The sequence below is a fragment of the Stenella coeruleoalba genome (genome assembly GCF_951394435.1).
Source record: "Stenella coeruleoalba genome assembly, chromosome: 15".
Taxonomy (NCBI): domain Eukaryota; kingdom Metazoa; phylum Chordata; class Mammalia; order Artiodactyla; family Delphinidae; genus Stenella; species Stenella coeruleoalba.
Window position 1 is genome coordinate 21,142,573 of NC_137161.1, and position 60,678 is coordinate 21,203,250.

The 60,678-nt window shown below is 48.3% G+C and overlaps 1 protein-coding gene across 1 annotated transcript; it reads right to left on the reverse strand.

The window, feature by feature from the left end:
- Window positions 1–7,677: 7,677 nt before the first annotated feature.
- BPI (bactericidal permeability increasing protein) lies at window positions 7,678–37,836 on the reverse strand (the record flags this gene model as incomplete). Its single annotated transcript, XM_079945128.1, has 15 exons — window positions 7,678–8,058; window positions 9,532–9,608; window positions 10,650–10,713; window positions 13,544–13,586; window positions 15,713–15,780; window positions 16,868–17,035; window positions 18,465–18,524; window positions 19,537–19,713; window positions 23,454–23,545; window positions 24,913–24,976; window positions 30,502–30,565; window positions 32,077–32,238; window positions 33,720–33,848; window positions 35,107–35,221; window positions 37,707–37,836. 15 exons carry the CDS (start codon window positions 37,834–37,836, stop codon window positions 8,020–8,022), a joined length of 1,452 nt encoding a protein of 483 aa, XP_079801254.1. The 3' UTR covers window positions 7,678–8,019.
- Window positions 37,837–60,678: the final 22,842 nt, after the last annotated feature.

The following is a 60,678-nucleotide window of genomic DNA, read 5'->3' on the forward strand; positions in this document are numbered from 1 at the left end:
GGGATCTCTAGCCTCCCAAGAACTCCCTATATTCGTGAGTTTTGTTTTGCCCCCACCTCCAGGAAGCCTTCCCCGATCACCTCAATATTTCCCTGGATTAGAGGAAGGTCCTCCTCTGAGATCCCAGAAACCTTTGTACTTTCTCCATCATAGCATTAAACCACTCTCTGCTTTTCTGTAATTGTGGTACTTTAAAAATATGCCCACAAATTCTTTGATACTCTTTCCATCAAAAGGTGGGGTCTCTGTGTCTTCATTTTGAAATTGGGTGGGCCTTTGGACTGCCTCAATACACTGACTGTGGCAGGAGGGACAGGGTTTCTTCCCAATGGGTCATAAAAGGCACTGGATTTGGGGTTGGGATCAGAACTTCCCACGCTGAGCACAGGGAAACCCACACTGAGGCCTCTCTGCTCCTCTGTGTCCGTTTGTTTCTGTCCATCAGGCTGAGGTTCTGGGCTCCTGTGTCCCACCCCCCAATCCCCCTGCAAGAGGCCTGAGTGCTCCTGAGGGCAGGGCTGAGCCTTGTGAATCCTGTGATCCTTCCAGCTCCGGGTGGGAACTGGCAGGAAAGCAGCATTTATTGAGCGCCTACGATGTGCGGGCCACCATGCTGGTTATGCCACACAGCCCCTCTCGGCCCTGCAGCAGCCCATTACAGTGAGTGTTGAAGTCTCGTTTTGAGCTGAAAAAACTGAGGCTCAGAGGGGTAAAGTGATTAAGCCATAGTCACCCAGCAGGGGTTTGAACCCGGATCAGTGGAATGCCATTCCAAAGCGATGGTCAGAGAAGGCTTCTCTGAGGTGACATGCTGAGCTGGGACCCTAAGGATGAGGACGATGTGACCTTTGGAAGAGCCATTCCAGGCCAGCAAAGAACAAGGACAAAAGCCTGGCAGCAGTGTGCCTGGGGGCATCTGCTCCCTGGACTCTGACTGCGGAGGTAGGGAGGGGTGCTGGGCTGGGAGCCGGGAAACCAAGGTTCGGATCTGGCTTCTGCCGGGCCATGGGGCCCTCGGCAAGCCTTGTCTCCTCCTGCGCCCAAGTTTCCCTCTGTAAAATGAGGGGGACAGAGCAGGTGACTCCCATGGGCCCTTCCAGCTGGGAGACGAGGGAGGACATTCTAGAGAGTGAGGACCTCATGGGGACACAGATGTCACGCTTCCTCTGGCAGAGATCTGAGAACGTCCAGGCTGGGGGCTGTTTGCAGGGGCGGGAGTTCCCATAGCAGTGAGCTTTGGACCTTAGAACTCCCCGGCTGGCCAGCGTGCCCCATGGGCCCAGGCCCGGCCTCCACCGCCACAGGTGCCCACCCCCAGGTCAAGGTCCCTGCTGGTGACCCAGGACCCAGCAGAGGCCCCTGGGAGCAGCATGAATCCAACACTGGTCAGAACCCCTGGACTCTTCTCCTACCAGTCTGTCCATCCACCTCCACGAAAGCCAAAGCCGCTGTCACTCCCCCACCATCGAGTCCTACAGCAGAGAAAACGCTCTCCCTTTTAGCAGGAACGGTGTTTAGTGTGTTCTGATTACAAAAGTCTCGAAAAGAATTTGGAAAACCCAGAATTTGGAAACCACAGTGCCTGGAATACTGAGCAGCACATGGTAGATAATTGAGTGAATGAACGTAAACGGGAAAAGTGAAAGGTTAAGGGCATGGATGCTGGGACCAGGTGGCCTGGCTTTGAATCCTGGCTCGCCCACCGGGTGAACTTGGGCACGCTGACTCACTTTTCTCATCTGTAGCTGGGCTCAGCCAAAGGCCAGCACGGCAGGAGGTCGGAGGTTAGGAAGAGAGCAGGGTCAGGCCCTTCTCCCTGCTTCCTCCTTGCTTTGGATTTTAAGTCTGGCCGCGGTTGCATCACTCTTGACACTCCTCTCACCCTTGGCTCCAGCCTCCCCATCTCCCCCCCAGGCTGGGACTCCCCTACTGCTTTCTTTGCTGCTTCAAGCCTAGGGAGGCTAGTTCCTGGGGGCCTCCCATCCTTCACAGGTTTCCTTAAGCCTGTCCCCCAGCTCTGTAAATAGCCCCTTCATTCGAATCCCGAGAACCATCTGAGCTGGATTCTGATTTCCTGCCTAGACCCTGATGGACACAGTTGGTACACTGAGTATTTCTTCTGTTATTGACCTTTTGTAGCAAATGCCTTCCTCTCGTGGAGAGCTCTGAATTCTTTTCCAAAGTCTGAACAGGTCTTGTGCGGGAGCAGTAGCCTGTGAGACAGAACTAAAAGTACAGAGCAACCCTCACTCTGCCACCAAGGATGTCTCTGGGGGCCATCTTCCGTGGGGAGGTGAGATCCTCTTCGGTCTTGTAGGTCACACGTGGTTTTGCAGAGGAGAGAGCCGAGCGTCCAAGAGAAGGAAGCAGGGTGTGTCGAAACACAGAGCCAGAACACGTGACACACTGGCAGCAAGGAAGCCTGGGTCCCTGTCTAGGCTCTGCTCCTGATGTGCTGTGTGACACGGGGTAAACCATGCCCCTCTCTGATCCTCACTTTGCCTCCAAATGCAGATGAAGGTGTTGGACTAGGACAGTGTTCCTCGGATCCCAGGGATCTCATTTATTTATTTTATTTTAAAATTTATTTTCATTGACATATAATTGACAGGTAAGTTTAAGCTGTACAACGTGTTGACTTGATGTATTTATATATTGTAGTATGATCACCACTGTAGCGTTAGCTGACACCTCTATCACAGCACACAATTATCATTTCTTTTTTGTGGTGGGAATAAGTAAGATCTAGTTTCTTAGCAACTTTGAAGTTTATGATACAGTATTCTTGTCTGTAATCATGATGCTGGGCATTAGACCTACAGGACTTATTTATCTACTAGTTCCAAGTTTGGAGTCTTAAATATCATCTCCCCAGTTCCCCCCTGCCCCAGGCTCCCGGTAATCACCATTCTACTCTCATTTTTACGAGCTCAGCTCTTTTAGATTCCACATATAAATGATATCATACAATATTTATCTTTTTTTTTGCTTAGCATAATGCCCTCAAGGGCCATGTCATTGCAAATGACAGGATTCCCTCCTTTTTCATGGCTGAATAATAGTCCATTGCGTATAGATATACAAATTCCAGATGTGGAGATAAGGGAATGCTTGTAGACTGTTGGTGGGAATGTAAATTGGTACAGCCACGGGGGAAAGAGTATGAAAGTCCCTCAAAGGTTAAAAATAGAACTGCTGTATGATCCAGCAATTCCACTTCTGGATATATATGCAAAGGAAATGAAAACAGGATGTTGAAGAGATATCCGCACCCCAGTGTTTATTGCAGCATTATTCACAATAGCCAAGACATGGAAACAACCCAAGAGTCCGTCAACGGATGAATGGATAAGGAAGTTGTGGTAGGTATATATACACCAGGGATCTTGTTAAATACAAATTCTGATTCATCACGTTCCTTTGGTAGATGAGACTCTGCTTGTCTCACAAGCTCCAGGTGGTGGCAATCCTGGACTGTCCTTTGAGAACAATGGACTAAGTGGGCCTCAAGTTCCCTCCAAGCTCAGTGATTTTATACCTCTGTTCACTCTTATTTTTGGCACGGTTTTCTGTGGTGGTGCCTGCACTCCTGAGCACATTGGCTCTAGTTGAAGAGAAGGATGTCGTGAAGACCTGCCTGTCTGGAGCTCTGTAGGCACTCTGGAGTTTGATGTCTATGGCTGTCCCCTCTCTCAACCCAGTCACCTGCATGAACACACACACACACACACACACACACACACACACGCATGAGCCCTGAGGCATGTGGATTTACAGAAAAAAAAAATAGTACTGTCAGTGCCGATCCAATATGGTTTGAGATTGTGTCACCTACTTGGGATGCCAGGAGATGTCACCTGCTGAAGCAGGGCTGGCCATGAGGACACACAGCCTCTCACCCCGGGGAAACTCTAAGGAACTTGAAAACCCTCCCATGTCTCCCTCCACCCCTTCTCCGCCTCTGCAATTGGCAGCATCTAAAATTCGAGCCATAGCCTCATTTCAACAGGTCTTAATAGCTTTCGGGACCCTAAGGAGCTTCTGTTAAAATGAAAATGTCTCAGCAAGAAAAGATTCTTTAATAGTTGCCAGAGTTCACTTTATTGGATTCCTTTCCTGGAAGTCCAGAGGGCCCTTGCTTTTACAGAAGGGGAGGCTGAGACCGAGGTGGGGAAGACCAGCCACACGGTGAATCCATCACTGAACCCAGATTTCTAGCCAGGCAGTGGTTCTGTTTCTTGGGGTCAGGCCCATCCTGGCAGGCAGCCCTGGATCATACTTTGAAAATCATGACAAAGTGGTTTTGGATTCAAATCCCAGATCATTTAAAAACTAAATATTTATTGAGTGTCACCTGTACGGCAGGCATTGGGAAGAGACCTGTGGCAAGCCAGATATAGTCCTTACAGTAGAGTGAGGATTAGTGAGTTTTTGATTTGATTCTCATAACCACGCTTTGAGATGGGTATTATTATGATCCTAATTTTACAGATGAGAAGATTGAAGGCCAGAGGCTTAATTGCTCAAGGTCACACAGCTGGTAAACAGCAGAGCAGGGATTTGAATCCACGGTGTCTGGGACCACAGCTTCTGCTTTTAACCACCATGGCATGAGCTCATCAATGGTACCACTCATTCCTCACAACACCCTCACGCCACAGGGGAGGGCAAGGTTCTACCTCTACTTTTCAGAGGAGGAAATAGAGGATTAGAGAGGTTAAGTGCCATTCGCAAAGTTGTGCAGCCCAAGAGGGATTGGGTTGACACCTCTTCTTCTCTCCCCCTGTAGGGTGCCCCTCCTTCATATTTAAGTCAGCACTGCCAAAAGGAGCCCCAAGTGGGCAATGCTTAACCAGAAGTGAAACTGCTCTGATGATGAGCTTTTAGGCAGTCCACAGTGGACAGCTCAATTCTTTTTTTTTTAAACACCTTTATCAACATATTTCACATACCATAATATCCACCCACTTCAAGTGTACAGTTCAATGGGTTTTAGTATAGGGTTGGCCAAAAAATTCGCTCGGGTTTTTAACGGAAAGAGCCGAACAAACTTCTTGGCCAGCCCTGTATATTCACAGGGTTGTGCAACTCTCACCGTAATCTAATTTTAGAAGATTTTCTGCACCTCCCCCCTAAAGAAACCCTGTACCCATTAGCCATCATTTGGAGTGAGCAGTGCTTAGCCTGAAGGGAGAAGCCGCTCTAACAGTGGTTTTGTAGGCAGCGTGGCAGATAATTTGGAGTGTGTTGGGGGGATGCCCCTCACATCAGACCTCCAAACAACTGCCTATTTCTCAGCCACTAGTAAGAGGTCTCCAGGGCACACTGTGTTCCACTCACTAGTCTTTTTTTTTTTTTCCCGTTGCTGTGCATGGGTTTTCTCTAGTTGCAGCGAGTGGGGGCTACTCTTTGTTGTGGTGCGCAGGCTTTTCATTGCGGTGGCTTCTCTTTGTTGTGGAACACAGGCTCGAGGCACGTGGGATGCAGTAGTTGTGGCGCACGGGCCCAGCCGCTCCGCGGCATGTGGGATCTTCCCGGACCTGGGCTTGAACCCGTGTCCCCTATATTGGCAGGTGGATTCTTAACCACTGAGCCACCAGGGAAGTCCCACTCACAGGTCTTTAGATCCAAGAAATAATTGTACTTTTTTCTATAGAAAGTGGGGCACGGGCTGCCTGAATGTTTTGGAAAGTAGAGGGTAGGCGTGGGAAGGGGCCGACCATCTTCAAAGAGAATGATGGGAGATGAAGTGAGGGTGGGAAAAGGCAGGGTTATGTCCCCTTACTTATCTGTTATGCTCCCACTCCAGCCAGAGGGGTCTTTAAAAAATGAGAATTAGATTGTGTCCTTCTCCTGCTCAAAACTCTCCAATGGCTTCCCTCATTTTTTGGAACAAAATCCAGAGTCTTTAACAGTCTTCAAGGCCTTCCAGCCTCATCCCATGCTGTGCTCCATTCGCCCTCTTCCAGCCTAACAAGCTGCTTTTCTCTGTTCCTATTCAGTGCCTCCATTAGTCTTTGGCCAACAGAAAAAGTGCACCCTCTTGGAGGACAAATTAGAGAAAGGGTTTTGTTCCCTCAGCCTGGTGCCTTTTTTTTTTTTTTTTTTTTTTGCGGTACGCGGGCCTCTCACTGTTGTGGCCTCTCCCATTGCGGAGCACAGGCTCCGGACGCGCAGGCTCAGCGGCCATGGCTCACACGAACCCGTGTCCCCTGCATCGGCAGGCGGACTCTCAACCACTGCGCCACCAGGGAAGCCCCAGCCTGGTGCCTTTTTACAGTGCACTGCCTAGGCAACTGAAACCAGTAGTCCTGCCTTCAATATGCCAAACCCCAAACAAGCAAGATTTGGACATCTGGGAGGAGTAGAAAGAGCACGGGCTCTGATGACATAAAAGGCAGGAATCCCAGCTCAGCCACTTACCAGATGTGTAATCCAGGGACTGACTCAATCTACAAGGACTGAACAAGTCTCACCCTGGGGGATGGAAAGTGCTGTGAGGATTAAATGAAATCATTAGTGTGCTGTGCTTGATCAATGTCCCTCCCTTCGTGGCCCCAGAGTCTCTACCTCCATTTAACAGAGAATCAATGATGTTAGCAGAAGCATGTACATTTTTCTTTTAAAATTAAAAAACGTCTTTTATCTGCTTTTCCTCACTGCAGTGTTTCTCTCCATTTTTACTAGCACCAGCCTGGATGAATTCTGAAGGACAACAGACTCCTAATTTGTGCCCACCCTCTTCCACTCTTGCCCCTCTAATGCTTTCAGAAGTCACACACAAAAAAAACCATTTTTAAAACGAAATCTGGTCATGTCATCCATACACCACTGCCTGCTTCAAACTCTTCTTCATTTTTCTGGTCTCAGACCAAATGTCAACATCTAAGGAGGCTTTCCAGGAATGTTCCACCAGTTTCAAGTACAGTGCTATTAGGCTCCATCTAATGGCCTGAGATAGCCACACCTGATGTTCCATGATAGGGAATGGCCCAAAGTCCCCAGGGAAACTCACCAAGAGTCCAACAACAGTCTGGGCTGGTGATCAGGCTTCCATACCAGCCTGGAGAGTCATGGGGAAGTGTTAACTGCAGCTGAGAATGTGACTGACTAAAAACTCCAAAGGGCTCTGTCCCCTGACTCAGTGTTCTGCTTTGGGTCCAATGACTGGGCAGGAAAGCATGGACTAAGAGAGCCATCAAGGTGGAGCCCAAGTGTGGGGCAGAGAAAACGGGCTGTGCAGGATAAGCGCCCGACAGCGACCCCGCGTGGTAGTGACAGGAGCAACAGCCGCGGTAGATGACTGCACAGGAAGACAATGGGCGGTGCGAAATCACTGTTCAACAGCGACACCATGTGGCAGTAGTAGGAACAACAGCCCATGGACAGAGCCACTCTACAGACCTCTGCCTGACATTAGGAAGCAAGACCCACTCCCTTTGGACTAAGTAAACCCCAAATATTCTTGGGGATTGTTGAATGAGAGGTGCCCTCAAAAAGGGACAGTGGGAGTTTCTGCTAAGGAAAGCATGTGGGGGGCTCAAGAAATGAATTAGAGAACTAAAAAGAGGTGATTGTATCTTGGCCACACTGCGTACAGCCAATGAACGAATGAATGGACATAAAACAAGAAGAAACCATACCATCACACAGAATTCCACAGAAAAAACAGGGTTTTTGTTATTTTTCTTTTTTAGTGTTGTGTGAAGCACAAAGAGAAATATTGTGATTACAATTGAAATGCAATTCCTGGAGGAAATGTCCATGCAGCCTTAGCCCTTGAAAGAAATTCATAATCCCTAAAATACACACCACACACTTTTCCAAGGAACAAGGTTCCCATGTTTAGATCATTTCTGAATCTGAGTTCAGAGACGTTTGCAAGAGTCTCCGAGTCAAGAGCTAGAGAGGGAAGCCTGGAGGGAGGCAGCCCGTGCCCCATGGGGCCTGTCAGGGTTAGGGTGCTGACAGCCCCTCACCTCCTGATGTGATTGACAGCCCCCAGCACCCATGGGGACTTCAGCTGTACTGGACATCTGCACCGAACAGGAGGAAATCCTGGGGGAGAGACGAGAAGGCTGTCATCAGCCGGAAGTGTACCCCTCATCTGTGACTATGGGGATGCTGGGTTTTTAGAAGGAAACTCTGGGAGCCTGTCTGTCGGGAAGGAGAGAGTGGTGCAGGCCTGTCTGCTGACAGAAAGGCAGGAGTGAGTGGGGCGGGGGGCACCTGGCATCCCACCCCTGGGGTCTGCACATCCATGGCTGCCACGGCCCGTGAATCTGTCAGCAGCTTCTCTGCCAGCTGTTTTCTTCTCAGACGTGGAGACCCCTGGGCTGCTGGGAAGGCCTTCACTTGTCATCCCTGCCTCTTGGCAGCTCCAGGGAGCCCTCCTTGCAATCACAGTTGCAAAACCACTTCTCTTTTGCTCCTTCCTGACCTTCACTCAGAATTTTCAGAAATGAAGGAATTAAATTGTGCCTATGGGGTCATTTTTTTTATTTTAAGGATGAACTTAGTAAAATGTAGGGAACATGGGGAATGTGTTTCCTCTGCTCGCTCAGCTATTTCTCTACTGTCTCTTAGCCCTGGTAGTTCTCCCATTAAGTTGAAAGAATCAGGGATTGATGGGATGGATGTTGGGGGTGAGGGAGAGGGAGGAAGCTGGGCGGAGGTTTCCCAGGAGGGCCACCAGGTCATCAGGAAGCCATGGACAGCGGTAAGGAATGTAAGAGTGGGTGATGGTTTCCTTGCAGAGTTAACAGCTTTGTTGGGACACAGTGGGTTTAAGGATGGAGGCACGAGGAAACCAGCATATGTACACTTCGGGCACGCAGAAGAGACTGGAAGCACAGCCGGGTCACTGGGCGGCACAAAGGTAGCTGTTGAGCCTGAGTTGATGAAAGTGACCAGGGAAAGCAATAGTGGGGGAAGGGCGGAGGCCGGGGCAGGAACCCTGGAGAACTCCCACTGGTAGGGGAAGGAGGAGCCAGCAAAGGAGACCGAACAGCCCAGTGAGAGGTGGCTGGAAAACCAGGAGAGGGAATCTTCAAAGCTAGGAGAAGAAAGCATTCCATGGATGGGGAAAATAGTGTCAGAGGCTGTCAGGGGGTCAGGGTGAGGGAAAGGGAAGAGGAGGCCGTCCATTACGGTATCTGCCAGACCCTGCGCTTTATACCCCAGGGCCTAGAAGGATGCTGGATGCAAAGGAAGGCACGCGACACCTACTTGTCAAGTATTTAAGTGCATCCACCTTATAAAAGAGGCTTTAGGGCCACCACGTGAGTTCCATTTTTACCAAGGGGAGGGTGGGAGTGGTGCATATGGTTAAAAGCAGGGACCTGGCTTTGACTTTGGACTTCATGTAATGGCCATGTGGCTTTTCTGAGTCTTAGCCTCTGTTCTCTGTTTAGTAACAGCGCCCACCCTCTGGGATTATTGAAAGGGTAGAAAGCGCTTGATCCACAGCTGACATGGAGGAAGGTGGCTATTGTGATGGGAGATTTGGCGAAGGAGAGCTTGGGGACTCACCTGGTGAGGCTGAAACACCAGGTTGAAGAGCTGGATGGAGGCGGGCAGCGGGAGAGGGAAGCCTTTCTGCAGCTTCTCTGCATTGGAGGTTAAGGTAGAGGTTAAGGTTAAGGGACTTCCTCTGTAGGGAAGAGGGAGGTGGAGGGAGCGGCAAGGATCTGAGACAGACAGCCCGGCCGCCCTGGCCCGGCTCTGGGAAGAAACCTGTGAAGAGGCTGCCTGGAATCTCCCACTCTCTCCTCCACCGTGCTCTGAGCACCCAGGACTGGTGAATTCCCGCCCCCTCAGCCCCAAGACCACCCTCCTGAGGATGCCGGCGCTGCTGGTGCACACCCAGCCCGAGTGACGGCCGGAGCGGCTGCTTGCTGGGCTGTGCAGGCCCCCCGGGGACATGTGATGGATAGGCACACGAAGCCCCTCCACGTTTAGGATGAAACTGGAAACGGGCTGTGGTCCAGCCCCCCCATCCCGCCACATTCTGCTGTGAAACTCTGGAGAATTCTAAACTCCAACCCGGTCCCTCAGGTCATTATGAAGCTGCATTTGTCAAGGTAGGAGGAGAAGCCAGAGACTATATGTAATAATTTGTTGTCTTCATTTACAATTTCCAAGTGTTCTAGTTACACAGCACGGGGGCCTCTATTTGTGCCCTTGCCCCTGGCTCTGCAAAGGTCAGGGGTTTCACCAGTGAGTGAGCTGAGTGGAAGCGTTAGCCCAGGTTCGCCCTTCTTCCTTGGTCCTTCTCTCTCAGAGGTGGAAAAAGACCTAGGGCTCTGGCTTCAGGGCTGGGATCAAATCCCAGTTCCATCTCTCACCTTCTCTGTGACCTGGAACAATCACTTAACTTCTCTGATCTCCCATTTCCTCCTATGAAAACTGACGCTGTTGCCATCCCCTGTCTTAGGGGCTGTCTCAAAGGCTGGATGGGCACATGGGAGGAACTCAACCGTTTTTCCCATCCCTTTTCTGGGTCAGATGCCATTTGAGGCTCATCTGAGGGCACCACCTCCAGCTACCACAGCTGGGGCTGGGTATTGGGTGGTTTCAGGACCGAACCCCACCCCCACCCCGCCTCTTCCCCAGGACTGAAAATCAATCCTTTCTCCAAAACTCCTTACCGTTAATCTTGGGAATCACGACAGTGGGCACAACGTAGTTCATGATAGTCTGCAGCAATTCAACCTGGGGGTCACGAGGATGATGGGACACACATCAGGGCACTGTAGCATCAGCTGTCCTCCGTCACCCTGCCTCCCACCCAGGGCAACCTCACAGCTGGGAAAACCGCTGAGAGACGGACACAGGGGTGACGCGAAAACTCTGCAGCTCAATCAAGGTCACCAAAGTGACCCCTTTTGCTTTAAAAGTTCCAGATGCAAATCACTTTCTAGACTGTAGGGGGCAAGGCTGAGGTAAGGAAGGTCGTCACAGAGTATTTAAATGTGAAAAACTTTGCATAAGAAAATGCACCTGCTCTGACACTGGGCTAGAGAGCAAACTAGTTCAAACTTTTGGAGGGCTATTCGGCAATGTTCATCCAAAGCCTTTAAAAATGTGTGTGCGTGGTGGGCCAGCAAACATGCCTCTAAGGCATTTATCCTAAGGAAATGAAGTAGTGCGACAGATAGAACCAAAACAATAACTTAACAGCAACCTACATGTCCAACAACTGGGGAATCATCTGGGGAGCATGGTGGTACCTTGATACTAAGAGATACTATGCACCTATTAAAAATGATATTTTCTATATCATTTCTATGATATAGAAATGTAATTATCAGCACAAATTTTTCGTGCTATATTTTTGAGTAGGAAAAAGCAGGCTAATGTATAACTGATTCACTTTGCTGTACAGCAGAAACTAATACAGCATTGTAAATCAACTATACTCCAATAAACATGTAAAAATAAAGAAAAAGTAGGCTACAGAAACCATGTAATTCCATTCTGTTATTAAATATGCATAGAAAAAAGTCAGGAAGGATGTACTCCAAATTATTAATTAAGTGATGAAACCAGGAATGGTTTTTAGTTTTTGTTTGTTTGTTTTGCAAATCTGTAGGTTCTGACTCTTCTATAATGTATATGTTTTGCTCTTGCTATAATTTAAAAAATTCAAAAATAATGTAACACCCTCACGATGATCGCCTGTAGTGGTGATATTTACACCTTGTAAATATGTACATTTTTGTTTCTAGAACAATTGAGTTTCCTTCCCCAGACTGTAGTTCCCTGGGCTCATCAAATGTGGTGCCCTTCTTCTCATGAATCTGGGAACTTTAAATTTTTATTTTCTGCGGAAGCAGAAGTTAGTGACCGACTGAGTCCAGCTGCCACCATGAGAGCCTTGGCACCAGTAAATCCATGAAAATACAATGAGGTCGCTTTGGGTCCTTCTGTTTGTTGTAATCTTATGAGATGGAAATGGCTGGCTGGATTTCCATTGGATTTGGAGGGGATGTTGGGACTGACTTCAGGGCTGGGTGGTTTATAAGGTACCCACTCAGCAGAAATCTTGGGGGGCATCTCAGAGATCTAAGGAAATGTTCTCCAGAGGTTTAGCAAGAGGCTCTCTGGAAGATTCGGGCCATGTGCAGTGAAGTGCTGTGGACAGAATTAGCACACTGTGGCTTCTAATGGAAGCCACAAGAGTGATGCTCCTTCAGGTCGGCTGTGGAACTACACTTGACCTGCTATCTACACGGGCAACTCCCCACCAGTGCCAGAGGGTGGTGATGGGGGAGCAGCAGGGGTGAGTCTATTTGATGACAGTCTGTGATTCCGGGTAGTGGAATCATCTACTTGGGCTGGCAAGACACCTGTCGTCTCCCTCCCACCTGCCCTACTCAATCTCTAAGTGACTCTGCCATTCATTCGCCCAGCTGCTCAAGCCAAACATCTAGGAGTCATTCTTCATTGCCTTTCCCCCCACCACACACATCAAATCTCTCACCAAGTTCTAATTCTACTTCCAAAGTGTGTCTCCAATCCACCATCTTTCTCCTTCTTCCTGGCCTAGACCCAGCCTCCATCATCTCTCACATGGGCAAATGCACCTGCCTCCCCAACGATCCACATGGTCTGATTCTCGTCCCCCGTAATCCATTCCCCCCATCCCAGCCAGAGGCATCTTTTATAAAGTATACATCAGATCATGTCACTCCATGCATGAAACGTTCACCAGCTTCTCGCTGCCCTTTGAACACAACCTGTTCTAGTCCAGAAAGCTCAGGCGAGCCAGCCCCTGCCTGCCTCTCTACAGCCCCTACTTGCTTTTTCCAGCCACACTGCTTCTCTGCATTCCCCAAACATGCCAAGCTTGTTTGACCACAGGGCCTTTTCTCCTGCTATTCCCTCTGCCTGCAACAGATCTTCACCTTGCAGGCTCCTTCAGCCCAAATATCACCTCCCCAGAGAAGCTTTCCCTGATCACACGGTCTAACCCTTAACCTCCCCCATCACTTTCTACCCCACCTCCACTTAGTTTTTCCTAGCATTGATCTTGACTGAAATGATCTTCTTCATTTCTTATTGTCTGTTTCTCTACTACAATGTAGGTTCTAGAAGAAGTCACTTCTTATCTAATTCATCAGCACATTCCCACACCTGGGGAACAGTGCCTGCCACATAGTAGGTACTCAATAAAGTAATTAACTCGTTTATTCAACACACATCTGTTGAGCAGATTTTCTGTACCTGACTGTGCACATTTAATCCCATTTAAAACTCACCACACTAACTCAGGTGGAAAGGATTATCCCTGATTTGTGGGGAAGATATGAAGTTCACAGAGGGGAAGGGACTTGCCCAAGGCCCACAGTTAGTAAGCTTGGAGCAGCAATTCCAGCTCGGGTCTCTGTGCCCACAAAGCTCCCTGCATCATTACTTCACAGGCAAATTATATGCAAATGAACCAGTGGTCTGTTGAAATGATGCTATGAGCCCAGGTGCCCTCAGGACAGTTATCTCAAGATCAGAGGAAGGAAGGAGCCACCAATGGCCTCAGACTCACCGGGAAGGGGCCGATGTCCGAGTGCTTCAGTTCCAGGAGCAGCCTGTGAGAAGGGGAGGGGGAAGTGGAGACCACCATTAGCCTGACTCATATTAGAGTTCAGTTGCTGGGGAGAAGGGGCCCACTCTGGTAGATGCTGTCTGGTTTTCCCATCCTGTATCCATTCCCCCTTTCTATGGTGACAGCCCCCTGCTTTCCTTTTGGACGGTCACCCATTCCCTACATTATTAATGCCGGGTTCTGGGGTGGGCTGGCCAAAGGGCAGAGTCTATCTCCCCTGCCAAGGTGATTGCTTTAAGGATTGACTTCTAGCCCGTGCTGGTCCAATGAGAGTTGGTTCCAGAACTTCTGCTGGAAATATTGGAAGTGAGGTATTCTCTTTTCTCTAGCAAAATTAGGGAGATGCTGGTAACAATTTTTGCCATCACTTGGTGACAGCCTGCTGGGAAATGAAACCAGCATAAGGGATAGTAAAGCCAAGAGATCAAGAGAGTCAGAGTTGTAAGGATATCATTTGAGCACTTGGATCCACCCTTGCCTGAAACCCTTGGACTTTTCAATTATTTGAGCCAATAAACAATCCCATATTTGCAGACTTTATGGCATCTTAACAATGATCTAGGAAATAGGTAAATAAATGGCTATTTATTGAACCCTTATCATTCACTATGTTGGTTGCTTTATCCGATTGAATTCCTGTAATACCCAAGAGCCAAAGGCCATCACACTCCCATTTTACAGGTGAGGTCCTTGACGCTCAGAGAAGTCAAGCAATCTGCCCAAGGTCACACAGCTAACATTCAGCCAAGTAGAATTTCAAACAGGTCTCCCTGATGTCAAAGCTTTTGTTGTCTCCAGTACCCTACAAAGTTTGAAAACTCTTGCCTATGGACTCTCACCACCCCATCCCTGCATATTTTAGAAAGTCTGTGTTCAGCCGTCACCCAGCTCTGTTTTCCCCGGCTCCTCTACTTGAGCGGCCCATGGGTGTTTCCAGGAAAATTAAATCCACATGTTTCTAAAGCAGTAACACTTGTCAAAATGATGCCAGGAGAAATAAGCAGCACGTAAACCTCAGGAGCCAAACTCAAGGTTAAGAAGGACAGCTCTGAGCCAGAGAGAAGGCAGAACTGGGGAGGAATGTGGGTCGAGTCAGTTTAAACAGTGTGAAAGTGATGAAGATGTAGGTGCCAGGTTGGAATGCGGGGGTCACCGCATCGACTCTGTGCGTCTCCCTCACTCTTGATCTCTGTGTATCTGCTTGTCTCTCTCTCTTCTTTCCACCTTTTGTGTCTCTCTGTCTCTCCTGCTAATGTGTCTCTCCATCTGTCTGTCTTGCTCTCACTTTCTCTTTCTCTGTGTCTCTCCCTCCCTTCTCTTGTCTCTCTCTGTCTCTGTCTCTTTCTGACTCTCCCTCATTTCTGATTTTTTTTTCTTTTTCTGTGTGCCCCTCTGTCTTTCTCTTTTCCTCTTGCTTATTGTATCCCTCGAAGTGTTCTAAGCACTGCAACACATATTAATACCTCATTTCACCCTCAAAATGATGCTGTTGGCAAAGAACAATTATTGGGCTTATTTTACCAGCCGGGGAAACTGACTGAAGTTTGGAGAGTTCAGTGCTTGCCGAAGGTGAGCTGCGCTTCCAAGGCAACAGGCTCAACCTTAGAGCCCACATCCCTAACCACAACCTCCTCTGCTGGGATTCCAACCCAGGCACGGATTCCAGAGTCTCCCAGCAGGAGTTGGCTGACGAAGTCCCAAGGAAGGGTGTGAAGAAGTTGAAGTGTTTTCCAAGTGCCAAGGAAGGCCAGGGATGTGGAGTGGCTGGGGGCTGGAGCAGATCCATCAGCTGGCACTGCCCAGCCATGAGTGGGCCTAGGATGGGGTGGGGGGTGACCTGGGCTGCGGGGCTTTCGGTGCTAAAACTGGGACACGGCAGACAAACCGAGATGGTTGGTCACCCTACACTGTGTGGTCTCAGGTCACTTCATCTCTGAGCATCAGTTTCACTGTCTGCAAAATGCGGATACGGTGCCCACCATGCGCTGTTTGAGGCTTAAATGTGACGGACGAACAGGAAAGCTTGGCACGTTGTAAGGTCATTGCTAGCCCACGGGCACCAAGAACAGATGGGCAGTCCCCTCCTCGCGTGCCCACAGGCCCACTTACTTGTTCAACTTGAGCTCTCCAACAAGCCTGTCTGACCTGGCACCAATATCCGCAGAAACGTTCATGTACTGCAAAGAGACAATCCAGGAAGTGAAGGCCCCTGACCCAGGGGCTGGAGACTCTGCGAACCTCCAAGACCGGAAGGTAAGCTTCACAAAGGCTCGGCAGAGGAGCCCGCCTGCGGGACCCACGGAGGAGAGGACTCTTCCTTTTGCAAGCCTTGTGTTTGTTGATGAGTCCTGGCTTGTCAACCAATTACCATTTTCTCCCCCTGCTTCTGAGACCATTTCAGCGTTCCCAGGCCACTCCCGTGGACTGTGGGAGACAGGCTGTGGGGCTGGAGTCCAGGCCAGCCCTATTCCCACACACATTCATTCATTCGTTCACACAACGAATGTTTACTGAGTCAGGAAACCAAGATTCCCAACCTCAGCTTTCCTGCCCACTGTCTGTGTGGCCTTGGGCAACCCCCTCAGAACCCACTGGATCTGCAAAGTGGGGAAAATGGGCCTAGCCTGAGACTGGGCAGACCTGAGTACCTCCTGGTGGGGAGAATCTGGCCCTCGCCTTCAACTGCCAGAGTGGGTACCACCAAATGTTTGCGGTGTGACAGAGCGAACAAATGAATGAATGCACAAGTCAATCATGGAATAAATACTTGAATAAGTGGAGGATTAAACTGACAAAGGACAGAATAAAGATATGCATGGGTGAATAAATGATAAAGGAATGAGTGAACAAATATACAAATGAATGATCAATTGAACAAAGGTATAAGTAAATGAATAATGGAATAGATGAATGTATGTATGAACCAGCAAAGATATAGTATATTTCAAGATAGCAGTCAAATGAATAAATGAATGAATAAATGAATGAACAAATCCACAAATACATAATTGAATGACCAAAGATACAAGTGAATGAATTGGAAATAGTACGCATATTTCAAGCCAACGACGGAACGAACAACGGAATGAATGAATGCCGGTAGGAGTCAGAAGCAGTAGGACAGTGGCTCCAGTCTCAGGCCCTGGAAACACACAGTCCAGGTTTGAGTCTGGGCAGGATTCACACTGGTCCCTCTGACTCTGAGGGCCATGCTCTTGGCCCTGTCCAGGGCTCCCCATCAGTTCTCACCCGGGAGCAGCTTACCATCTTAAGCAGGAAGAGGGGGGCCAAAGAGGAGTCTGGGAGGACAGCAACAGCCTGGGTATCCAGGGCAAAGGTGAGGTCAAGGCCGGTGGGGCACACGGCAATGTTAGGTGGGGAGGAGGCCCAGATGAGGAGTTGCATCTTCATGTCGGGGAACATCTTAGCCACCTGCAGCCCCCAGCAGGGACAACCAACACAAGGGGCAATTTTATTAAAATGTTTCTAAATCCAATCTTGTCCTGGTCCTGCATAAACACCACCAATGTCTTCCCATTGCTTTTGGAATAAATCCTAAAGACTGCATAATTCAGCACTTGGTACCCTGCCAACCTCACGCCCCATGCTTCTACCCCTCGCCCTTTAACTCCAGCCACAAGGGACTTCTCTTCCTCAAATATGACCTGCTCTCTTCCCATCTAAAACCCTTTGCACTCTCTGTTCCCTCTCCCTGAATGCTTGTCCTGTATTCTTCCCTAGCTTCGCTCTTTTCCTTCCTTCAAGTCTAGAGAGCAGTGGTGGCTTCAAGGGGGAACAGAGGAGAGCTTTGGCAACACCCCCATCTCAGCTAGCCTCCAATCCTCCCCCAGGTAAATTCACAGTCTGAGTAAAGAGAATGCTATTGTTATGCAAATTAAGCCTCAAGACAATTCCCCTGGCCCCCTACCAGTCACACCTCCTCTACACCAGTACCTCCTGTATAAAATTTTCTGGAAGTACCACCACCGAAGAGGCCATTATGGACTGAAAGTTTGTGTCTCCCTGCCCCCCACCATCCCCCGCAAATTCATATACTGAAGCCCTAACCCACAGTGTGGCTGTATTTGGAGGTGGGGCCCTAAGGAAGTAATTAAGATTAAATGAGGTCATCAGACTGGGGTCTGGTCCAACAGGATTACTGTCCTAATAAGAAGAGACACCAGAGCTTTCTTGCTCTTTCTCCATGTGCTCAGAGGAAAGGCCATCTGAGGACACAGCAAGAAGGCAGCCATCTACAAGCCAGGAAGAGAGCCCTCACCAAACACTGAATCTGCTGGCACCTTGATCTTGGACTTCTTGGCCTCCAAAACTGTGAGAAATAAATTTCTGTTGTTTAAGCCAGCTGGTCTGTGGCATTTCCTTATGGTCGCCCAAGCAGACTGAGAGGCCTTCCCCCGCTGCCTTGTCTGAAGTGACCTCATCAACTTCAGCCAATTAGTGTTGGCTTCACTTATCACAGGCTGCATTTTCTTTTTGATTGTTTTGGGTTTCTAACAATAATTTTCTCTCTCCACTGGACTGGAGCTCCAGGAGGGCAGGGATATGGTCTGTTTTGCTAGACGCCCAGCACAGGGCCCCAGAAAGGTGGTGGGCACTCAATGGATATTTGTTGAACGGATGAGCCCTCAGCATCTACCCTCACACCTGATCACGTGGGTGCCTGGAGCCTTTCTCTGTACCGGGGATGGGCTGCACAAAGCTCTTTCCATACTCTCGGGCTGGGCTGCCTCTGGATCTGGAGAGGGGCGCTCTCGGCAGGCCACTCAGCAGAGCCCTGTCCTACTTAGCTCCCCCAGGCCTCCTCACCGAGCTGCCTAAAGGGGAGCAGATCCTTTCTCACCTGGGGTAGGAGGGTTCCAAAGGATTTTGTTGTCAGGAGGAACTTGGATTCCTTTGGTAACTGTAGTGAGAGAAGAAGAGAAAAGGATCTTGGAAGATTATGTTATAGATTGGGTGGCAAATTCCATATGAGGGGTGAGAGGCTGAACATACAAACAGACCATGGCCAGACCACATATGACAACAGAATGCCGACCCAGAAGGGTCAGAGCATGATCAGTGACTGCCAGCTTCCCTATTGTTTGCATTGAAAAAGTCAAATATTCTGCTCAAACCAATCCCATAGGCTGCCCGGCCCATGCGCACATTAGCCCACCTCCAGCTTCCCCGCACCGACAACCTCCATAAGAGCCTACCTGAAGCCCTCCCTTTTTTTCACTACAAAGCTTTCCTGCCCCCTGTCTGCCTTCGATTCTCTGCCAAACGCAAATGATAGAGGTTGACTCCCTTGCCCTGAAGAGTTCTCATTCGGGTGGCCGTTCTTTATTTCCACAGGGGGACATGTGGGGGTCAGCATCCCTTTGGTGCCTCTACTGAGAGGGAGGACGTGGCATCTCTTCAGGGAGCAGCTTAGAAGGAACCCTGTGCGGGTGGTGACCAGGGTGGGATCAGGTTGCCCCTAGACTCTGGAGAAGATGGTCGTTTCCTCATTTTACAGATGGGTAAACTGAGGCCCAGAGCAGGACTCAGCCACAAATATACAATGAGGATGATGACGATAACGGTGAAATGATGATAAGGCTGGATTGCAGACCAACACATGGCAAGTACTCAGTGAACGCTGGCTGTTACTGTTAGTATTCAGAGGGCTTCCTCCATGCTGACAAACCCGTGCTGGGCTGCACAAGCATTCACATCTCATTTAACCCTCATTACACCCTTTGGAGGAAATAGAGGAAACCGAGCTTCTGAGAGGCTGAATAACCACCTAAGGTCACCCAGCTGGAAAAGAGGGGAGCCGGGATTTGAACTCAGGTCTGGCTGACTCTAGAGTCCAGACCTTGATCTCCCCAACTGTGAACCAAGACTCAGATCCAGACCGTCTACTGCACTCTGAGCCCACCTGGCCTTACCGTGTCATCGCTGAGGGTGAAATTCAGGACTCCAGCCTCTTGATACACGAGCCCGGCCGTGTTGAAAAGATATTCGGAGATGCCCAGGTACACCATGCGGTTGTGGTCGTTGGGAAGGGTCAGCGCCGGCGGGGCAAAGGGAGGGGGCCTGCGGTGGGCCAGCCTGAAAAACTCCCCCTGGGGGAGGAGGCGGCAGAGTGAGCCTGGGCATCCTTCAGGAATTACAATTCGATGTCTCCATTCCAAGAAAAACTGAGCTAAGGATACCAATCACGTATTCACAGAGGAGAAAGCCATGGCCAGAAACTAACAATAGCATCTCCTCCTGGGGCTACGTTCTAAGTGCTTTTCCCACCAACACGGTGAGGTAGGTGAGATTATACTCATTTTACAGGAGAGGACACTCAGGGAGGTGAAATGACTTGCCCAAGGTCACTCAGAAGGGTAAGTGGCAGAGTCAGGAACTGAACCTGGGCAGCCAGAGTCGGGCAAGCACACGCCCAACCACGCCGTTGCCTCTGCCTCAACCTCGCAAAGAAGCGCAGAAATTCTCCTAAGAGAACAAGGAGGTTCTGTTTGTTTGTTTTCATCTATCAAATTAGCAAAATTTTCAAGAGAGCGGTAAACTGTTTTAAGTGTGTGTGTATTTTAAGCTCATACTACCCAGTTTTTGGTGAAAGCATTCACATGCTGCTGGGGATTATACATTTATGTTTCTGAAGAGCAATTTGGAAACACGCTGCAAAAACAGATCACTTATTTAGCTAAAGAAACAAGAATGTTGGATAGACCTAGAGTCTGTCATACAGAGTGAAGTAAGTCAGAAAGAAAAAGACAAATACCGTATGCTAACACATATATATGGAATTTAAGAAAAAAAAATGTCATGAAGAACCTAGGGGTAAGGCAGGAATAAAGACGCAGACCTCCTAGAGAACGGACTTGAGGATATGGGGAGGGGGAAGGGTGAGCTGTGACAGGGCGAGAGAGAGTCATGGACATATACACACTAACAAACGTAGTAAGGTAGATAGCTAGTTGGAAGCAGCCGCATGGCACAGGGATATTGGCTCGGTGCTTTGTGACAGCCTGGAGGGGTGGGATAGGGAGGGTGGGAGGGAGGGAGACGCAAGAGGGAAGAGATATGGGAACATATGTATATGTATAACTGATTCACTTTGTTATAAAGCAGAAACTAACACACCATTGTAAAGCAATTATACCCCAATAAAGATGTTTAAAAATAAATAAATAAAAAATAAATAAAAATAAAAAAATAAAACTTCAAAAAAAAAAGAAACAAGAATGTTGAGTTATAAAAAAGCAAACTGTAGATGGATACATATGTTAGAATGCCATTTATGTAAAATTTAAAGGCCTATAAAACATACTATATACGCATTATTGACACACACAGGCAAGAAGGACACACAGGGACGTCATCCGTGTGATTCCCTGGAGGGTAGAGAGTCCCCAAGGGGGCCTCAGCTATTTATTTCTACGATGTTTCATTTCAAAAAAATCAGAGGTGACTATGACAAAATATGTAACACGTCTGAAATCTGGGTTGTGGGTACGTGAGAAGGTGCAGTATCCTCTGTACTTTTGGATCATTTCATTATTTACAATTAATGACTGTGACGCTCATATTATAGAATAAATACCACATGCAACTCTTAAAAATATCAGGTGTAAAAAAAAGACAAAAAAAGAAAACATAAAAGACAAAAATTAAAAAAACAGGTGGACCTATGTACCAAAGAGGAACCGGCTCTAATGTATATCATTAGGTGAGAAAAGCAAGTGAAGAACAGTGTGTATTCCTACGTGCAAACAGATTCTCAGCAAAACTAGATGGGCTTTCACATACATGCTCAGGACCAGGGGACCGGAGGGCTAATACCCTCCACGGCTGACAGCCATTACCTCTGGGCAGGAGCCCCGAGTGGGGATAGGGGGCAATAAACAGGACATTCTCATTTGCCAGGGATAAACAGGAATTGTTTTAATCTTTTATTCCATCATATCACTTAGATTTTTTTAAAAACTATACTACTTGGTCCAGCAATTTCACTTCTAGGAAATAGTCAAAGATGGGCAGAGATCCAGCTATAAGGATATTCGAGGCAGCTCTGGCTCAACTTGTGGGAGAAATGGAGAGAGCACAGACACCCCAGGAGGGGGCACTGTCCACGTACCTTACCACAAGCTGTCCACTGAGAGACCCAAGAGCCAGTAAAAGGGCTACGGGAGGACATTTCATTGATAGATGTTCACATTATACTGTTCTGGTTTTAAAAGTTGTAAAACAGAATGTAAAATATGACGTATACATGCATGTGCGTGTATGTACTTCTACGTCTATATATGTGGTTTTTATGTGTATTTGTTTCTGCCTCTGTTACGCATGTCTGTGTGTGTGTGTGTGTGTGTGTGTGTGTGTGTGTATGTGCGTGTATTTTCTTGTGTCTCAGCAGAGACAAGGATTGGAGGGTTGGGAGACTGTAACTTGGGTGTCAACAGTGCATATCTCTGAGTTGTAATATTAGGGCAATCTCTCTTTCCTTCTTCCCTTCCTTCCTCCCTTCCTTCCCTCCTATTTATTTCTCTGCTCTTTTGTGTTTTCTACATCTTCTTTTTGACATCAAATGTGTTTTAGAACAAACAAGTAAATAGTAAACAAACAAGCCAATCACCGATTGTGGAGGGACTGAGGTACATCCGGAGGGGATTCAGGGAGTGGGACTTATTCCAGCTGAGGAGGTCCGAGAAGGCTGCTCGGGGAGCGACAACCCAGCCCACATCCACTGGAGGATAAGAAGAAGCCAGTGGGGTAGAGGAGGGCATGGGAAAGAGGGGAGTCCAGGCAGAGGGAATGGACAGGACGAAGGCCCTGAGGTGGGAACTAGCTGGATATGTTGAGGAAGTGCAAGGCCAGTGAGTTTGGTTGGAGGCTGGGGAATGAGGGGGAAAGTGGCATGAAATGAAACTAACTCCATCTATCCATCCATCCATCCATCCATCCGTCCAATACATATTTACTGAGCACCTATTATATGCCAAGCATAGTTTTACGTGCTACACATACAGTAAAGAATAAAGCGGGCTTCCCTGGTGGCACAGTGGTTAAGAATCCGCCTGCCAATGCAGGAGACACAGGTTCGAGCCTTGGCCCGGGAAGATCCCACATGCCGCGGAGCAATTAAGCCCATGTGCCACACCTACTGAGCCTGCGCTCTAGAGCCCACGAGCCACAACTACTGAGCCCGCATGCCACAACTACTGAAGCCCACGTGCCTAGAGCCCGTGCTCTGCAACGAGAGAAGCCACCGCAATGAGAAGCCTGCACACCGCAATGAAGAATAGCCCCCGCTTGCCGCAGCTAGAGAAAGCCCGTGTGCAGCGACAAAAACCCAACACAGACAAAACTAAATAAAAAAAAAGAACAAAGCAATCACAGCCCCTTTTCTTTCGTCACATTGAGGGAGACAAGCTTGCGACCGTGTGTACTAAGTGCTGCTGAGAAAAATAAAGCAGGATATAGGGGAAGAGGAGGGCGCTATTTTAGCAACAGTGGTCTGGGAGGGCCTCTTTAGGGAGAAGATATTTGAGCAAAGACTTGAAGGAGGAAAGGGAGAGTTTCTGTGGATATCTGGGCCAGAGCCTCCTGTTTAGAAGGGGCAGCAAGTGCAAAGGCCCTGGGGAGGGAGCAGTCGCAGCGCATTTCAGGAATAGCCGGAGGGCCAGTGGGACTGGAACCGGGAGAAGATGAGGAGAGTGGACTGGGGAGAGCAGTGAGGATGGATAGGAAAGGGGTGGAGTCATGAGATCTGTCTCCAAGGATGATGGGGAGTCTGGGGGGGGAGGTGGTCTGAGGCAAAGGGGTGAGGGTGCATGGTTCTTGGTGTAAGTCTTACCTTCAACAGCACATCCAGGTTATCAGCTGTGGCTTTGGGAGGTGCAACTAGAGAGTAATCGATCCCAGCCACGTTGTCTATTTTGGTTGTCACTAGGGGGAAAGAAGATGGACCATGAACTGGCTCCCCATGGCATCTTTGTGGCCTGGGATGCAGGGGCAGCATCCCCTAAAGTTGAATCAAGACCTGCAGTGCTAATTCCATTCCTACCTCCTCCAGGGAGCCCTCCCTGAGGTCTCCTTAAAGGAAAATGAGCCCATACCCACATTCACAGATATCATCTCTCTCCCTTCTTCCAACAGCCCGGAGACGTGGCTAAAACAGAGTCAAGGAGCAGAAAGACCTGGGCTTGAATTGAAATCTATGTGACCTTGGACAAGTCCTTTCATTTCTCTGAGCCACATTTTTTCATTTGTAAAATGGGGTACTACTAGTGACCTTGACAATGCCCTGTACATGGTAGGAACTCAAAAGCCAGAAGGAATCATTATTAGCAGTGATAATATCCCAGGCTGAGCTCAGACTGGCTTTAGGTCTGAGTGGTTTCTCTGTTTCCCAGCAGTAATCAATGAGGATTAAATAAATATTGGTTTCTCCTTTAGCCCTTCCTTCCCATGTTAGTGGGGAATAAACCGAGTCTCAGAAAAGGTAACTAGTCTAAGATGGCAAAGCTGGTGAGTGACAAGGCTGGGACTCAAGCCAAAATCTTTTTCCTGCCTGGTGAAGCCAAACCCTGGACACTGCAACTGCACTGAACACGCCCAGGAGGGGCCCTGTGCCTGGAGGGGCTGGGGCGATGCCTCCGGGAAGGGAATGTATCTGAAATGGACATGTGCCATGTGCCAGCCAAACCAGGCTCCACAGGGAGGCAGCCCAGGCAGCAGTTTGGGGCAGAGGCTTGGGATCCTGTTTCTGCTTCTTACTGCCTCTTGACCTCAGGTAAGTCTCGGCTCCTTTCTGAGCCTCCGTTTCCTGGTGGTAAAATTGGGACAAAACAGTGATCTCAGCGGGGTGTCAGGAGGCCGAGAGGAAACCATTCTGCTGGGTACATGACACATGGTGAGCACTTGGCCATACGGGTCCTCCCCCACCTACTGCAGCCCTTCACCATTTACCAAGCATTTGGGGAAAGAGAAGATTGTCCCCATTTTAAAGATACGGAAACTGAGGCTCTGAGAGGGGAAGCGATCAGCCTCAGATCTCAGGCCAGCTATGTATCTCTGGCTCCAGAGAGCTGCAGGTATTTGTTGTTTGGCCCCTGCAGAGCTGCTTTTCCATTAAACTTCTGGACCTGCCACAAGGACCTGGCCCAATAGGGGATCTGATGCCAATTGCCATTTGAAAATAATCTGTGCTACCCATTCCCACCCAAGCCCAGGCCTGCCTAGGAAAATTGCGGGCTCCATCACACTCTCCCTGTGTCCCTCACCCCCTCCCCCTTCTACCCCAGCCTCCTTACCTGGCAGTGTCTGGAAATAAGGTTGCAGCTTGGAGGATACGGTACTGGTCACTACCTCGCAGATCTGGGGAGAACAAAAGAACTGATCAGCAAAGTTTTCCTATAGTAGAAAATGTCCTCTGAGAATAATTATCCAGACATGTTTTGCTCTTCTTGAATGTTTCCTTGAAAATCATATAACTACTCAAGTTTCCCTTTTCTCTTTGGCCACCAGGAAGCTCAGAGTTGAACATGTAACTTGGAAATAGTAACTTTATATGACTGTATGACCTGCACATCTGCATTTTACTTCCTACTCTGGCATGGAGCTTTCCTGATGGGTATTTATGTTTTCTGTTTTTTAATGTGAGATTTTGTTTGTTTGTTTTTGTTTGCACTCAGACCCTTTGTGGAATGAGGTGGTGAAAAAATGAACAGGAGGTGGTCAGATGTCAGCCTTCCCCTGTGTGTGCTTCTAGGAGCAGGGGGCAGGTCCTCTGCTCAAGCCTGGGTGGGCACCCTCATCTTTGCTTTGTGTGGCCAGAGAAGACTTCCCAGCCGTCCCCCTCCCATAACTCATAGGGGAACAAGCACTGGTCTGCGAAGCCCTGGGTCACATGCTGATTTTGCCGCTGAGGAAGTTACTCCATTTCTATGAGAAAAGAGACCCTTATTTTCTCATCTGTAAAATGGAGCCCTGCGGGTTATATTTTCCATTCCATTTGCTCTTCTGGAATGTGGCCCTGTCACACCCATTTAGAGGTGGAGTCTGTGAACTCTCCCCTACAATCTGGGTGGGCGGGGTGGCTACTTGCTTCTAACCAATAGAAAACAGTGCAAATGACATTGTGTAACTTCCCAGATGAGGTCATAAAAGGCTGTGCAGCTTCCACTTTGGTCTCTTGAGATGCTCCCTCTGGAACCCATTGATGAGCTGTGCAAAGCCCCAGCCCCATGGAGGGGACACGGGTAGATGCTCCACTCAACAGCCCCGGCTGAGCCGAGCATCCAGTCTTCCCAGCTCAGGCACCACGGACATGAGAGGAGATCCCACCGGATGACTCTAGCCCCAGGCTTTGGAGTCTTCCCAGATGAGGAACAGACATCATGGAGCAGAGACAAGCTACGCTGGTCCCACTGTGCCTGCTGATTTCCTGATCCACAGAATCCGTGAACATTATCGAATGGTCGTTGCTGGATGACGCTGTATGTGGGGCTATTTGTTTCGAAGCAACAGCTGGAATAGAGGATTAAAATCACAGGCTTCCTTAATTTGACCCATTGGGGCTGATGGGGTAGGTGGTGCAGTAGGTGGCGGTGGTCAGATAAGCCCCGCCTTCACGACGTTGCTCCCCCCACGTCTTGAATGACCTCATTCATCCAACGGAGTCTCTCCAGTCCTTGCATTTCTTGACTGTTGGGCAGCCCCTGGCATGGTGGGTCACTGTCTCTGACTGAGGACCCTCCCCGCTCTCCGCCTGGCCCGCTACTTCCTCTTCCTCGGACACCCTGTGAGCTCCTTTTCCCTCGTGAAGATGTTGATCTCCTGGGACTGCCCGCTCCTTCCACCAGGAGCCCCTCTGGAGCTTGCCATACATGCCCATGGCCCCTGTGGGACATTGTTGGTCCACCCCGGGGGTCCCCTGCGCTTGGCATGACAGCTCCCTACACACCCAGCAACTCTCCCTGCCTGAGGACTTTAATCCCTGGACCTTGCTCCCAAGTGCCAAGGAGTTATAGCAGCCAGAAAGAGGGGTGAGAGTTGATGGATAAATACCCATCTTCCCCACCCCTTTGAGACAGTTCTGAGGTGTGTGCCCCGAAGTCCCGCAGCACTGAGCCCCAGCTGTCCAGAGTGGTAGCCCACTCGATAATGTTCCCGTCCCCAGCTCTCTTCCCCACCCCTCGCCTGGGATCCCCGCCCAATAAAACACTCGCACCTGAATCTTTGTCTCAGCCATGCCTGGGGGGACCCTGATTGGGTCCCCCGCTCCACGTTCCCAACCTGCGGCCAGCACCCAGACCTTGGTTTGCAGCCAGACATCTCCCCTGAGCTCCAGCCTGAGAGTCCAGCTGCCTTCCTGGACCAAGTCCCTGGATGTCCCACAGGCCCCCAAGGCCAGCACATCTCAACCAAACCCATCAGGTTCCCACTCCTCCACAGTACTGGTCCCCCTATCTGCCCACAGGGCAGATAGGGCACCTCCACACTTCCCTCCCGCCTTCCCCACTGTCAATCAAGTTATTTTATCTGGGGGGGTGGGAGGGAGGAAGGAAAGGAAGGAAGGAGGGAGAAATTTTGGTTTTCGTGGAGTGTGTTTCTATCACATAAAACTCTGGATGTCCCAAGGAGACTAAGAATGTCACTGTCGGAGAAACCCGTGCCTCTGCTCCAAGTGGCCCAAAGGTGAGAGCAAGCGGCACATCTGGCAGCGAAGGGCCAGCTGGACACCTGGGCTGCCTGCCCTCAGCTACTGCCCTCCAATGCCAGTTACTAATGAGGGCCACCAGGGGGCTCCAAATCACAGCAAATCACACGGCAGCCTGGCGCCTGCCTGTCTGCTGCCACCCTCCTCCGCCCCCACCCCCATCCACACCCTATATAGACCCTTCCTTCCCTCAGACGCCCACTCTTCTCTCTGAATTCCTGGGGAGTGGACTCCCAAACTCATTCCTTGCCATTTCCAGGCCTTCGTAACATCATGGACACCCTGACACTTCATTTATTCATCCATCCATCCATTCATTCATTCAGGCCCATACTCTCTTCTAAACAATATCTTAGACTAATTAAGAGCTTCACCTCTGAGGTGGGGCGGCATGGGTTTGAAGCCCAGCCCTATCACTTCCTCTATCTGTGTCTCAGTGTTATTATTGTTCAGCTTGGCTGCTCTCAAGGGGTCACTCTTAAGGCGTTAACAAGAAATAATCTGTTTCAATAGTTCTTTACGTTAAATACATGCTAACACTCCCCTCATACTATTACTTAATTACAAAGATGGTTGAGTTACGGTTGAGCCAGGCTGGTGGGGAGCCTTCACTATTTTAGTAATCCTTACAACGGCTTGGTGAAGAAGGTATCAATGTCCCCATTTTACAGATGGTGAAACTGAGGTTTGGAAAAGTCAAGTGATTTGCTCAACATCACACAGCTAAGCCCTGGAGCCAGAATCAAAACCCAGAGACTCTGACTCTAAAACCTGTTTTATAATCTCCTCTGTTATGCATTTTGACCACCAGGCATGGATTTTTTTTTTTTTTAACTTTTGACAGAGTGCCTTCAGATAGATGATCTCATTTGATGGATGTCTCCCTACCCATGTTGTCAGTGCCTTTCACTGGGAGACCAAGGTCTCCCACCTGGAAGACTGCACAAGCCTCCTCAGTGTCCCCGAGACTCCTGGTCTCTCCAGCCGTTCTCACGGCAGCCAAAGAAGTTGTTCTAAAGCACAGATCTGGCCAGGTCACCCCTTTGCCTAAAACCTTCAATGGCTCCCCATTGCCCTTTGAGAAAACTCAAGCTCACTTGTCTTGGGAGACAGGCTCAGGGATTTCCTGGAGATTGACAATTTATTAATGGAAAACTAGCCCAAGGAATGGCCCCTTTTCTCAGCTGAAGAGGTTGGCTTGCGTGGGACGGGGGTTAGGGTGAAGGTAGGCTTGGGAAGCTCTGGTCCGTGTCTGTCTTTCGTACCAGTTCCAGCCTCAGGACATAGTTTGACCACACTCTAGTCTAGCAGCTTCATCAGCTGCACGTTTTCTGGGTGGGTATCGCTACCAAGGGGGTTCGGGGTTGGGGGATGGGGAAGGAGGCTGGAGGGCTATGAGGAGAGGGGCTCAGTGCAAGAGAATGGTAGTTTCTCTGCAGGGAAGAATGATGGGAGAAGAGCAGAGGTGGTCCAAGCACGGGGGAATCTGCCGTGTGTGTGTCACATGACCCTTTCTTAGTTTCTCACTGGATCCCCAGGAAAATTGACATGACTGATTTTTAGAGCTGGACATGTGCTTTCCAAGGGCCGTGGGGGACTGCTGAAGAGGTCTGGGTGAGAGCAGAGATAAACCCACGCACATATGGTCACCTTATCTTTGACAAAGGAGGCAAGAATATACAATAGAGAAAAGACAGCCTCTTCAATAAGTGGTGCTGGGAAAACTGGACAGCTACATGTAAAAGAATGAAATTAGAACACTTCCTAACACCATACACAAAAATAAACTCAAAATGGTTTAAAGACTAAATGTAAGGCCAGACACTATAAAACCTTTAGAGGAAAAAATAGGCAGGACACTCTATGACATAAATCACAGCAAGATCCTTTTTGACCCACCTCCTAGAGGAATGGAAATAAAAACAAAAAAAACAAATGGGACCTAATGAAACTTAAATGCTTTTGCACAGCAAAGGAAACCATAAACAAGACAAAAAGACAGCCCTCAGAATGGGAGAAAATATTTGCAAATGAAGCAACTGACAAAGGATTAATCTCCAAAATATACAAGCAGCTCATGTAGCTCAATATCAAAAAGCCAAACAACCCAATCCAAAAATGGGTAGAAGACCTAAACAGACATTTCTCCAAAGTATACATACAGATTGCCAACAAACACATGAAAAGATTCTCAACATCATTAATCATTAGAGAAATGCAAATCAAAACCACGATGAGGTATCACCTCACACCAGTCAGAATGGCCATCAACAAAAAAATCTAGAAACAACAAATGCTGGAGAGGGTGTGGAGAAAAGGAACCCTCCTGCACTGCTGGTAGAAATGTAAATTGATACAGCCATTATGGAGAACAGTATGGAGGTTCCTTAAAAAACTAAAAATAGAACTACCATATGACCTAGCAATCCCACTACTGGGCACATACCCTGAGAAAACCATAATTCAAAAAGATAAATGTACCACAATATTCACTGCAGCACTATTTACAATAGCCCGGAGATAGAAGCAACCTAAGTGTCCATCGACAGATGAATGGATAAAGATGTGGCACGTATATACAAGGGAACTCAGCCATAAAAAGGAACGAAATTGCGTTATTTGTAGTGAGGTGGATGGACCTAGAGTCTGTCATACAGAGTGAAGTAAGTCAGAAAGAGAAAAACAAAGAACACACATATGTGGAATCTAAAAAAATGGTGCTGATGAACCCAGCTGCAGGGCAGGAATAAAGACACAGACATAGAGAACGGACTTGAGGACACAGGGGGCGAAGGGGAAGCTCTGACGAAGTGCGAGAGTAGCAGTGACATATATACACCACCAAATGTAAAATAGATAGCTAGTGGGAAGCTGCTTCATAGCACAGGGAGACCAGCTCCATGCTTTGTGACGACCTAGAGGGGTGGGATAGGGAGGCTGGGAGGGAGGCTTAAGAGGGAGGGGATATGGGGACACATGTATACATATAGCTGATTCACTTTGTTGTACAACAGAAACTAACACAACACTGTAAAGCAATTATACACCAATAAAGATATATATATATATATATATAAAAGAGGTCTGGGTGAGAGCAGAAGTGTCCAGCGATGCGTGAGGTATGTGGACACAGAAGGCCCCACCCGCTCTGACAGGAGGTGAGATTCTGAGCCCCTCGTACCTTGCGGTTCATGCTGTTTCGGAGCGAAGACTCGATGTTTTTACGGAAGAGTTGGATCAGCCACCTGGAGATTGACACGTGGGGACATGCATGAGGCTTCCCAGGTGGCCCTGGGATGCATTCCGAAGGCTGCCTCATCTGGGAAGCCTTCCTCCCTTTTCCAAATAAACCTAAACTCCCTCATCCCTGGGCTCCAACTCTGTGCACCCCCATCAGACACTTCTTCCCCTGTGTGCAGCGACCTGTTTCTGAGGTTATTTCTTCAACAGGTGCACGGCTGGACCCCCATCCCATCTCAGCCTCAGTCCTCACCACTCCCTCTCTCTGTACTCCAGCCACACTGCTTTGCTGTATCCTCCTGTGTCCTGTGCTTCCCCTCACCATAGGGCCTTTGCACATGCTGTTCGCTCTGCTTAAAACACCCCTTGTCCCCAAGTTAATTAACTCCTACTTATTCTTTTCATCTCAATTGAAATGTCATTTCATCAAAGAAAATGAAATGACCAGCCCCCAGACTAGGTCAGATCCTCCAGTTCTATGTGTTCATCACACTTTGTACCTCTTTTTCTCAGTTCTTATTGTGAGCCATTCATTAATGCAATGATTTGATTAATGTTTGTCTTCCCCACAGGCTGGAAGCTTCAAAAGAGCAGGGACTGTGTAGCTAAGACTCTGGGGCCAGCAAGTCCTGGGCTGAATCCCAATCCCTTCTCAATACTCAATAGGGATGAAAACTCAGGTTATTTCCTATTCTTTCTGTGTCTTGTCTCCTCTGAATATGGGGTAATAATTGACGAACTGCACAGAGCCATTGTGTGGATTGAATGAGATAAGGAACATGCTTGAAACAGTGCCAGGCATGCAGTAAGTCTCCAATCGCTGTTAGCAAGGCCAAATTTTTAGTGACCACTGCTACTTCCTGAGCACGATGCATAAGCCTGGTGCATAGCAGATTCTTAGTCGATGTTCGTTGGATGGATGGAGAGATGAATGCTTGCAGGCTTGTGGTAAGGATTGTATAACTTGGTGCACTTAAAGTGTTTAGTGCACAGCCCGGAGCATAAGTGCTCAGTAAAGTTTGCTGAATGAATATTGAATGAGTGAGTGACTCTTCAAGGCAGGGATGTTGTGTGTTCCATCTGTAGACCCCTGTCCCCTTACACCTGAGGCCTGGCATAGAAGTGGCATTTGGGATGTGTTTTCTGAATACAAGAATAATCAGGACAGGGACTGCCCTGGTGGCGCAGTGGTTAAGAATCCACCTGCCAATGCAGGGGACACGGGTTTGAGCCCTGGTCCAGGAAGAGCCCACATGCCGCGGAGCAAGTGAGCCCGTGCGCCACAGCTAGTGAAGTCCGCGCGCCTAGAGCCCGTGCTCTGCAACAAGAGAAGCCACCGCAATGAGAAGCCTGTGCACCGCAGCTGAGTAGACCCGCTCGCCACAACTAGAGAAAGCCCATGCGCAGCAACGAAGACCCAACACAGCCAAAAATAAATAAATAAATTTATAAAAAAAGAAAGAATAACTAGGACAATCCTGTCCCTCCTCCCATCCACAGCCCCAGGAGATCATACCCCAGGCTGCTGCGCGAGATGCGTACGCGGACACTGTTGACGTGGCTGCTGCAGCGAGAGCAGGTGACTGTGGGGTGGCCCGAGGTGGGGTCATAACCCAGCTTGAGACCAGCCAAAATGGAGATGCCATCCACACTCAGGTCAAAGTTGCCGCTGACTTTGCTGAAGGGAAACAGAAAGAAAAGACTTGGAGCAAGCATTTTCTTCTCGCTGCCATTCAGACTTCACACCAATGCTGGAAGGCAGGTTTTGCTATTATCTCCACTCTGGGTGAGGAGATGGAGTTCAGAGAGGGAAGGCAGCTTGCCCAAGATCACACAGCAGCTGAGTGAAAGAGCCAGGATTCCAACTCGAAGTCTGAACCCATGTCTACCTGGCAGAACCCTGCTCTTACTGCCTCAGCCTCTGCCTGTGTGCTGTGTGGCACTGAGAGTGTTTCTCAACCTCTCTGAGCTTCAGTTTCCTTACCCAGACCCTGGACCAGCAGTGGGACACCAGCTTTGCCACTAGAAAGCTCAGTTTGGGGGACCAATGACTTTAATTAATGCCCTCATTCATTAAATGGGGTTAATAACTCCTCCCTCAGGGATGAAATGAGTTTGGGATAAGACAGTGAGTGTGAATGTAGTTTGTCAACTCTTCTATAATGTGAGGAAGTATTGTTATCATTTTGTGTGTGTGTGTGTGATCAGTAGTGAAATGATAGATGTGAAACAGCCCAAGTGAAGAAGTAAGCAATTCTTGTTGTGGGGAATGGACACACCCAGCAGTCCTTGTAACAGAAGGCAGACTCACGCCCCTCTCCTCACCAAAGTGTCTGTTTTCTCCCTGGATTCACCACAAAGGAGAAGCTGATAAACTGACAGGTCAGTCTGAACCACTGTCACTGCTGCACAGAGTCACTGCAGGGAGGGCCCAATATTTAGATTCAGAGCTGTTGTTTGGGTGATCTGCCCCAATTTTCACCCCTCCCTGCACCCATACCCTCACCATTGCCTACCTTGGGGGGATATGTGTGTATATCCATGCTCCTGACCTTGGACTTGATCACATGACTTGCTTTGGCCAATGGCATACGAATAGAAGTGACCATGGGCCAGTTCAATCCCCCCCAGGCCTTAAGGGGACCTGCATGTTTCTGGTTGCCCTTTTTGCACCTCCGCCATCACTAAATATGCTCTGGGTAGCCCACTGGTCCAGGGAGGAGGAGATACCTGTGTAGCACGGCTACCTCAGCTGAGGTCAACCTACATCAGGGAACCCCAGTCAACACATAGATAGGTAAGTGATGATATATGACTTGTTTGAGGTCACTGAGTTTCGGTCACTGATGGTTTGTTACAGAGCGATAGCTAACTGATAAAGGGGTAAACTAAAGGTCCCACTTAGCCTTCCATCCTAAGCCACATGCACCAGCTCAGCCTTGCCCGTGCCCTGCATTGAGATGTGGGAAAATTCTCAGCTATTAACCAAGGGTTATGTTGAAAATTCTTCTGTGAAAAGTTCCCCCAGGAACTCTGAGGGGCCAAATGGTAATGGGCCAGGCAAAAATTGGGCATTCTCGAGACCTTGGCTCTCATCTCCTCCAAATATCACCAAGAGCTCACTCACACACTCAACAAACACTGAGCTTGGACACGCACATGAAATTCTTTCGTGCCTTCCATTTTCCACTCATCTTGATACTGGCATCTTTGATGGAGAGATCAAGGTCTTGATCAGGCAACGGTCTTATCTGGGAATTGGGAAGCTTGAATTCACGAATAACCAAGCTGCAAAGAAGAAATGATCAGTTAGTTTCTAAGTGTCCCCACAAGGACTCAGTCAGTGGTCAGTGCAGACGCATTCCCCTCCATCCCGGCCCTTTACCCCAGTTATTCCAAAAGAACCCAGAAGCTATGAGAGCAGCCTGGGGAGCTCTGTGGTTAGGCTTTGAAGTCAGACAAATCTGCATTTGATCCCTGCTCTTCAGTTTACTGCTGTGTGACCCCGGGCACATCACTTAATCATGCTGAGCCTGTTTCCTCATGTTGTAAAATGAGCACAGTAACCTCTGTCTTGCAGGGTGTGTGATGATCAGTGAAGATTATCCCAGTGACTACAATTTCTGTAAAGGGTGGAATGTGTCTGCCTTTTTTTCACTACTGTAGCATAGCCTGGTGAGTCAGACACACAGTAGGTGCTCAAAAATATCTGTTGAATGAGTGAGTGCCTAAAATTCTTTAGAGGACATTTATGGATTTCTCTCCCCAGCACCCATTCCCCTCTCTCGTGATGACAGAAGTGCCATTTACTTTGGAGGAACCCTTCCCCACATCTAGTCCGTGACGCTCCAAAGGAAGTTGACTTCACCGCCATCTTCAGGGGGTGGAGCTTGAGACTTCAGCACAAGCTCCTTCGTGTCTGCTATCCCCCTGGCCACAGTGATTGGTCCAGGAGTGTGTACATAACCTAAGACGGACCAATCAGAGTGAATCTTAGGAGTTTTGCTTGAGCTGTAAGGAGAAGGTGCCCTCCTCCCACAGGGCTGGGAGTGCTGAGAAGGTTCCGGCGAGTGCTTCGCGGGGAGGCCCTACCCAAGAATTAGCCCTCCCGAGGGAAGCAGTGCTGAGGGGTGGCAGGAGAGAAACAGGGTCCAGTGACATTTGAGCCTTCCTCAAGCTGAACCCGAAGACAGACAATTCCAGGGACCTGTGAGCCAATACCTTCTGGTTTAGGCCATTTTGGACTAGGTTTTCTGTCCTTGAAACCTCACCCCCACCCCTAATCCTAATTAACATGTGGGCTTGGCACAGAGTTTGGGGGTCCGTGACATCCCCGTAGGAGTCACGGCGAGTGCCTGAAAGACCGTTTGTGTGGTTTTCTCCACATGCAGCTTGGGGGATTGGATCCCCTTGGGATGGTGTAAACATTAGCTTGGGGATCCTAATGTCTCTGAGTTTAGGAGTCGGTGGCTCTGTGAGTCTAGGTCTTGGTGGCCCCAACACACTACAGTCCTGCACACGGAGGACTGAGCTTGACGGACCTTACCTGTAGAAGCTATACTTCCCTTTCCCAAGGTACTTCATCTTAAAGCTTCCTGAGAAAGTGGGAATTGTGACCTTCTCCAACTCCTTCTGCAGAGTAGCCACTCCCTGCTGGCAGGCTGAGGGGAAAGAGCGGGGTCAGTGGTCAGAGGTGTGCAGCCTGTTCATGGCAGGGACGTTGGGATTGGAAAGATCTAAAGCAGGGCTCAAGTTAAGGTTTTTGTCAAGGGCCCCAGAGCAAATATTTTCTGCTCTGTGGGTCTTACTGTCTCTGTCACAACCACTCAGTTTTGCTTTTATTGCACAAAAGCAGCCGTAGACAATACGTCAATGAGTAGGTACGGTTGTGTTCCAATAAAACTTTATTGATGGACACTGGAATTTGAATTTCATATCATTTTCACATGGTGTGAGATAGGATTCTTCTTTTGATTTTTTCCAACTGTAAAAGCCATGCTTAGTTCCTGGGCCATGCAAAAACACGTGTTGGTCCAGATTTGGCCTATGGGCTGTCATTTGCCAAGCCCTAGTTTAAAATATCACCCCCTCCAAATACCCAGTCATGCATCCTGCGGGTGTTATTGAACATCTGCTCTGTGCTCTGCCCTCACAGATACTCTATCTCTCTGGCTTTCGGACTCTCGCCCCAGGACCTTTGCATGTACCATTCCTGTTGCCTAGGAAGCCCCTTCCTCTCATCTTCACCTGGTCGTTCTAGTCATCACTTCCTCTAGGAACTTTCTCTGACTCATCAGATGAGAGCGATCCCCCTTGTTATCATTCTCATGATGCTGTGGGCATCTCTTTTGGAGCTCCCATTACCGTTTGTAATTATGCATTTATTCATGTGATTTTTTTTACTACTATCTCTCTTCCCTACTAGATGTAAGCCCCCCAAGGTCAGTGGTAGACGTCACGGACATCCCCTATCTTTACCACAGTGACTGGAACTTAATACCTGTTGGAGGAATGAATGAATGAATGTTCCAGGGTCAGGAATTCTGCCATCAGTTATTAGGTGGTTAACAGCATCGAAAAACCAGTTAAAAGGCAAACACATTAAATGAGAAGAGTAAGTAGTAGGATGAGGGATCCCAGGAGCCAGTTAGGAAGTAGTAAGAATAATAATAGTAATAATAATAATAACAGTTATCAAGCTCTCACTCTGTTCCAGGCACAGTTCTGGGCTCTATACACGTATTAAGTTACTGAATCTGAACAATCCTGGGTAGTAGGTCCTGTTACGACTCCCGGTTCACAGATGAGGAAGCTGAGACTCAGAAAGGTGACCACACAGCTGGCAGGTGATGGAGGCAGGATTGGAATCCAGGCCTTCTGGTCCCAGAGCCTGTGCCCTGGGATAGGCCTTCTGGGGGTTCAAAATGCATAGATTGTCACTGCCCGGAGGGAAAAGAAAATGTGGGATGGCCACGATCTGTGGGTCTGCAGCGGCCAGGTCTTGAAGGGTCTCTAATGCCAAGCCCAAGACATCCACTGAGGGCACTAGGGAACCGCTGAACAGTGTAAGTAAAGAGGGGGAATGGGCAGTTTGCTGTATTTCACAACTGTCACTGGTTGCCGCATGGGGTGTGAGTAGAAGGGGGAACCGAGGCTGCTGTGACAGGACATGAAGACTTCTGGGCTTAAAGGCCGAGCCCAAGCCTCTGCTCTCTGGAAGACTTCAGAACCACCCCAGCTCTGGGTATAGAGCAGGGACATAATCCTTTCTCCTAGCTCATGGGGAACCTTCCGTCTGCACCCCTGGGATTCAGAGGTGTCCTGCCTGGGCTGGGGTAGGAATTCAGGGGTGGGATACCAGGTCCCTTTGGTCCTGTCCTGATTCCCCAGGGGTCCACCGCGGCTGTGGTTCTGCCTTCCGGATCTGATTTCTCCGGCACTGGCTGTCCCCCACTGTTCTGCAGTTCATCTCTCTGCCACCGAGAGGCAGCATTGAGCAGCCCCACCCTGGTACATCTGACAAGACCAGAGCTCAGCTCCAGGCCGCCCACTTCCCAGTCCCTCCTCCAAGTTTGTCTGCTCATCTGTAAAGGTCGCTAGTAACAGTACGTCCTTTTAGCACAGTGCCTGGCACCGATCTGAGCAGGTCAGGGGGCTGCTTCATGCCAGTCTCTCCTCTGTCTGGGCCTGGATGCATGGCCTGGGGGACCCTCTCTGGGTCACCCAGATGGCTAGTGTGCACAATATGGCTGCCAGCCCCTGCCCTGGGGGAGGGCCTCCCCGCCCTGAAGACTGAGCCAGGGACCTTGAGACAAAAATCAGGGCTGAGAACCAGCTTGGAAGGAAGTGAAAGGCCTGGAAGCCCGAGTTGGGTATTGCGTAGAGGGAGGGGACCGTGAGGCACCTGAGCACTGGACTCAAGAGTCCTCCAGGCCAGGGCTCCAATCCCGGTGCTGCCGCTTCCAGCCCTGTGACCTTGGGTAGCTCACCTTATCTCAGCTTCTTCATATGTAACACAGGGGTAAGAGGGCCTCCTTGGAGGAGCTGTGAGCAGGCCGTACACTGGATGTAAAGGGCTGCACACAGCAGGTGCTCAATCAGTGCTCCTCAGGGGTTGGAGGGGAGAAAAGGAAGGCATCCAGTTACCGTAGTCCAGGCCCTTCTGGGTGATCCTGGCCACGACGCCGGGGCTGGTGGTCGCTGTCACAGCTGTGCCCAGGGCGGCCAGCACCACCAGGGTCGCCCACCTCCACGTGTCATCAGGGCCCCTGGCCATGTCTTCGTCCTGCAGAGCTGCCAAAACCTCGAGGCCTTGGAGGGGACCCAGGGACCTATAAATGAGGCAGCCGGGGAAGCGCAAGTCAGTGGAATGTAGAAAAGAGGAAGGAACACTGAGCAGGGGCGGGAGAAGGGCTGGACGGCCGCCTGCCTGCGGTCCCCCACCATGGTCGGGGCCACAGCCCCAGAGCAGCCAGCAGTGGAGCCTGGGAGCCCTGTGTCTGTGTGTGTGGTGTGTGTGTGGTGTGCTATGCTGTGTGTGTTTGTATGTGTGGTGTGTGGTGTGTGTAGGTTGAGACTTCTGGCTCTGGGCATCATTCTCCTCCCTAAGCACCCCTTCTCCCTCCCTGAACCCCCACCCCAATCCCTTTATCTAAGGACTTCCTGGAAGCTGGGTGGTAGGTACATCAGTGCTCATTATATTTTTCTTTTCTTTTTTTTAATGCTTTACTGAGGTACAGTCGAGAAATAAAATTGGATACAGTTGGCCCTCGAACAACACAAGCTTGAATTGTGCAGGTGCACTTATATGGGGATTTTCTTCAATAAATACATGCTACGGTACTACACCATCTGTGGTTGGTTGAATCCACAGGTGTGGAACCTCGGATATGATGGAACCGCATATATGGGGGGCCGACTCTTAAGTTATACGTGGATTTTCGGCTGCTGTCGGGGGGGTCAGTGCCCCAACCTCTGCATTGTTCAAGGGTCTAGTGTATATTTAAAGTGTACAAGGTGATCATTCGATAAATGTGTACATTGTCAAGTGACTTTCCCAGCCACGCTAGTTAACTCATCCATCACCTCACAGTTATCATTCTGTGTATGTAGTGAGAAGGTTTAAGATTTACTCTCTTAGCAAATCCCAAGTGTACAATAGAGTACTCTTAGCTATAGTCACCTTGCTGTGCATTAGATCCCCAAAACTCATTCATTTTATAACTGAAAATTATATTTGTCTTTCTATTTTTGATTCCCTCGATGTTTTCCACAGTAAAACATTTAAGGAAACAGAACATTGATTATTTTCTTGTCCTGAGAGGCAAAAATGGTAATAAGTGAATGCTTGAATTTTGGAGTCTGGTATCTTAACTCTGGTTTTAAATCTCAACTCTGCCACTCTGTGGTTGTTTGACCTTGGTCAAGCCCCTTAACCTCTCTGAACCTCAATTTCCTCTCTGTAAAGTGGGGATAAACAGAATACCCTCCCTCCCTGGGTTTTTGTGAAGACATAAAGGGCTTTAAACCACGTAAAGCACCTAGCACAACACCCCTGCATAATAAGCCCACGAATGGTAGCTATTAATGTCACTCTGGCTTTAAAAGTAATCCATATTCATTGACCAAAATTTGAGAAAGAACCCAAAAAATAAAAATTACCTGCAATCCCTAATTCCAGAGAGGACAAGCAGAAGTGTATTTTAGAGCATTTCTCTCCCCTCTCCCCCCTTTTGGTAAGTGTAGATAGAGTGTGTTTTTCAACGAAGAAATACGGGATCACACTGATCAGTTCTGCAAAGTTCCCTTTCTTCAATGAACAGTATGTAGGGTTCTGTCTCCTTCTACCTGCACTGCACGGTATTTCATTGCTTCCTCATCCCACAGTTTTCTTCACCAAGCTTTTGTTTTTATTCTTTTTACCGCTTCCTTTGACAGATGCGGAACCTGAGGGTTCGAGAGGGGAAGTGTTCTTCCCACTGTCAGACAGCTAGCTGCTAGCAGAGCTGGGATTCAAACGCAGATGCATCCCACACCATCCTGAGTCCTTCAGTGTCTTGGGGGTTGAGGGGGGCGGTGACCAGCACATACTCCCCATCTCCACACCAGCTTCCCCGAAGGATCTCTGTCTGCTCTGCACCTGCCCCTCCCTTTGCAGCAGCCTCAGGCCCGGTGTGGGCGGGAATCCCGCTGGGCAGCCACACCATCTCCATGGTGATTAGAGGAGGGGCGGGGCTGCAGAGGGGGAGGATGGCTTCTCTTCCGCTGAGTCCTCATCAGCCCCCTGGCGCCCTGTCTCCGCGACTCTGATTTGATGAAAGCCTAATGAAGCCCATTGAGCCAGGAGGACATGAGACCTCCTGAGTTGTTTTTTTTTTCTTTCTTCTCTTCCTCTGTATCTAAAAGGGTCTCCCTTCCTGCCCCAACCTGCCACAACAAGAATCCTTCTGGCTTGCTTAAGAATGAAAACAGTGACCATGCGCCGAGCATCTAGTATGTGGCAGACACTTTACATATATTGTCTCCAAGCCTAAAAACAACCTGTGAGGGTGGGATGATTATTCTCCATTTTGGAGTTGAGGAAACTGAGTCACAGAGCGATTATGTCCCTATCAAGGTCACACTGCCTTTCATGGAGAGAAGAATTCTCCCCTCTAGCTTTCCAAGAGGACTTGTCACCCTGGGTCCTCACCCTAGCTCTACCTTCCTGGGCCCCCAGACTCACATGTCTGTATCTGTACAAGGAAGATAGATGCCAAAACACATAGATCCATGACTTGTCAGACAATTAGATTTTTGAAGAGTTATCTTACACAGTTTTGAACACCTGCAGCTCTAACTGCCCCAAATTCCTGAGTGCCCTGGGTCCAGGCAGATGTTGCATCTGTGAGGGTGTCAGACAGGAAAGAAGTATTAAGAGGAAACTCACATGATGATGACTTACACCGCCACTACATCAGAATCTTAAAACCAACGGGCAAGTTTTTGAAGCAGCCAGCCCCACTGGCTTCCCTCTGATCAGTCAAATCCAGACGAGTCCATCAGCGACCCTCTGGCCTCCTTTTCAGCTCTGCCACTGGCCATGGAGGTGTCCTACTGCTTCAGGCCTGACTCTCTACTCGGTATGAGTGACAATGTCTTTAACCCAAGGAATAGAAATCCCCAGCTCACGTTGGCTTCAACAATAAACACATATAATATCTCAGAGACAAAGTCCAGAGAGAGGGCAGGTTTGAGGTTCTGATTAATTCAACAGCTAACAGGACTTCCCAGAGGTCCAGTGGTTAAGACTCTGTGCTTCCACTGAAGTGGGTGTGGGTTTGATCCCTGGTTGGGGAACTAAGATCCCACATGCCGTGCAGCCAAGAAAAACAAAAACAAACAAATTTGCAATAAAAATGGGAATTAAAAAAAAAAATTCAACAGCTAACAGACATTTACCATCTCTGCACACCTGTCTGCCCTGCCATCCTAGTGTCTCAGATTTACCCTCACACTGGCTTCTTTCATGGTTGTGTGAAATCAAATTCACATTTAATGGCAAGACAAGAAAATTTAAATGTAAAAAAATTTCTCTGGGGGCTTCCCTGGTGGCGCAGTGGTTGAGAGTCCGCCTGCCGATGCAGGGGACACAGGTTCGTGCCCCGGTCCGGGAAGATCCCACGAGCCGCGGAGCGGCTGGGCCCGTGAGCCATGGCCACTGAGCCTGCGCGTCGGAGCCTGTGCTCCGCAATGGGAGAGGCCACAGCAGTGAGAGGCCCGCGTACCACAAAAAAAAAAAAAAAATTTTCTCTGCCCTTTGGCCTCCTGTCTCCCCTCTACTGTGCATTGCGTTAGGCATTGACCGAAACTTCCCTGTTGGCAGAAATACCTGCTCAACCCTAAAGAGCCACATTCTCCTAGCATCACCAAGAGAACTCCTTAAAGATAACATTCCTTCTTGATCTTGTAAGGGGATCACATGGCCCATCACCTTGTACTTGCATATCTGAATTGTGTAAAATGTCAATAATACGTCATCTAACGTACAGCCCTCTGTCTCAAAAAACTTATGTAACTGTGTTTTGACTTCTAATGGGTGGAACAGTTCTCAGAACTTTCTGAGATGCTGTTCCTGGGTTTTTTTTTTTTGTTTTTTTTTTTCGTTTTTTCATTTTGTTTTGTTTTGTTTTAGATTGAAACAATACAAGCTTTATTCAGTGACCAGAGAATGGAGAAGCAGGAACTAAGTTCACAGATTAACTTCTCCAGTTCCTGGGCTATAATCCTCAACTTGGCGTGAATGAAATTTTTCATTTTTCTTAGATCTACTGATTAATCTTTCATTGACAGTTGCAAGATGGTTGCAGCAGCTCCAGCCATTGCGTCTAAACAGGCTTATTCCAATGTCTCCTCCTCCTTTTCCTCCTCTTCTTTTTCTTCCTCCTCTTTTTTGGTCTTTTTATCATTACTGTAAAATACTTCAAACATATAGATAAGAATAGACTACCCAGGTTTATAAAATCTTAATATTATGCCATATTTACTTCTTATAGTTTCTTTTAGTTCTATGAATTGTAATGCCTATATAGCTATGTGTACGTAACCAGGATCACAATAAGGATATAGAAAAATTCTGTCATCCACTCAAATTCTCTCCTGTTATCCCAACTCAACATGGCTTAAATCATAGGAAAATATATTACCTCAGCAGGAGTTTAGAGGTGGGATGGGTCAAGAGTGGTTAATTCGGGGGCTGGCTCTGTCCATCTTTCTAATCCGTGCTCCTTAGGATGTCGAGTTTTTCCAGAGGAAATTTCATTGGGCTTGGAGCCCTGGGTTCATAGTTCCAGCCAGGCTACCTGCTCTGGTCAAGTTATTTGACCCTTCTGAAATTGGGGTTCCTCATTTAAATATGGGGAAACAATGCCCATCATGGGGGTTGTTCTGAGGATTAAATGAGATAACAAGTGTGGATCAATTTGCATAGAGAAGGTGCTCAACAAATAGTCATAACTTAACCTTCATGGCTAGCTGGCTGGAGAGTCCTGGAGCCCCCAGGAAAACACACTAGGGGCACAACATACTGAGCGCTCGGTCCTCGGGTCTTTGTGTTTGGGCTGGACATGCGCAGAGGGAGAGGAATCCAGGGCTCCCACGGCCTCTGTGAGCCGCCACTCCTCGGCCAGGCGCTCTGCAGAGGAACACCCGCTCCCAGCACAGCAAGGCAGTTAGGAGTGGAAGCTGAAACCTCACTGATCTGGGGGCAGATTCCAGCTTGCCACTTACTCACTCTGTGAGTTTGACCTTGTCACTTAACCTTGCTGAACCTGTTTCCTCATTTGTCCCCACACTCCATCTTCAGGGGCAGCTCTTCATCAGGCCTCGATGCTCAGCTGTGACCATGAGGTCATCCTTGCGGTCAGTGGAGGCCCCATAAACTTCTCCCTCCCCCTCAGCCCCTGGTCCTCCTGCTCTTTCCCTCCTGGTTCCAACTTCTCTGTGTGTCTGGCTTCTGGTGTATGTTGTCAGTTATTTTCTGATCGTGGATTGGGGATGCAGGAACAGGAAGGGTCTCGTGGTGGGTCCGAGGGGTGGAGGGGAGGAGAAGAATAGGACCTCATGGACATCAGGCCTCAAGGTATGTAGTATCTAAAAGGCAATCAGACGTTTTGTACCGTGGAGAAAACCTCTTGAGAGGGTGTCTCCCCTACCTTGTTATGTTTAAAAAAAAAAATCTCTTTCTGAGCCTTAAATCTCAGAAAAAGACCCCTTTGGGTACCCTGGTCTTGGACGTGAGGGCAGGTCTTTCTCATGGTGCTGTTATTGTTATTATTATTTTTATTATTACTAGTGCAGTCCTGGAGTAGATCACAATGAATACAACAAACTAGTGAATATAATATAAAAGAAGCAGACTCATGAGAACAAACTAGTGGTTACCAGTGTGGGGTGGGGAGACAATATATGGGTGGGTGAGTGGGAGGTACAAACTATTGGGTGTAATGTAGGCTCAAGGATGTACTGTGCAGCACAGGGAATATAGCCAATATTTTATAATAATTGTAAACGGAAAGTAACCTTTAAAATTTTATAAAAATTAAACATTTCATAAAACCAATGAATAAATGAAAGAAGGGTCAGAACCCAGAGCATAAATTCCAGACAATAAATGTATGGAGACTGAGAAGGACAAGCTCAGCCTGACAATCCCCAGATGCTTCCAGGAGGAGGTGAGAATTGACCCGGGCCCTGGGGTGGCAGCCTTGGGGTTGAGAGGAGGAGGGCCACTTCTGAGTCTGAAGGCATTAGCTTTGCAGGAAGGACAGTTTCTGGGGAGAGCTGAAGGCCGAGGGAAAGGGAAATAGAAAGCAATGTTGTTCTCCCAGGGGGCAGAGGGGAGAGAGAGTGTCGCTCTTGCTTCTCCACTCGCTCTGGAAGCTGAGAGTGTTGGCTCTAGCAGGCTGGGCCTCCTCCAGCCCCACAGCGGATCACAGGAAGTAAAGCGACACACAGTTGCCAAATGTCCAAGGAGCACCCAGAACCATTTCGCCTCAGCCACATTGGGAAATAGGTGTGTGCTCAGCCAGCCCCGGGGGACTGTGGCTGGTAAAGAGCAAACCGCGGCCGGCCTGGCCCTGCCCAGTAGTGGTAAGAGCACGGAGATGGAGACACAGGCGGGCTGGGACCACGGAGGGCCAGTGAGGAACGGCCTGGCTTTGAGCCCTGGCTTGCCTCTACGCGGCTGTGTGAACTTGGACGAGTCTTTGCTCCTCTCTGGGCCCAGGGTCCTCATCCATAAGAGCAGCCCCCCCTTTGGAGGGTTTAAACCACACTGGCAACCATGTCAAACCCTTGGCTAACATTCCCCCCCCCCTTTTTTTTTTTTTTAATTTTATTTTATGGTACGCGGGCTTCTCACTGTTGTGGCCTCTCCCGCTGCGGAGCACAGGCTCTGGACGCACAGGCTCAGCGGCCATGGCTCACGGGCCCAGCCGCTCCGCGGCATGTGGGATCTTCCCGGACTGGGGCACGAACCCGTGTCCCCTGCATCGGCAGGTGGACTCCCAACCACTGCGCCACCAGGAAAACCCTAACATTCCCTTTTAATAATCCTCACCCATCCCTGAAAGTAGGTATCACTGGCTCCATTTCACAGGTGAGAAAATTGAGGCTCAGAGAAGTTAAGTAGCTTGCCTGAGGCCACACAACTGAGGAATGGCACATGGGTGTTGAGGGCCTCAAAAAGAGGGGAGGGTGCACTTCCTGTTGGGTTGCATGATGGAGTTGACTCTGCAATGTCAGGACTCCCTGAGAAACACATCCCCTTAGCCCCCTGAGCATTTTCCATGGACCGTGTGGGGGGAGGCCAGGTGGAGGGAACAGGTAAGCAAAGGCACGTTGTGGTCTTGTTCTGAAAGCCCACTGACTCCCAAGTTTTTCAAGTATGAAGGTCCTCCGTGATAATAGTTAATGTTTGCAACCAGGAGGTTGAGGAAAACCACTAAAGATTTAGCCACTCTTTTATTTTTTAATATTTTTTTATTGTTTAAAGGCACCAATGTTGCATCTCTTGCCTTTATTCAGTAGTCAGGACTTCCTCTGACCACAGCCGGGAAATGTTCTCTCTGATTTTTATTTATTTATTTGGGGCTGTGTTGGATCTTCATTTCTGTGCGAGGGCTTTCTCTAGTTGTGGCAAGTGGGGGCCACCAGCCACTCTTTTAAATGAATTTGCATTTTTCGAGCTCAGGGTTTCGACATTTGAGATGAGGAGCCAGGGGCATGTTCAGGTGATAGTTGATAGTTTGGCAAAGGGACCTCTAAACGCCTAAAACTTGTGCTGCCGGTTCCCCGCCGCCTGGCCCCCACTACACCTGGGGAGCTGAACTCAGAGACTGTCAAGCTCAGAAACCAAGTACTGATTCATTGTCAGCTGGACCAGTGGCCAGTGGCTTAGCCTGGCCAGGAGCACAGACGCCAGGGGGACGGGTCTCTTTCCATGGCTCATCCCGTCCCCTCCCAGACTTTGACTGACTGCCTGGTGGAGAAATCCCAACAATGGCTGGCTTGCGTGGAGAGAGAGTGGAGGGGGGGCGGGGGGGGGGGGAGAAAGCCAGAGTGAGCTTGGGTTTGGCTTACTGGTCACAAGGCACAGAGCAAAAGAACAGAGAAAGGGCACTTGGGTGTGCAGCCCTTTAGCCCCAGAGACTCCTGCCCACCAGCAAACCAGAACCCATCAGCGTCCTGGAATCCAGCCAATTGGAGTAGCAATTCCAAATTCCTAGGGGAGGGGGAAAGGTGGCAAGAGCAGGGAAGCAGGTGGGGTTGAGAGCATTTCTTACCCTCCTTGGGGATGTGAGCTGGCTTCCAGACAACGCTTCCTGACTATCTGTGTTCACAGATCCTTTGAAAGAATTCAGATCCTCCATCCCCACCTGCACCACAGCCCGAGGCCAGGACTACCTTGGTGACAGTAGGAGCCATTAAAGGATTTTGAGCAGAGGTGTAGCATAAGGTAATTCTTAGCTTAGATAACATTTATGGAGCACTAACTCTGCGAAAGGCACAATGTTATGTGTGCCTCTCAATTCATTTTAATGAAGTTCACTCTGCCTTCAGACTAAAGGCCTGGAGATTCCTGTGATTCTGTGAAGCAATTTTTTATCCTTTCCATACATTTCTTTTCCTGTTCAAATCAGCCACAGTTGCCTTCTGTTGCTTGCAGTTAAGATCCCTGGTTAGAACAATATCCGTAATTGCCGTGTGTGTGTGTGTGTGTGTGTGCGTGCGTGTGTGTGTGCGTGCGTGTGTGTGCGTGTGTGTGTGTGTGTGGTGTACACAAGCTCGCATGTATGAATCTGCAGTGACCGCGGTGATAAGAACCATGAGAAGCCGTGTACTGGGTTCTGTTCCCGGGTGTCTGATAGTCTGAAGGTGGAGGATTTTTCTGAGAGAAAAGGGCAGACAAACATTAACAAAATGCTTCTGTGTACCACCTTTCATTGAATCCTCTCCACCCAGGAAGGGGTTAACATTTGTATTTTTTATAGAAGATGACACTGAGGGTCAGGAAGGTTGTCAAGGCTTCAGCACTACTAAGCGTGCAGCTGAGGACAAGTCCAAACCCTGGCCTCCTCCCACCGTACCCACTGTCTGTCCCCTGGAGCTCATGGGTGTATCTTGAGGACTAAACGTGTGGCAGACTGGCCAGGTGGGGTCTTCAAAAGGGGCAGAGTGCTCTGCCAGCGTGGGGCGCTGTGATTTCTGTAAGTGCACAGAAAACCCTGGCTGGGCTGGTGAGTCCCACCCCCTGCCCCACACACCTCCCCAGCATATCAGTGGATTCTGACGTGGGCCATCCATGGCCTCTGAAAGAGATCTGTCCATGGGGTGCCCTACAGGGCCCCGTTGGCCACCAAGAGCCTACTGCACGCCTTGCCCCATGGTGTACCTTCCCCGAGGAGTGAACAACAGTGGGCTCTGTCCTGGAAGTTGCTGCCAGTACAACTGGGGTTGAGATGACCACTGTAAAATGAGGCCACCATGGCTAAGCCTTTCCTGTGTGCCCGGCCAGAGCTGGAAATCTCCGTCTGTAATGTACATGGCTGTTGATGACTGAAGGTGCCCAGGCTCTGCTTGAGCCCTGCCTGCTAAAGAGAGGCTGGCTCAGCTTCTTCCTGTCCTCCGCCCTCTGAAGAGGGAGCTGCAGGGATCTGGGGGTTCTGAGTGGCAAAATGATGAAGCAGGGGTGGGGGAAGAAAGAGGGAAAAGACCAGGTTCCAGGGCTAGCTCTGGGGGATGGCTCTGTAATCTACATATGGATAAAAGGATTCTTACCTGTTTTGCTCCTAAGTAGCTAGACTGGCTTCTGGCACACAGTAGGCGCCTGTTGGCTGAATTAAGGGAGACCTCCAGAGAGATGATAGTGATGGTGGTGAGGGATGTGAACTGTTGCGAGGGAAATATTAAGAAGGATCTCAGGAGATTGTGCCTATTCCTTTCTGGGTGCTCTAGATCACAATGAGTTGTTTAAAAATTATTTGGGGGATGTCAGGACAGTGACCCTGTGAGCACCACATGCCCTGAGATGGGACCAGTAGGCTCATACACATACATCTACCAGCGGGATTTTCACAGCAATCCTCCTAGTCATTTGCCGAGCACTTACATGGTGCCAGGCATCGTTCAAAACCCTTTGCACATGTGTGCGTGCTCATATACACGCACGACATCCTGATGAAGGAGGTACCATCTTTATCCTCATGCTACAGAGGAGGACAGAGCAGTTGACTTCCTGGCCCAGGGACACACAGTTGATGTGATTAATTGCGAGTCGATCCAGGGGGCACCAGAGCCCACCCTCTTGACCTTATCCTCATGTACTAGAGCCCAGGGTGTAGGGCCCCTGCCTGGGAGACGGCCAGGCTGCCTTGTGGCAACTGAAGGGGGCTTCAGGGTCTGAAGTTCTGCCCCCCTGTCCCAGTCTCCTGCCTTGTCTGTTCAGGGAGGAAAAATAAACATTGACAGGATGGGGCTCAGGGTTCATGTGAGGGCTGCTGTTTTCCCAGCTGTGGAATGGCCGCGTCCTCCCAGCCTCCTGGACTCCAGTGGTTCCAAGGAGCCAGGACAAAGCGTGGTCATCGTGGGAAAATCAGCAAAAAGTGGGGCAGGGCTTCCCTGGTGGCGTAGTGGTTGAGAGTCTGCCTGCCGATGCAGGGGATACGGGTTCGTGCCCCGGTCCGGGAAGATCCCACGTGCCGCGGAGCGGCTGGGCCCGTGAGCCATGGCCGCTGAGCCTGCGCGTCTGGAGCCTGTTGCTCCGCAACGGGAGAGGCCACAACAGTGAGAGGCCCGCATACCGCAAAAAAAAAAAAAGGGGGGGGAGGGGCAAAAGAGAATAAAGATCAGCTGTGACCCCTCCACTAGGAGAGACGTGGACACCATTTCTGGTGTTGAGCCAGCAGTGTGTCTTCCTACCAGTGTGTGCGTGTATGCGTGCATTTGTGTGTATACACATTTGTGTATATACACACAAGCAGATGGAAGTCTGTTACTTAGTTGTGTGCCATGGATATTCATTTGACAATGTTGGGAATGTTTTTCCATATCATTAGATGTTCTTACACAGCGTATTTTTTCTAGCTTTCATGTGGTTGGCTTGTTTTAATTTATAAAGGTATTATACGCATCACCTTTTATACTTAGCATTTTTTAAATTGAGGTGTAATTTGCATACAGTAAGTCACCCTTTTCAGTGTTTATGTCTGAGTTTTGACAAACCCGTAGTTGTCTAATCACCACATAATCAACATACAGAACAGTTCCTTCTCCCCCAAAAGTTTCTTTGTACCTTTTTGCAGTCAGCCCCTCCCCCCAGCCCTACCCTGGCAACCCCTGATATTTTCTTTTTCTATACATTTGCCTTTTCCCAAATGTCATAAATGGAGCGTATAGCCTTTTGAGCCTCGCTTCTTTTACAGAACGGAGCATGGAGGTATATCCATCTAATAGTAGTGTTTTGTTTTTAATTTCTGAGTAATATTCCATTGTATGGATGTATTACAGTTTGTCCATTCACCAGACGAAGGAATCTGTTTGTAGTTTTTGGTGATTATGAGTGGATCTGCTATAAACATTCACATACAGGCTTTTGTGTTTAATTTTTTATTTCTCTTGGATAAGAACCTAGGAGTAGGATCTCTGGGTCCTACTAACATAGGCAACATTATGTTTTAACATAGGAAAAGCTAATTGTGTGTTATTTACGTGCACTGTGAAAAACTCGAACAATACACATAAACTGCCGGTATTTTAACAGAAATTCTTCCCCTTCTTTGAAGTGTATCTATGAACAGATTATATAAAGAGAATTATACTATATATGTGGTTCTACAGTCCGCTTTTCTCAGTATTTCTTTCCATGTGTGAACGAAAAATGTCACCTGCCGTATCAGTGAACAAAGGAGGTTGTGGCCAGCAAGCCATCAGCCACTGCAGCGCCCCCAGCTGTGTACCCTGAGGGGCTTCAGGATGGAGAAAAAGCGGATACTGGCCCTAGATAGTTAAGGTGCGTATCAAAGGAATGATTTCAATGTACCCAGACTCTTGAATCTTCCCATACATACAAAAGCACTAAATTCATTAAGTTGAGATGTTTGTTTTTTCTTTAATTAACAGTAATCTTTTGATGTTCTGACTACCTGGTTTTTGTTGCAAAATCTCCTATATATCCTGGCTTCTCCCTTACCTCTTCCGAGCAGTCCCTCAGAGCTGAGAGGCTGCCTCCCGGGCTTAAGTCCTCAGCAAGTCTGCCAAATAAAACATAATTCTCAACTTTCAGGTGGTGCATTTTTTTTTCAGTCAACATATGTCACCACATTGAAACCTACCACATCTTTTTAGATTACTATACAGTGTTCCAATGCATGGATGTACCATAATATATTTAAACAATCCCCTCTTGTTGGATATGCAAGTAGATAGTTTCCTTTTTTTTTTTTTTTTAGGTCTTATGAACAACATCCTTGAGCTAAGTGTTCTTTTGCATTTATAGTTATTCCTTTAGGATAAATTCCTAGACGTGGACTTGCTGGGATGAAGACTTGCACGCCACTTTATTTCATTCTACTTTTTCCTTAACACTTTTTTTTCCTCATGCATATATGAAAAGTTGGTATACAACACAACCTGCCTTGCAAATGCAGAAGGAAATATTGGTCTTTCCAGTAAAGTGCCAGAATAATCGGCTCTTCATAACAAAGAAAATGAAAATGATTCCCTACCTCACGCCATATACGAAAAACCCATTCCAGATGAATTAGGAATTTAAATGTAGTGGTAACGCTTACAACTTTAGAATAAAATGTAGGAGAGCATCTTTATGGAAAGATTCTTTAACCAAAGCTTTTAAAAACAAGATACAAAAGGTTGAAACCGTAAAGGAAATATATGATAAGTTTGACTACATGAAAATTGAGAACATCCATTCATCAAAAGACCCCATTAAGAGAATGAAAAGACAAGTCACAATCTGCTATATTTGCAACACACATAACTAACCAAAGAGTAGCAACTATAATATGTAAAAACACCTATGAATCAATAAGAAAGAGACTAATAAATAACACAATAGAAAATGAGCAAAAATATGAACAGAAATTTCAAAAAAGAAGCAGAAATGATCCATAAACATGAGAAAAGACACTCCACCTGTTTTGTGCTCATCTCAGTCCATCAATAAGCAATGTGGTTGGACCGGCCTTTGTGGTTCTTATTATGATTACAAGATGTCCTTCAGAAATAACCATCAGGAAACTTTGAGAAAATAAAGGTTTATTACTTACAGGATCTGAAAGTACACAGCACACCTGGGTCCACACAGCAAGGCTGCAAGTAGCAAGAGAGAACACATGTGAGGGCCTGGGGTTCTGCTTTTATTGGGGTAGAGGGTGGGGGCTTCAGGTTTCCTGGGCTCTCTCTCTATTGGTGAATTTAAAACATAAGAGCAGGAATGTAAAGTGCAGGAAGAGAAAAAACAAGTGGTCCATATGGTCAATTATTGAAATTAACCAGGATCTCTAAAACAAAGGAGCCTCAGTGGGGGATGTAGGCCTTGCTGTTTACCTAGTTGTTTATTCAAGATAGCCCTCTTTGAAGTGGACTCTTGGGCACTTCCATTACAAAAGGAAAAGCCAGCTGTCAAGGTTTACACTACAATCTACCCTGTGATGTGGAGGCAGCAGAGTCAACAATGAGTCTACTAACTGCCTGGATAGCTGGATGCTAAAAGTCAGGGGTAGGGCATGTTTCAACCCAGAAATTACACACCTAAATAGGATTATAGTAGCAAATTCTACAATAATTATACAGCCAATAGTCTGAAATCCAGTTCGTGGCCATTTTCTCAAACTTGAAGGGCCTCGTGATGGAACTAACTCAGTGATCTGGGAGCCCTAGCAATCTGTTCAAAGATTTGAGTAGTTTTATGAAATATTTTAACAGCTTGGGCCATTTGCTATAAGTAGGTTTGAACCTGTCCTGATTTGGTAGATTGCTCCGTTATCTAATTGAATCAGTCTCTTAGTCCTGACAATAGGTTGCTTCAGTTAAAGGGTTGTGTCTTCAGTTGGCTGTGATGCAGGTGAGTTCTCCAAGTTAGGCCAACATGGTGCAAGTACTTGCATGAGAGGCATTTCTATGGAAACGAAAGATTCTGAGTTTTGAAGGCAACCAGTAGAGAAGATTTCTAGGTGCTGAGCTTGAAGCATCTTCAGATGGAATGAGGGCAGGCGGTGGTGATCTGACAGATTTTCCTGGTTTGCAGTTTGAATGCCTCTGGTGATGGTTCTGAGGGGCCCACATAGCAACAGACATGAAGATCAACCATCTACGAGCTGGTGTGGTGATTTCTCTGAAGTTTATTTCAAGTTGTTCCACTTCAGCTTTTGCGACTTTGGGAAAGGGCAGTTTTAGTTCTCAGTGGTTCCAAGTCAGAAAGGGGGAGAAAAATTGGAAACATTAGTTTGGAGAGCTGGAGCCAGATATCAGAGGAAATGAAAATGGTTCAGTATCCATTCCAGTTTACAGGTAGAAAACAAAACCACAAAGACCACTAACAGAACTAGAATCTAGTATCCACAAGCGTGTATTATAGTTTCTACTGAAACATCATTTTTTTCTCTACGGTCACCCCTTTTTCTATCAGAGACAATCAAAGTAAGACTAATTTGCTCACAAAAGAAATCTAGTCTCATTAAACTTGGCCTTATTATTCACATAAGTGCAGCAAGAATAGTGATGGACCATATAGACTCTTTTACATCTGATTTGCTGGAACTTTTCATAAGGAATCTCAGATTGCACTTTTAAAGGCTAGGAGGCCAAGCCAAACATTTACCATCAGACTTTGCCTGCAATACCTATAGATTTAGATGAATTCCTCTCTTCTCGAGGTCTCCCAAATATCCTGAGGTTCCTGGGCCTGCCAGGAGGTGACCTTTCTTACCCACTTGGTAAGGCTGCCAGAAACCCTATAAGAAAGGTGCCAGGCTGATTTTCCAAGGGGCTGTTACTGGGCAAGGGCTCATGTGCCCCTGGTGCAGAAAACCAAACTCTTAACAGTGAGTGTTTGCAACAAAATAAGGGTTTATTTGTCAGGCACCAAGCAAGGGAGCGGGAGACAAGTCTCAGATCCACTCCAACTTGGTCTTTGAGTTAGGGATGTATTAAAGGGGAAGAACAAAGAAACTGGGATTAAACATCATGTTGGGACATTTCTGTAACATTTCTTAATCATAGTTTTGGAAGTCAGGATGTCTTTGGTTTACAATTCTCAGGTCAGGTGGTCCATGGCTTGGGGGTCTGTTAGTTCATCTTGCCCTGGAGAAACAAACGGAATTTGTATGTTAATGATGATACTGTAATGGCAAGTTTAGTACATTAACGATGTTATTGACCACAGCAATCTTAGTCATCTGACCCTTGTTGATTAGTGTTTGGTTAGCACCGGATTGAAATCAGGGGGGACGAAAAAGGGATTGAGGTCAAAGGAGACAAGGAGGGGCATAAAGTTTTGGATAGAGAGATTAATCATACACTCAGTAAGGGCGCTCAGTTTTAGGGAGACTTGGTGTTGGGCTTTACTGGCTCAATATCGTCAGCCTTAGTTCCTTCGACCTGGTCATGTGTATTTTTATGCACATTCTCAAATACGATGTTCCAGCCAAAGCCTTGGTAATATAACCAATGATTCAAATTGTATCCTGTCACAAGGAGAACAGATTCTTATTGAACTTATGCAAATAACTATACTGCTATGAATGTAAGAATACTCGATGAGAGTTTCTAAATGCTGGAGGGATCAGGTAGTGAGAAAAAAAAGTACAGTTGACCCTTGAACAACACGGGTTTGAACTGTGTCGATCCACTTCTGATCTTAAGTTACCTCTTGGGGTTTTAAATTTCAAAGACATGGGGAGATTTATATCTTCAAGAGACAGAGAAAGAATGTAAGTTTTCTTCTAGAAGTTTTAGTGTCCTTTGGATGGTTTTGACAGTCCCAATAAAATGTAGTAGCATTGCCCTGCAATTAGGGAAGGCCCCTGTAAAAATAATTCCTTCGATTCAAGGTCAGATGGGGCCTCTTCAGGGTTGGAAGTGAAGAGGGGGTCTTTTGCGTCACAGTGGTCACGGAAATGATAAACCCATTGGACCAGGTCAACTTTGTGCACCAGGAGATAGGTCTCATCTTAATGTTTTTCATTCACTGTGAGCCTTAGCAGTGATCCTCACTGGAGGCCTCAGTAACCCTGCCAGCTTTTCCCTTGGGGGCAGGGACTCCTAGCGAGGTGTGTGTTTTAGTTTTGCCCCATTCAAGGGAAAGCCGAGGGGACTTAGGATCTGTGTATCTTGAAGACAATGAGCGTGTAGCCCGGATGGATCTTTAAGAAGATTATGGAATTTAGGGTCCTCAGAGATACAAGCCAGTTGATGAATTTTGGCAGCCATGAAAAATAATCAGGAGCCCATTTCGGACAAACAAACAAATAAAAACCTACAATAGCCAATTAGATCCTCTCCCTCCTTCTTGTTGCGTAAAATCTTTAAGAAAGGTTTGAATTTTGATTAAGGTACAGCTTCTGATCTCAGTGTCTACCTCTTGATTTCTCCTGTTACCTTAATCTTGTGTGTTGTTACTGGCAAATTTTGGATGACATCACTGTGAGCCCTTTCACTTCTCTTTTTCCCCCTAGGGTATCCCAAGAGACCTCTTAGGGATTGGCTTTTGCCAGCAACATCACGCCAGGGATTGAGTCCATAGTAAACTGAAGAGCAACGGTTGTGAGTGAAATGGTGACACAGAGACCATAGGCCTCTGTTGTATCTTCCCTCTGGTGTTCCCATTGGTTTCCGGTTGCAAGGCTATTTGACTCCTGGGGTAGGACACGTAGTCCAGGCACAACCCACTGACTCAGTGGTTGCAGGCTGAGGTCTCCCACCCTCTTTGTCCTCCTTACTTTTTCTTGGTGCCTTTAGACCAGAGCCTCTCCCTGGGCAGTGACAATAGCCTTGTGATCCAATCCACCCTCCTTAGCTCCCCTTAGTCTTGAGACGTGGAGGACCCTTATGCACATTTATAGTCAATTTAAGCCTTTATAATCAGTTGTCTAATTGTCTCTTTAAACCATATGTCCTTGATCACGCTGCTCTGGGGAGATCTTTGGATTATTATGGCGGCCGTTACCTTTTGGGTTGGATACTGCAGGCAACACAGAAGCAATATGCAAAAGCACACAGCAGGGCTTCCCTGGTGGCGCAGCGGTTGAGGGTCCGCCTGCCGATGCAGGGGACACGGGTTCGTGCCCCGGTCCGGGAGGATCCCACATGCCACGGAGCGGCTGGGCCCGTGAGCCGTGGCCGCTGAGCCTGCGCGTCCGGAGCCTGTGCTCCGCGGCGGGAGAGGCCGTGGCAGTGAGAGGCCCGCGTACCGCAAAAAAAAGAAAGCACATAGCAGTGCACAAGCCCAGCAAGCGGTGCTCTTTCCCAGGTGGAGTCCCCACCTGAGTCAGGTGGTTAGTAAGAAGGTTGCAGGTAAAAGGGGCATTCCCCTTGATTAATCGCAAGGGCAATCATTGAATCCAGCCAACTTTACTAATTGTTGTGTGCTGGTCTCAGCCCATCAGTAAACAGTGCTTGGGATGGACCGGCCCTTGGGGTTCATATGACTGCAAGATGCCCTTCAGCATGAAAAAATAAAGGTTTATTACTTACAGGAACCAGAAGTTACACAGCACACCTGGGGCCACACAGCAAGGTTCGAGCAGAGAGAGAGGGTGAGGGCCTGGGGTCCTGCTTTAATTGGGGTCAAGGGTGGGGACCTAGGGTTTCTCAGACTCTCTCTTTATTGGAAAATTTGAAGCATAGGAGTGGGAATTTAAAGCACAGGAAGAGGAAACAACCAAAAACAAGTAGCCCAAAAGGTCAATTACTGAAATCAACCAAGATCTCTAAAACAAAAGAGCCTCAGTTGGGGCAGGTGGCCTAGTTCTGTGGCCAGCAATGTGTTTATCTGAGATAGCCCTCTTGGAAGTGGATGCCCGGGCAATCAAAGCTTAAGTCAGCCACCTCCATTACAAAAAGAAAAGCCAACAGTCAGGACTGACACCCGATTATCAATCAAAGAAGTCGAGATTAAGACCCAATCCGATACCCTTACATACCCACTAGATTGGCAAAATTTTGAAAGTCAGATGGTACCAAGAGACGATGAGGGTCTGAGGGGAGCTGGCAGGCATGTAAACTTCGGAAAACAGTTTTCCGTTATCCTCGGTAACGCTGAAGATGCTGTGCTTTGACGTGAATGTATTTGTACGTGCCCTTCCACTGCTAGGTTTACCCAAAAGAAGCACATCTGTATGTCAGCAATATCTGCAGGGATACTCAGAGAAATGTTGTTCACAACAGAAAAACAACCGCCGCGAAAACCTGGAGAAGATGCAAGTATCCATCCACAATAGAACAAACTTACATTGTAATTTGCATTGTACAATACACATTGTAATATGCAGACAGTGAAGTACTATACAGCAGTGAAGGCAAATGAAACTGTCTGCTGCTTGTGTTCACATGGATGAATCTTAAAAGCAGGTTTCGGGAGGATTGGGAGGAAGCAACTCGCAGAGGAATGTATTCAGTATGACTCCATTTATATAAAGTTTGAAAACAGACAAAGCAAAAGACTATTTTGTTTAGGAAATTATATATAAAGAGTAAAACTATAGCGAAAAACAAGGGAATGGGTTTTCCGAGGTGAGGCAGCAGGAGCATGGAGGGAGGGGGGGCATATTAATCGTTTTGTTTTCGTTTTGTTTTGGCCACGCGGCGCGGCACAGCTTGCGGCTTGTGGGGTCTCAGTTCCCGACCAGGGAATTGAACCTGGGCCACAGCAGAGAAAGCCCAGAATCCTAACCACTAGACCACCAGGGAACTCCCTTAATTGTGATTTTTATTTTCTGTTATCTTATGGTGTTTTGACATTTTGAAAATCTTGCTGGCCCAAGAGAGATGGCACTGAAGGGTAGCCAATTCTTAGAGATAGCAAAGGGTTTCTCCAGGAGTGTGCTTTTTACATGCAAACCAACGAATCCAGAGTCCATACCCACTACTACCCACTTCATCTAACTCTCACACACCAAACCAATACTTCCCTGCCCTAAATCATCCAGCTAACCAGGCAACTAGAGACCACCCCTACAGCCATGGAAACCCCTGTAAAGGAACTTAAGCTCCCTACATCCTTGCTTCTGCCTGCTAATCACCCAGGTGTCTTTCTCATGTGACCCTGAGTGGCCTGGGGCAACCCCCTTCCCTTGGAAAGTGTAAGTAATCAATTCTTTTTTCAGTGACGTTAGCCTGAGTTGTCACTCAGTCACCTTCATAAATTAAAATCTGTGGGTACAATAATTGAGACCAGGGGAATTGATCGGGGAGGGGCGTACAGAGATCTTCAAGGTAACAGTAAGGTTCTATTTCTTAAATGGACTGGTGGGTTCAAGGGCACTATCATTATTCTTCAAACTGCACATATATGCCTTTGTATTTGTGGTAATTCCACAATAAAAATGAAAAATCCATAAGCATTTTTATTTATTATAAAAGTAACGCATCGTTGCACCAACGTTAATTTCTTAGTTTTGATAAATGTACTATAGTGAGGTAGGATGGCAACATTAGGGGAACCTAGGCAAAGGGTATGTTGGAATTCTTTATATTGTCTTCGCAAGTCTTCTGCAAACCTGAAATTACTTCAAAACGAAAAAGTTTTTTAAAAGTACTACAGAGGGACTTTCCTGGTGGTCCAGTGGTTAAGACTCTGCACTTTAGGGACTTCCCTGGTGGCGCAGTGGTTAAGAATCTGCCTGCCAATGCCGGGGACACAGGTTCGAGCCCTGGTCCAGGAAGATCCCACATGCTGCAGAGCAACTAAGCCCGTGCGCCACAACTACTGAGCCTGCGCTCTAGAGCCCGTGTACCACAACTCTGAACCCGCGTGCCTAGAGCCTGTGCTCCACAACGAGAGAAGCCACCGCAATGAGAAGCCCACGCACTGCAACAAAGAGTAGCCATCACTCGCCGCAACTAGAGAAAGCCCGCGCGCAGCAACGAAAACCCAACACAGCCAAAAATCAATAAATAAAATAAATAAATTAAAAAAAAAAGACTCTGCGCTTCCATTTCAGGAGACATGGGTTCGATCCCTGGTCGTGGAATTAAGATCCCGCATGCGCGATGTGGAAAAAAAAAAAAGTACTGAAGAAGCCAAACCATGCAGGGCCTTCCTTGGAGGCCACTCTGAAGTGTTTGGATTCTGTCCTCTGAGCAACAGGGCATCACTGGAAGGTTTTCAAAAGGTGGGGCAGAGTCCAATGGGTGTGAAAAGACAAAACACAGCTTCTCATAAAAATTGAAGACAAAAAAACCCCAAAACAAACCATCGCACAGCTTTTTTTCTTTATAAGCAGATATTCATTTTTAATTATTATTTATTTATTTTTGGCTGTGTTGGGTCTTTGTTTCTGTGCGAGGGCTTTCTCCAGTTGTGGCAAGTGGGGGCCACTCTTCATCGCGGTGCGCGGGCCTCTCACTATCGCGGCCTCTCTTGTTGCGGAGCACAGGCTCCAGACGCGCAGGCTCAGTAATTGTGGCTCATGGGCCTAGTTGCTCCGCGGCATGTGGGATCCTTCCAGACCAGGGCTAGAACCCGTGTCCCCTGCATCGGCAGGCAGACCCTCAACCACTGTGCCACCAGGAAAGCCCCGCACAGCTTCTTAAGAATTTCCGAATTGTCATAACGTGGAGGCAGAGCTTCCCTGCCGCCAGATGGAGATGGCCTTGACTGACCCCAGGCCATGTGGTCCCTGTGACGGTGGACACATGGTGGGGGGAACGTCAGAGAGAACACAGCATCCATTGATGGAGTGGACAGCGGTGGGGAGGGAGTGTCCCACAGCCGTGTCATAGGAGGGTCCTGGGGGAGACAGGGAGGAAATGGGAAGGACAGAGGCTGCTGGGGCTGGTGGGGGATTGGGAGGGAGGCCTGTGGGCAGAGAGGGCTGGGGAGCCACCACCCTCAAGCTTCCTGTGTCCCTCAGCCAAGCCCTCAGCCTTCTCCTCATACCCACCCTGCAGCTCCATCAGCAAGTCTCCTGCTTCAGCTCCCTCCCTCCCCTCCCTGACACTCATGCTGATATCTCCGCCTCTTCACTCCCTCCCTCACTTCCTCATAGCTCCCAGAAGAGGCCCAGCTCTCCACCTGGGGTCTTGCCCCACTTTCCTGAATTTTTTTTTTGGCGGTACGCGGGCCACTCACTGCTGTGGCCTCTCCCGTTGCGGAGCACAGGCTCCGGACGCGCAGACTCAGCGGCCATGGCTCACGGGCCCAGCCACTCCGCGGCATGTGGGATCTTCCCGGACCGGGGCACGTACGCGCGTCCCCTGCATCGGCAGGTGGACTCTCAACCACTGCGCCACCAGGGAAGCCCTCCTGAATATTTCTGAGTCTTCTCAGCTCATGAAATTCTTCCTCGTAAAATTAGATGAAACTTCCCTTTGATCTCAGTCCTCCCTCCAGCTATCATCCTCCACCCTCTCCTCAGCTAAACCTCCACAAAGCCCCATTTGTCTCCTTGGCCCAGACTCCCACTTCCTGCCCTCAGGCCACCCCTCCCCACCCAGCCCCTGGAACCTTCCATCCCACAGATAAGAGCCACACCTTTCCTCTGGCCTACTCATCCCTAGTGCTGCTGTCTCTCTCTCCATTACACCCCTCACCTCCTGAGGAATCATATGCTTATTGGCTTATCATCTGTCTCTCTCACTAGATCATAAGGTGATGCTATGAGCTGAATAGTGTTCCCTCCAAATTCATACGTTGGAGTTCTGTCTCCCAGTACCTCGCAATGTGGCCTTATTTGGCGATACAGTCTTTAGAGAGGTAATCACGTTAAAATAAAGTCATGAGAGGGGGCCCTAATCCAATATGATGGGTGTCCTTATAAAAAGGGGGAAATCTGGACACACATAAACACAGGGAAAAGGCTTTGGAACATGAAGATGGCCATTCATAAACCAGGGAGAGAGGCCTGCAATGGATTCTTCTCTCAGAGCCCTTGGGAGGAACCAACCTTGCTGACACCTTGATTTTTCAGAGCTGTGAGAAAATAAATTTCTGTTTTTTTAGCTCTGCAGTCTGTAATGTTTTGTTATGGTGGCCCTAGCAAACAAATCAGCTGACAACAAGAATTTTGTTTTGCTCACTTCACTGTTTCCAATGCCAAGAGCAATGCCTGGCACACAGTAGGAACTCAGTACAAGTGTCTGTTGTTTGAAGGAATGAAAGAACTCCTTTCCAAACTCAATGGACACTTCTTCCAGTCACCTGATAATTATTGTTTAAAATGTATTTATTAGAATAGGGGAAACATGTAAAATATACAAAGGGATTAAACAGTGAAAAGCATATCTGCCCAGAAATATTCTATGAAATAAGCATCACATGCTTATGTAGACGGGTGGCCTTTGAAAGACTTCCACAAATCATCGTGTACCCAACGTGCTGCTGGGCACTTGATGGTCTTACTGTCTTCATCTTGTGGAGCCAGCCTCGAAGATGACCCCCAGTGACCCCTGCCTTTATGTAGAGTCCCCTCCCACACTGAATAGGACTGACTACGATAGGATATTGTGGAAATAACAGTGTGTGACTTCTGAGGTGAGGTCATAAGATATTGTGGCTTCCACGTGCTCTCTTGGATCACTTGCTGGGGGAGGAAGCAGTCACCACGTTGTGAGGCTGCTCAAGCAGCCCCGTGGAGAGGCCCGCGGGGTGAGGAACGGAGCCTCCTGACAGCAGGCAGCACCAACTCATCAGCCATGTAAGTGCGCCATCTTGGAAGCAGGTCTGTCAGCCCCAGTCGAGCCTTCAGATAACTGTAGCCCTGGCCGCCATCTTGACTGCAACCTCGTGAGAGACTCTGAGCCAGAACAGGGCAGCTAAACCTTCCCAAATTCCTGATCCGCAGCAACTGTGAGACACAATAAATGTTCACTGTTGCTTTAAGCTGCTGAGTTGTCAGTCATT